Source organism: Pinus tabuliformis, chromosome 9, assembly GCF_031772625.1.
Source record: "Pinus tabuliformis cultivar Carrire ecotype Pingquan chromosome 9, CPIR1, whole genome shotgun sequence".
Taxonomy (NCBI): Eukaryota; Viridiplantae; Streptophyta; class Pinopsida; order Pinales; family Pinaceae; genus Pinus; species Pinus tabuliformis.
In genome coordinates, this window is record NC_142307.1 from 1,681,897,712 (window position 1) to 1,681,969,800 (window position 72,089).

Consider the following 72,089-nt stretch of genomic DNA (forward strand, 5'->3'; position numbering starts at 1 on the left):
AGGTCAACTGAGTAGTAGAACTGTTGTTACCTCAATGACCTCTCAGTTAACTAGTTAATCAACTAAATATAGCCTATACATGCATGGAATTCGATTTGCCTTCTGGAGTGGAGGTAAAGGAACACTGTAATTATCAATTGTATACTAGTTGAGTGTACATGCTAGGTAATTATGTTGATGATCAATTCCTTGGTAATTGCGCAAGGAAATAGGGAATTCCCCTATTATTTAGGAGCCTAATTTCTCCTGGATTGTGTAAGGATATAGGGTTGCAAGATGGGGCCTAGAATTGGCTAAGTGTTGGCTAGAACAAGACAATCAACATGAGAACATGTTTACAATGCAGGGTGTGCTTCAGAGTTGAAGCGAGACATTATAATAGTTTCTTAATCTCATCTAATTAATGAAAAGCAAGAAGGGGGTTTTTCCTAGTTGGGTTCCCCTGTAAATCATTGTGTTCTTATGGTTTTGATGGTTGCATGTCATTGCATGTGTTTCTAAATTATGATTTCCTTTCCACAAAATAGTAGAGGAAGTTTGCAATCTCTTGTTTTCAATTCGAATTCATTAGTAATAGCCAATTTCTATTATTTTCTACATGGTATGAGAGAGGAAATCACACTAGAAACTAGTCAATAGATCTTCTCCTTCAGAGATTTCAATTTGCAGATTTAGTGAAGCATGTGAGAAAATGTTTTCTATTTGATTGAGATTGGAATATCCCTCTAGAAAACCTCTAACTTTTGTTCTTCGAAAAATAAGATTAAAATACAAAATTAAAATTAAATAATAAAATAACAAATTACATCAATTTAAAATTAATTAACTAACCTATCCATCTTATCTCACCTCTTATTCACTCCACTGAATGATATGATTAATTTAAAAGGTCAATGGTATAAGTCCTTACCACTTGAAACATGTCATTAAAAACCCATTAACATGAATAAATATTCCTGGACTTTTTTTTAAAGCTCCCCTCATAACTTTAATGACTCCAAGTAACTAAATGCCTTGCACTCTGTTCGACGCGTGGATGACACTGATCCATAAGGCCTTTCAGAACGGTTAACCTCCACGCAGTTTTTCACCCGACAACCATTGGATCACAAACTTCAACGCTCAACATTTCATCTGGTTTTCATTGTGACCATGGTTCTCTCTCCTCCAAGCTTCTGATGATTAATAACACGAGTATTCAAGATTTCAAATGAAGTTTAATACATAAGTACATATTTTAACATTCTTATATATAATACATGCATTATATTAAAATTCACATATATATTATTTAAAATTAAAATATATCTGTATTTATTTATTTATTAACATTAAAATTAAAATTAAAATTAAAATTAAAATTAAAATTAAAATTAAAATTAAAATTATATATATATATATATATATATAATCCAATTTGAAATTCAAATTTATACATTATATATATTATTGAGATATTGAAATTTTATACAAAATTATATTTTATAAATTGTTTGTTAATTTATTTGAAATCTATGTCAAAGTAGAAATTTGAAATTTATAATTAAAATTTAAGATATATGTAAATTTCTGATTTCATTCATTTAAACTCAATTTTTTTATTTCTAATGGTTGGGTGACGAAATTGTGCAGACATCGATTTAGTATGGGAAGAGCATTGAGATTTCATGGCAGATTTTATAAAAATGCAAGCGTTCAACATTTAAAAGGGAAAATCATATTAAATTTAATATATATTTAGTATTTTGGATTTTATCTTGAGTTTCTAAAAATTGTGTTCATGTTAAATACACATTGTATAACCTGATGTTTTATATAGTGGGAAATTTTTACCAAGCATCACTTAAGGTAAAAAAATAAATTTCATTAATAATGTACGTGAAATAGTATTATGAGGAGAACATTATGAAAGGGTGAGTTATATTTTAATTTCATTTATTAAAATGTTTTATATTTGAGAATTAATTTATATCTTTTATTTTAATGCACGAGGATTTTTAGCGTGAAGGATTTGAGCGAGAATTTATTTAAAGGAAGAAATATGTATTACATTTAGTCAAAATAACTATCATTAATATAATTTTATTCGGTAAGTTACGAGAACTAAAAATTAAACGAACTTCCATAAATTTAAAAGATGTAAAAGATTGTTCAGAGAATGTTTTGGCAAGTTGGAGGACGGTAGCTCCGAGGAAGAACATTTTAACCATTACAACATCTTGTACATGCTGCAAATGGTCTCCTTCATTGTGACATTGAGGTTTTATTAATAATATTATAATTTATTTCTTTTATTTTCTTCCATTGTGTTCTATTTTAATTTCAATTTTATGCATTGGTTCATTGTTCTAGAATGGTGGCTTAACTTGATTATGCATTATTCTCGAATATATTAAATGATTTTAAATACTTTGGAATACTTGATATCTAGGGTTTTAAAATCATATTTTGAGTTTATTGGTTGTAGGTTTAATTCCATGAATACATGATATTTAGGGTTATGTGCACCATAAATTCAAATGTCATAAAAACTAGTTCTTTAAATTTTTATTTTATTCTCGTTTTCATTATTTTCCCTCACTGTAAAATGTGAAATTATTAACCATTATTTGACTTGTTCAGATTGTCTAATGTTTCACACATTACATTTAATTTAATAAGTCTTCAATATTTATTATTTGAAATTATTAAATTAAATTATTCTAATTGTTATGCAGGTTAAATAATAACAATACTTGATGTTATGTTATTTAAACCACATAGTTCAATTAGATGTATTTAACACCAGTGTGCTTTAATTTCTCTCTTTTCTTTAATTTTAATTTTTATTTCTCGCTAACCTTTGTGAATTATTATATATATTAATTTACCTCATTTGTCTTTAATGAAGTTTTAATTTAATAAGTTTTCATGAGTTATGTACCTACCATATTTTTTTCCCAAAAACATTATTTTATTTAAAATACTCTTTATTCAATAATCTGGCCTATTTATTTGTTTAATTAGAAAATCCATTTAATTCACACTATTTTACAACGACTATTCAATTTTGATTATCACTAGGGAATATCCCCTGTGGTGAAAGGGAAATCAACCCTTCTCACCTAGAGTGGAAGGATATGGGATCCTCAATGATGTGGTCTCAGGTTGTCCTTAATTACTAGGAAGATTTGAGCACTAATATATTTTTGCATCATTGTTGGGGAATGAAGATTAACTTTTGTTTTCCTTGGTAACTGATTGAATGGTTAGGTTTGTGACATGTTGGTGAACAAGGTCATAACATCAAGCGCCATAAAAGTGTTTCAAGTGTATATATTTCTTGTTTATTTGTTCACTTGACGACTTCCTGATTTATAATTACTAATGGTTGTTTCTTGGATTGCATCACGTTTTTCTCCTTTGGATTTTTCTCAGATTATAGGGTTTCCAAATGAGTTACCAAATATAGACATATGGGATACCTACCTACCCTATTTTTGTGAAGACGAAGATGACGATCTGATTGAACACCTGCTCCTATTCCATGATTCCCTTCCTAGGATGGGGGTCGAACATGAGGACGTATAGATGAAATTATTCATGATGTCGTTAGAAAGTAGAGCTCAATAGTGGTATATGAAGCTCCCTATTAGAATTATTTTATCTTTAAACGATTTTCATGCAATTGTTTACGAATATTATGTAATTATGTATCCCTCTAATTCACCATCTTGCCAACTCACTATTCCATCATTAATATAAGATTCATCTTCCTGAAATCCTGAATGAGAATCATCATAATGTTCATCTAGTAAACAATCTCTTGGTTTACCAAATGAAAGTTCAGATGGACTAGGTGTAACATCTAGTGTTGAATGTCAAGAAGACCTTGAAAAATATAATAGTTTAACCACCAATGATAAATATGATTTCTTTTCTTTTGATTATCCTAAGGATATTGTTTATAAAGTTTGTAAAGTAAATGATGTTAAAGAAGAAATTATACCTATAACCATATCACCATCACACATTTATGATTACGTAGATGAATCATCAGTAGTGGAAGATCTTGTTTTATCTAATGAAATGACATGTGGTGATATATTTAGTAATTTTGATTATGTCGTATGTGAGAGCTATGTTGATTTTTCAAAACAACTCATATATGACACATATGAAGATGACTTATCAATTTCCTCTCACAATCTTAAATTGAATAACAATAAAGTTACAAGGATAAATTTACAATCATGTTGTTATTTTAATTCCGTTGATGCAAATGAATATGTTGAACATAATGATTTAATCGATTTAACATCACTACATGATGACGAACCTGTTTATGATGACCGTATGGTACAACAAGTTACTAATATTTCAATATTTTCTTCATTAAATGTTCATACGGACCTGCAATACTTTGTTCAAATGTGGATGAGCACATAATTTGAAAAGTTTTCTTCTTGTTTTCAATCAAACGTGAATATATTTCTCAATGTCTTGGTAACACAATTTCTCCCCTGCTTCTTTCAACAGTTAAATATATTATTATTATTGATCAAAATGAAGCCCAAAATCAGGAGGTTTCCCATTGACAATATTTGTGTCTCGTTACATTGAATTTTTTACTTTTTTGATATAAATTGTTATTGAAAAACATTGTATATAAATCATGTACATAAATAAACATTTTATGCTTCTTAGGTTTAGAATGAATAAAGATGAAGTTTTCTGCATCTTAAAGAGTCTTTATGCGATCAAAGTAGAATGGAATACACATATATGAGTCCTTAGTATGAACCATATTAACGAGATTTTTAGATACATATTTAAAGACTTGGTTTGTAAATCATGTTTGAGGGGTAACAATATTTAAAGGGCTCAGATATTAGTTTCTTAGTAATGTCACCTTCATATTGGACATTCTTCACCACATCTATCTTTCATACTACTTACACATAAATACTAAGGGATCACGTTAAATCATAAGTGCTAGACCTATAATCATAAGATTTGGCCTCCATAAAATTCAATTGAAACTTTGGTAAGACTAGTTACATTATGACCATGCATGAGACCTTCCCTTATCACCATACTACCATAGGGATAGGAACCAATGTTTTCATGGGTGGGGCATGTTGGTATCTCCATCAGGGCTATAGACGCTCACTGGAAGCGGAGCAAGGAAAGTGGCATTAGATTAAAATCTAGTGTGTAATCCTCCCACTCCTTTTGTTGAGGTAACTTCTGATGGGGCATGCTAACATCTCCACCAGGGCTATGAATGCTTACTGAAAATGGAGCAAGGTCAATGGTATTGTTCTAAGTCCAGTGTGTAATCCCCACATCTTGTGAATGCTATGTTTGCTAAATAAATTGAAGGAAGGGCCTCTAACATGAAGAGAAAACAAGAATTCAAAAATCTCCTTATCTTAGGATAGTGGATGACTCCGTCAGAGCTATGGACGCTCGCTGGCAGTGGAGCGACATCCGATTCTGGAAACTCATGTCATGCAACAAAAAGGGAACCAAATCCCTGACAACTAATTATATAAATTCTCACTGTAGATTAAACTGATTATGCAATGTACTAAAGAAAAATACTTAATCTACCTCTACAATCAAACTTGCAGAAGCTTAATCGATTTTGAGCAAGATCAAACAGAACACATATAACAGAGAAGAAGATTCAATCACACATGAAACATAGAAGAATACTCTGGGGAAAGCCTCAGCTAAAAACCCCGCTATCTGTATTATCATACAAGTGGAAATATCTCAGGATTACACAAAGATTTAGCTCAAAAGCTATCCAACTCTCAGTAAAATCCCTCACTGCTGCTCATAGATAGAATAGACAACACATATGCCTTCTCCTCTGTCCTCCAAGCCTCCTATTTCCTTGCGAAGTTTCTCCTGGGTCCTCCAGCTGCCACCTGTATGATTCTCACCTCACACACTACTGTAACCTCTGTAGTAACTGTGAAATCCTCAAGGAATGAAATCCTTCTGCATGCAAGAGATATTCTCATAGGAATATTCTAGCAACTGATAGTACATTGTCCCTACCTTTAATCTCAACTGAGTCTGTGTCTGAACTGACATGCATGAGTTATTTATGAGAGAATATTTAGTTATTTAGAGAACACTAGTTGCATGCATGCATGCATTAACTGACTGAACTCACAATTAGTTCCTCAAACTGTTTGGAACTAATTTAACTGGACTTAACTCAGTTAACTGAGCTAACTAATTACAACTCAAATACAACTCATCCTTATCTCCTTAATTAAGGGATAACTTCCTCAATCAAAGGGATAATTGTTGCATGTCTTCACAAAGACTTCATGTTTGAATTTTACCAACTACTTAACTCAAGATGAATTAATTAATTATTTTCCAAACAGCGGGTGAGACTAAATTCGAATTTTAATTCAAGGACAAATTAAAATTGGAATATATCCTGAAATGCTCTCTATAACAATGCTATTTTTAGCATTTCTTATTGCTATTTTCAACACTCCCTCTCAATAAGAAAGGGATTATCTGCCACCCCGATCCTGTCTCTATGGAACTTGAATTTACATTTTGACAATGCCTTAGTCAAAATGTCAGCATCTTGCTCTTCGGTCAAAATATACTGCAACAACATGATCCTCCTCGCCACACAGTCTTTGAGATGATGATACCGAATGTCGATATGCTTGGAACTGTCATGAAATACTAGATTCTCAGAGAGTTTGATACAACTCTGATTATCACAATAGATCATAGTTGGATCCATCCCTTGATCAAACAAACCAACTAGAATTTTCTGCATCCAAATGGCCTCACATGCTGCCTGACTTGCAGCCATGTATTCAGCCTCTGCTGAGCTAAGTGCAACTGACCTCTGTTTCCTGTTGTACCAAGAAACAACACCTAAACCAAGGTTGAAAATTCCTCCTGATGTGCTCTTTCGAGCTGATGGACTCCCTGCCCAATCTGCATCTGTGAAGCCCTATAGCTTCACTCCCTCTGACCGTCTGTACCATAATCCAAACTGAGATGTGCCTCTGAGGTATCTCAAAACATGATTCATTGCCTTCCAAAACAGCTTGGTAGGCTGAACCATAGCTTGACTCAACTGGTTCACCACAAAGCACAAATCTGGTCATGTGTTCACTAAATACATCAATGAACCCACAAGCTGCAGATACACAGTAGCTTCTACTACCTCACCTGAAGTAGCATCCTCCTTCCTCTAGTTACCTGCTAGAGGAGTCTGCATGGGTTTGCACTTTTCCATGTGGAATCTCCTAAGTATCTCATTGGCATACTTGCCTTGAGACACAAACACTTCCCCATCCTTTTGCCACACTTCCATGCCTAGAAAGTAGTGCATGAGACCCATGTCTTTCATCTCGAACTCTCTTGCAGGGTTCTCCTTGCAAGACATTATCAACTGATCATCACCTATCAATATTAGATCATCAACATAAAGAAAAATGATCAATTTCTTACCTTCCACCATGATGTGGTACAAGTTCGCATCCGCTTCACTCTTTGTGAAGCCCAACCTGGTGAAGTAGTTGTCAATCCTAGTGTACCAAGCATGAGGTGCTTGCTTCAGCCTGTACAAATCTCTCTTGAGTCGGTACACATGTGACTCACGATCGAAGGTCTTAAAACCTTCTGGCTACTCTATGTACACCTCTTCCTCAATCTTGCCATTAAGGAATGCAATCTTCACATCCATCTGATGGATCTTCCAACCCATATGTGCTGATAGTGCCAACATCGATCTAATATATGAATACCTTGCTACATGAGCAAAAGTCTCATCATAGTCAATCCCCTCGACCTGTGAGAAACCACGGGCAACAAACCTTGCCTTATGTTTCTCCACACTACCATCAACGGCATGCTTTACCTTGTAAAGCCAACGGGAACTCACAACTGACTTGTTCTCCAGTCTTGGAACCACATCCCAAACACTGTTCTGAACTATGGAGTCATACTCCTCCACCATAGCATCAACCCAAACTGGCTGTTGCACTGCTTCCTCAAAGGAAGATGGTTCGGTCTCTACACATTCCCCAACAAGGGCCATGTAACTAGTGTACCGCTCAGGTGACCTCCTCTATCTGCGCTGAGAAGATGGTTCTCCCACATTCTCTCTCGCATTCGACAACAATCTGTCAGCTTCTCTTGTGCGCTTCTGCCCATCTCTGGAAGACTCTGCATGAGTGGATGTCTCCACTCCTGAAACCTCTACATGCAGCTGCTCCGCATTAGTCTGAGGCTCCTCCTCCTTAGGAACCAAAAGTTCCTCCTCTGCCTGCATCTTGAGTTCCCTCTCAAGCGAAACTCACATGGCTTACAACTCATCGAACTTAAGATCTTTGCAAACCACTGTCCCGTGACTGGTAGGCAAATACACCTGATAGTTGTGGGGAGTATCAATGTGCCCCACAAGTATCCCCAACTCTGATGTCAGCTCTAGCTTATTCTGGTCATCCTTGGTCAAATGGAAATAAATCGATGAGCTAAAGATCCTGAAGTGACCCACATCTGGTCTCTTTCCGGAGAAAGCTTCCTCTAGTGTCTTCATCCCAAGTATGCAATGCAGGCTTCTATTCTGCAAGTAAACCGTTGTGTTGCATGCCTCAACCCACAAATGAAGTGGTAGGCCTTGGTCATGCAGCATCGCCCGAGTTTCTCCCACAATCATTCTGTTCTTCCTTTTAGCCACCCCATTCTGCTGTGGGTTATGGGGTGCCGTCAAATCTCATTTAATTCCTTCTGTAGCATAGAAGTCCTTAAACTCTTGAGAGACATACTCTCCACCATTGTCGCTTCGCAAGGCCCTGATCTTCTTTCCTGATTCTTTCTCAACCAAGGCTTTGAACTCACAAAACCTTGAGAAGGTTTGATCCTTCTTCTGCATGAAATAGATCCAGCATCTACGAGAAAAATCATCAATGAAAATCACATAGTACCTTTGTTTAGCGGTGGAGGCTGTCGAGAATGGTCCACACACATATGTATGAACTCGCTCCAAGATTGCTTCAGCTCGACTATCTCGATCATGAAAGGAAGATTTTGCATACTTACCCAAGGTACAACCTTTTCATGTGTCCACTTGCTCAAGTTTACCTTTGGGAAGTCCGGTAGAAATCTGCTGCATTATCTTCAAGGCCCCATGATGCAAGTGGCCCAACCTTCTATGCTATAACTTGCCAATATCTTGGCTTTGCACCAATTCTGCTTTGGAACTCAATGCAGCACAATCATCTACCTCCAGCTTCTAGAGATTCTTCACTCGAATCCCAATCCTCTTGGTCTGACCTGTGGCTATGTGTCTCAGGAACATCTTTCCTTTACTGAAGACTACATCATAGCCTTTGTCTTCCAACATCACGATTGATACCAAGTTTTTCTTCAATCCAGGCACATATTTTACATCAGTCAGGGTGAGAGGAGCTCCATGCTCCCTATAAAACACAACCATACCTTCACCTGAAACATGGTACTTTCCATCATCGCCCATATCTATGTGCATCTAGAGGTATTTCTCCTCCAAGGTACTGAATAAACTCTTATCGTTGGGCATGTGGAATGAGGCTCCACTGTCCATGTACCAAACACAACCCACCATCGATGAAACCATGCATGCGATGAGGATAAAATCCAATTCGAACTGTGAGGCGAGTGCCTTACCATATAATCCTTTCGAGGATCCCTTCTTGGATTTCTTTAATGGATAATTAGTTGCATAATCGCCCACCTCATGACAATTAAAGCATCTCACTTTAGATTTGTCATTCTTCTTCCCTCCATGGAAGAGCTCGATTTGGAATGGGAAGCCTTCCCTTTCCCTTTCCTCGCCTTACTCGTTAAGGATAGATTTTCTTCATCATCATTCTTAGATGAAGAACCATCTCTAGTGCTTCCCCTCATCTCCTATTGCATCAGATCCGACCACAATCGTTCCCAATCTGGCAGTTTCTCTCTTCCATTCACTAAGTCTTGGTAGCTATGCGAGCTCTTAGGAAGACCGAGGAGAGCAAGACTCACCATATCATCATCAAATGTCGTGATTCCTACACTTCCAAGTTCATCTATGTTGGTGGTGAGCTTGTTCATATATGTAGAGATCATGTTGCCATTTTCATACTTGATTTTCCGAAGCTTGTCCTTGAGCGCCAGCTTCCTTTGGTCGCTGCTGTTCTGATATATATCCTTCAATGTCTTCCACATTGAAAATGTGTTGGAAATAATGAGAGGGGGGGTGAATCAGTATTTCTTATTTTTTGTTCTAGTGATTGTCAAAAGCATATATAGATATGTATATGTATACACAGAACACAAAAGTAGACAGCTGGAATAAATGCTTTTATTAAGACTCAATACAGTGCAATGAAATAAATACAATATAAGTATATCTGACTATGAATGGTTCCAAGCTCCAACTTGGACTTCAGTGAGGCTCCAACCTCCAGAGCACCAACTCTGTTTTGCCAAGACACCAATCCTGGATTTTAGGAGCACCAACTCCCAAGGACTTCAATCCTGTTCAGTTTTGAAGCTCCAACCTCTTGGGCTCCAACCCAACCTTGGTATAAACTGGTTCTGCTGCTTCTGCCTCTGCTGCTTCTGCTGCCTCTACAGTTTCTGCTGCTTCTGTTGCCTCTGCAGTCTCTGTTGCTTCTGTTGTCTCTATACCCTCTGCTGGTTCAGTTGCCTTTGCACCCTCCGCTGGTTCTGTTGCATCTTCTCTGGTTTTTTCACAACAACAACAACAACAACACAGTCCTCTGTGTTTTCTGTTTTTATACATTCCATGCCTTTGTCCATTCGTTTCCTCTTACATGCTGGCTCTTTGGCTTCCTCCTCAGTCGCTATCGTTTCCTCTGACTCGCTTGATCTTCTATGTTCGCTTGACACTTCGGCTTCCCATTCATTTGCTTCTTCTGTCTATACAAGTGTTCCAATATTCGCAGGATGCGTTGTATCAATGGCAAGCACCGAGTCAATGCAGAGGACCATATTCATAAGACTGTAACAGTGCTGCTTTGCCATTGATTGCAGGTATATACAAGTCAACATAGCTTAACAGACAACCACGTCCCAATCGCAATCGATTTCGCCATGAATCACCCCATTCAACTGTCGTTCAACCTTCTGAACCATTGAAACAACGATCGTAAGCCTTTCGGCTTAAAACACCCCGCGCAAGCCTTTCGGCTTAAAACACCCCACGCAAGCCATTTTTGAGTTACATAGGAAATATATGAAAAACAGGCGAAAAACACTTAAAGGCGGACTTCAAATTTAATTCACCTACAACTATAATGTATTGGGTCTGCCTTGTAATCGCAATCGGCAGTCGCCAATGGCCGATGGCCGATGGGCCGATCCTCCTATGGACGCGATATTACATTGAATCATGTTGTATATGCCTGTCGGGTCCGCTCCCTTATCGCTATCGGTGCATATATATCATAGCCTATTGCCGATGGCCGATCCGATGGATCGGATGCGATATGGCCATTAACCATGCTTTATATATATATGTCGGGTCCGCTCCTTTCATCGCTATCAGCGATTAGATATGGGAAGCCTTTATAGGATGGGCGATTACCGCGGATGCGATGTTAATATATATTCCCTTTAAAGCTTCCATCGGGTCCGCCACCACTTATCGCAATCGGAGGATTGGGGTGGACAGCCCTATATACATTGCGACATACAGCGGATGCGATATTATTATAAACTAGTTTTAATGCCACCATCGGGTCTGTTACACAAAAATATCATCACCATGATTATTTGCAGTCAGTATGGGTCTATCATCACTTGTACTATCCTCCTAAGCAAGTCTCAGACCTTAGCTCTTCAAATCAAGCTTTGAAAATGAGAGAAAGACATTGAAAATCAACAAAGCTCTGGTTCCGCACTTTCTCTCACTGTTGCATGCGGTCCTGCACCTCCTGTTTACAAAAATTGCGGACCTGCCCGCTCTGTCCCTGAAGGTGTGGGTGCGGACCCCTGTGAAAGTAAAAAAGGCACAAGTTTATTCTAAAAAACTCACTTTGGGTTAATTCTAGATGATTCTAGAAGGAATTTTGACGTGGATTGGTCGCTCTTAGGTGGTTCATGCATCCCAAAAGAGAAGGAGCTAATCCCTTGATGAGAGGAGCTATCCCTTTGAAGGAGGACCTAGTAACTTCCCTCCATTGCACTATAAATTAAGGCATTGGGCTAGTTGCTAGGGAGGTTAGAAGCTGAACATTTTTGAGGGTAAATGCTGGTGAAATCAAGACTTCCTAGTTGAGCTTAAGAGGAGAGATCACATACCTTTTTGGCTTCATTGGGGAGTGAGTGAAACTTGTCAAAGTAGAGGAGACTTCTTGTTGGACCCTGGGAGGAGCTTGTACAGTGTCAAGGCACAGGTTGTAAAGTTCTTCTTCTTTTGAATTAATACAATCAAACTCATTTTTCTCAACAAGTATCTCATGTTATTTGTTTCATGAATTCCTTGACTTTCATGTTAAATATGTTTTATGATATTGGCTTTTCAGGTGCTATTTAATTTGTTTGCTTGTTTATGTTTGCAGACTTGCGACAAGGGAGCTCATTTGGATCGAAAGAGCAAGGGCATCCACAAACTTGCATTGGACCTAAGGTAGGCCTAAAACACTTGTTTGCCTTTGTTTATAAAAGCATATTTAGAGAAAGATAATGTGTGATTGGTTTGCTTGTCATTAGGTCTTCTTTAGATTCTAGGAAGGTCTATCTTGTCCGCAAGATCGACTTATTCCGTGTGACTAAATGGCGACCATACTGGGGACTTGATTTTTTCCTTGTTTTTACTTTGACTTGAGAAACAGTGTTTTTGTTTCTGTTTTTGGCTTGTTGTGTGTGGAATTGGGTAGGTTTAGTAGTTTTTGAATTGTTTTTTGTTTTTTCAAGTTTTTGAGAGAGGACCGCACCTGCTGTGTGTAGCACAGTGCGAGCATACCCGCACTGTTTCTGTTCTGCACAGTGCGGTACTGCACCTGTTTCTACCAGGGGACTGCGGACCCTGTCAAATTTTTGGAAAACTTAAAATATTTTCATTCAGTCAATTTAGGATTTGTTTATGTGTTTTTAGCCTCTGCCCAGATCTACACATGACTTGTCAGGAAATTTTCTTAGGTCAATTCCATTGGCATTCCTGTTTTAAGCTTTTATCAATTGGGTGTTTTGAGTCTCTTTTTTGAGAAATTCTTAATTTGGTTTCCTTTGGTCATTACTTGGAGGTTTGTCTCAGTCTTTTCACAATTTTTCATCTTTTTGCTTTTGTTTTTGCAAAAAAATTTCCCCCTCATTCGCCCGGGGGGCTAAATTGTGTATGAGTGTTAATCGCCTTTGAGTGTTTTTATTTTTTTGATCTTTGGAACTCTCACCCAATTTTCACGACTTGCACTTGATTGGTTCTTAGATTACATTAGAATCATCTTGTGTTTGAGAATTCTCTTGCATAAATCACATTTGCATAATTAGAATTCTCATTTTCAGAATATGAATGAAAAATGTGCATAGATTACATTTGCATACTTTTCAAGTGAATTGTGCATAGATTACAGTTGCATAGTTTACATTATGAAAAATCAATCGTAGATTTAGATTAGTTTTCTTTGATTTGAATTTACATATTTTTATGCTTGTTTTTAACACACAAAAATGAAAATAAAAAATGTTTTGGAATTGATTTGCATTAGTTTTTCTTGATGAAATTAGTGCATTAGAGAATTTGTTATATTTTCTCTTAGTGATCAATTTTTTGCATTGTTGGAAGTGAATGGAAACTCTCTCCTTACTTTAGTTAGGATTCATCAAATTGAAATGATTACATTATCATATTCGATTGCATTCAGTTTTGAGTCGGGTCATAACACCATTGGTTTCGTATCCATTTACCTTTTTGAGTAATAATAGCCTAAATAACACAACGCTTAATTAAAATTCATCTAGTAATTTTTACATTTTTAGGGCTCTTTCCACCAATCTAGCTTAGGCTAGTGTCTTGGAATAGGTTTTAGTTAACTCTCCAAAACAGTAAAACAAGCAAGTAGCTGTATCTTGTGGTAGGGAAGAAATCCAATTGTTGCATTTATGCTCTAGGAAAGCTCCTCTTAAAGGAGAAGCACGAGATCGTGTTCGAACCAGTGTGGGAATCAATTCTTCCTCATTGGGAACGACGCCAGATATTCACGTATTAAAAACGGTAAACCTCGGATTGACCATTGTCGAGGAGCCTGGGGTCACTTGTTGGTAAACCTTGGATTATGTCAAGGAGCCTTCAAGGGGATTGAGCTTGTTACTCTGCCTTTGCGTGCGTATTGGATCGTAGACTGTTCCCCCAGGTATATTTGTTTCCGTTGGTAACCTTAGTGACCATATTCTATAGGATTCTTCCTAAGGTGACAGTGGTGGGAAGATCCCACTGTACCTGGAGCAGACTTCGGCTAGACTCACTTGGATTTTCTGGGGGGGTTCTCTTCACTCGAGACGGTTTAGTGGAGAAACTTGTGCCAGTCTATTCATTAAGCAGGTTGTCGGGGTAACTGTTCCAACTGCCATTTCTGTATTGAATTCTGCAACGTTTGATTTCATCACCAACTAGTGTTTTCAGTATGGAAAGCTACTATTTGTGTGTGGTTTGACTCCTAGATTTGATAGTGCATGTTAATTTGTTTGTTTTTACTTTTAGAGACCATAGGTATGAATCGCGAATTTTAATTGTTAGGTGTGAATTGTGAATTTTTAATTTTAGTTTTAAATTCACTGAAGTTGAATGTAATGGCAAGTGTTATGGAATTTACCGACCAAGGAACCCCTCTTAACAAGGATCCTAGTACTTTTCCTTTCTTTGGAAATGTTGGTCCTCCTTATATGGCTACTTTGTCATTACCTGGATTTACAATAGGATTACCGATATGGTTATTTCCAACTTCGTTGGTCCCAAATACTCCAATTGTTCCACCTCAACTGAATGCTTCACCTCAACAGAGTTCACCATCTCCACATCACCAACCTTCTGTTGACCCTTTACCTTCTTCACCTAATTTTCCTTCCTCCATTTCTTCCTCTTCGCTTGGTAAAAGCCTTGACACTAGTAACCAGGTGTCTAAGAAGAAGAAAAAGAAGAAGAAGAATAAGAAGAAGAAGCAAGATAAGAAAGAAGTCAACCAACCAACCACGACTGTAAGTGTTAGTTGTGTTGAGGAAAACTTCGACATGCATCGTAAACCCAAATACCCTTGCAGGCTTTGTAAGGGTGACCACTTCCTTATCAACTGTCCTGGTATTCCAAAGGTCTTGGAAGTATGGTCAGAAGAATATCATCAACTTTCCATTGATCCATCAACCAGTGATAGTCAGGTTCCTGGGAAAAAGGGTAAAGTTAGGTTTCCTTGTAAGTTATGCAAAGGGAGTCATCAAACTCACATTTTCCCTCACATGGATGAAGCCTCGAAATTGTTGGAAAACCTTACTGTTCCACAGCAAGAATTTCCAACTAGTTACCGTAAACTTTCTCCCGAACTACCTTCAACTGACAGAGTGATTAATCTAATTTCAAGTATAGACGATCACACTCTTCCATTGGAGAGTGAAACTCATGTCACTCAGGTTGATGATCCATTATTTGATCAAGTGGTCGATTCAATTTCACATTCAGTCGATCCCACTTTCCCTTTAGAGAGTGAACTTCATACCGCTCAGGTTCTTTTTGTTACATCAGATTCCTCTACGCCGGGGGGCATTTCACTTGTTTCTATGGAACCCCCTCCAAGTACTGAGGTCTTTTCCTTTGATTGGAATAGATTGACAGAACCTTGTCTTCCTTCCTCCATCCCTTTCCAAATCATTGTCAAGGTTGTTGGTAGGGACATGCATCGCACACAGGTAGATGAAGGTGCTTCTGTTAGTATATTATCCTCAATTGCTTGGAAAGCTTTGGGTTCCCCTCAACTTGCACCTATTACGCAGAATCTAAAAGCTTTTAACAGAACCATTAGTGAACCTTTAGGGATCCTTCCTAATTTTTCCATTACCTTGGAAGGTAAAAATGTCTGTATTGATCTTATGGTAGTTCGAGGTCCCTTGGATTTCAATTTACTCCTTGGGCGAGACTATGTTTATGCAATGAAAGTTGTTGTATCGACACTCTTTCGCGTGATGTCTTTCCATCACAATGGAAATATTGTGACTGTAGACCAGCTTTCATTCCCTAGTCTTGTTTCAACTACCAATAAAAGCATAGCCCTAAATGTTCCTGATTCTCAAGTGGTATCTACCCTGCCACGGGTTAATTATGTGGCAACTGGTCCCATGTTTTCAGTTACCGATGTAAGTGAGCCTCCCACTGTTTGCTCATCTTCCTTTGATTTAGATCCGGTAATTGACATGGAAAACTCTATGGGATTACTTGAACACGATGTTCTTATCCCTTTTGAGTCCCTTGACATGTGTTCCTTCCAGAGAACTATTCTTCCTTCTGATGAAGACCTATTGGAAGCCATGATCAAGGTATGTCCATTGACATGTCTTTCTTCCAGTTGGAAGCCATGATCAGTGAGCGCGAGGATAGTTTTTTCCTGTATCAACCTCGTTAAAAAATGAAACAGGCTGTCGTGAGGATAGTTTTGTTCCAGTATCAACCTCGTTAAAAAATGAAACAGGATGTTTCGAGGATAGTTCCTGTTACTGAATCAACCTCGTTAAAAAATGAATCAGGTCGAGGAAAGTTCCTTTTACTGTGTCGACCTCGTTAAAAAATGAATCGGTGAGTCTGAGGATGGTTCTTTTCCTGTGTCAACCTCGTTAAAAAATGAATCAGTTGGTTAGAGGAAAGTTCCTGTTACTGAGGCAACCTCGTTAAAAAAATGAATCAGGTATGAGGATAGTTCTTTTCTTGTGTCAACCTCCTTAAAAAATGAAACAACTCCCTTTTCAAGTTAAGTCTTGAAAGTAAACCTTCATTCCATCCACCTGGTTGAATGCAATGAAGCTTGGGGGGGTATGTACCTCGCTTTGCATCATTATGCTGGGGGCATGCGAACTTCTGGAGCATAGTTCCTTGTCTTGTGTCAAGCTCTTTAAAAAATGAAACAAGGGTAGGTTATATAAGTAGATTGTAGAGAGTAGAAGCAAGGATAGTTTTGTTCCTGTGTCAACCTCGTTAAAAAATGAGACAGGGTGTTAGAGGATAGTTCCTGTTACTGAGTCAACCTCAAAAAAAAATGAATCAGGTAGATTTTAGGATATATATGTAGATTGTAGAGAGTAGTCACGAGCGTAGTTCCTGATCTTGTGTCAAGCTCGTTTAAAAAATGAAACAAGGGTTTTGAGGATAGTTCTTTTCCTGTGTCAACCTCACTAAAAAATGAAACAACTCCCACGAGTCTTTCCAAGATTTCGAAAGTAAGCCTTCATTTCATCCACCTGGTTGAATGCAATGAAGCTTGGGGGGCATGTACCTTGATTTGCGTCATTATGCTGGGGGCATGTGAACTTATAACAAGCATAGTTTTTCATTTCAAGCTTGCGTAAACATGAAACCGAATCCGAGCATAGTTCTTTTCCTGTGTCAAGCTCGTTAAAAAATGAAACAAATCCTCCTCTAATTGAGTCGAGAGTTTGACTAGATCTCATAAATGTTAAGTTGTATATTTAGGTTAGTTATTTCAGTTTTTTGCGTAATTTTCTTATAGTTTTAGGTCGAGTCTTTCAAATGATCTCGTATCTGAACCTTCATTCCATCCAGCTATTAATTAATGTACTTAGTTGAATGAAATGAATCTGGGGGGGCATGCGCTCTAGTAGTTACGCTTAGGGGCCGTTAAGTACAATTTTCTCTCTATTTCAAGCTTGTGTAAAAAATGAAACTACTTTGAAGCATAGTTTTTCTCTGTTTCAAGATTTTGTAAAAATGAAACCTATCTCGAGTCAATTTTCAGTTATTTTCAAGACTCGTTAAACTCATGAAAATCCCGAGATTATTTTGCTATCTTTCATTCTCGTAAAACAAATGAAAATGCCGAGTTCTTTCCGTCTTTTCCTGCTCGTAAATTAAATTGAAAGTCAGCCATATGAGTACATTTTTATCATTTTTTCGAACTCATTAAAACTTACGTAAAAATGAAAACCATGAGTACATTTTTATCATTTTTTCGAACTCGTTAAAACATACGAAAAAGTGAAACCTTGGAGTTCTCTTTTAAACCCTTTTCAGACTCTCAAAATATGAAAAGATTGCCGAGTTTTTCTTTTAAACTCGTTAAAACGGAACTAAAATATGGTCCACTTACAACTCTTTTCTGACCGTAAAAACATGAAAAGATTGTCGGATTTTTGTCGTTTCAAATTCGATATTGGTTATAAAACGACGTGTCATTGATCGCTTTTTTACTTTTTCGGATCAGGGGCACTAATTACGAAAAGTACTCCTTGGTTGTAAAGATCAAGCGGTTCTCTCAAGTATTATTTCATACTTTTTCGGGCTTGGGAGACACAAATTTAAGAAAAAGGTCAACCCTGGAGTCTTCTTAAGTTTTTTCAGACTCTCTAAAATTGAAAAACGCCGAGTTTTTCCTATACTGGACTCGTTAAAATTTCACAGTAAAGGACCTGTTCAATTACAAACAGGAATGGACCACTCCTTCTTAGGGTTCGAATTTAAACTAAGTTGGACTCATCCGAAGGATGAGCTTATAATCAAGCAAATGTTATCCTCCTCAAGCTTGTCAAAAATAAAGAGGTACTTGCCAGAAATGGTGGGGGAAAAGAGAGAAAAATGAGCCTGTTTGTCATACTTTGTAACCACTCTTGAACACGACACTTTTATTCACCTGGGTTGGGAAATCCTTTGCCTAACAGTTGATCAAACCACATTGAAAGTCTTCAGCCGGTTTCTGGGTATTAACTTTGGGTCATTTGTCACCAAACCATCTGTTGTGTCGTTATGTGTTCAAGAGGTCACTGCCAATAAGCCATTCATCTGCAAAATATCTGTCATCCATCTTGACCATCCCTAAGTCAGTCCTTGCAGCTAAATTTCTTCAACTTGATCTATGATTTCGTGTTGTGGGCTTGCCTGCGACGGATCGCTTTCTATCGACTTCAGCTCATTATCTAGAAAGATGATCTAGAAATCGTCAGTACCTTGGGATCTGCATGCCTCAATGGTAGGTTTCTCGCCTTTGACGACAGGTTGCATCATTGACCTTCGATCAAAGGATTCCATGACATGTTCGACACCAACACATTTATTCACATCTCATGGATTGTACTGGGTACTTTGAGAGCCATTGACATCATTGGTGGTTTCTCTCACACGTGTTAACAGTTTACATCATTGACTGGTAATCAAGTGGTTTCTACCATGTTCGACTTCAACACATTCATTCGCATGGATAGAATCGTACTATTTCAGGAAATAGAAATGAAGACCCTGGATCTAGTTTCCACAATCCAGGCTGCGAGGAATTTTGTATTCATTATATAATGGACTATTCATAAACAGATGGTTGCGCCCATACTGTGTCCACATGAGTCTATACTTGTGATGTCTTACAAGATCATTCCTGTATCAGAGCAGTAGTTAGTTTTCTAAGTCAGTTTTGATCTGAGTATGGGAATGCCTACCTCAGCGATGATATGATCTCATATATATATCTTGCATTGAATATTTTTACAGGTTCCGACCGGGCTCTCCACAAGATGATCCTCGAAATGATAAAGTACTTCACTCTTCCTAAATGATAAATGAAATCCTCATCTACTACAGACTTCGCACTTTAGGGGGCAATCTGTTACACAAAAATATCGTCACCATGATTATTTGCAGTCAGTATGGGTCTATCATCACTTGTACTGTCCTCCTAAGCAAGTCTCAGACCTCATCTCTTCAAATCAAGCTTTGAAAATGAGAGAAAGACATTGAAAATCAACAAAGCTCTGGTTTTGCACTTTCTCTCACTGTTGCATGCGGTCCCGCACCTCCTGTTTACAAAAACTGTGGACCTGCCCGCTCTGTCCCTAAAGGTGTGGGTGCAGACCCCTGTGAAAGTCAAAAAGGCACAAGTTTATTCTAAAAAACTCACTTTGGGTTAATTCTAGATGATTCTAGAAGGAATTTTGACGTGGATTGGTCGCTCTTAGGTGGTTCATGCATCCCAAAAGAGAAGGAGCTAATCCCTTGATGAGAGGAGCTATCCCTTTGAAGGAGGGCTTTATCCCTTTGAAGGAGGACCTAGTAACTTCCCTCCATTGCACTATAAATTAAGGCATTGGGCTGGTTTCTAGGGAGGTTAGAAGCTGAACATTTTTTAGGGTAAATGCTGGTGAAATCAAGACTTCCTAGTTGAGCTTAAGAGGAGAGATCACATACCTTTTTGGCTTCATTGGGGAGTGAGTGAAACTTGTCAAAGTAGAGGAGACTTCTTGTTGGACCCTGGGAGGAGCTTGTACAACGTCAAGGCACAGGTTGTAAAGTTCTTCTTGATTTGAATTAATACAATCAAACTCATTTTTCTCAACAAGTGTCTCATGTCATTTGTTTCATGAATTCCTTGACTTTCATGTTAAATATGTTTTATGATATTGGCTTTTCAGGTGCTATTTAATTTGTTTGCTTGTTTATGTTTGTAGACTCGAGACAAGGGAGCTCATTTGGATCGAAAGAGTGAGGGCATCCACAAACTTGCATTGGACCTAAGGTAGGCCTAAAACACTTGTTTGCCTTTGTTTATAAAAGCATATTTAGAGAAAGATAGTGTGTGATTGGTTTGCTTGTCATTAGGTCTTCTTTAGATTCTAGGAAGGTCTATCTTGTCTGCAAGATCGACTTATTCCGTGTGACAAGGTCTGTGGAGTTATCACAATCAGAGGATTTGGGGTGGGCGACCCTTTATGCTGCGGATGCAATATATTATAAACCAAATATGAAATGCCATCGGGTCCATTGTAATCAGGTCCATCGCGAAACCCCAATGCGCCGATATGGCGAAATATATATATATATATATATATATATATATATATATATATATATATATATATATATATATATATATATGCCATTGGGTCCATATGTGCTGAAACACATTTAACTTGTGTTGTTTCCGCCAAAAAGGAAAAAAGGCCTTTGATTATTGTAAATGCATATATGTAAATTTTGGGCGCTCAAACACTTCCGATAACGTTAATACATGCATATGTGGGTTTTCATTGCCCGAACAACTCCTGATAGTATTAATGAAGGCATATATGGGTTTTGATCGCCTGAACAGCTCCCGATAATGTTGATTCATGCATATATTATTGTATAACGCATATATATGGGTTTTAACCGCCGATAATGTTAAAGCATGCATACACGGGTTTTACAAGCCCGATAACATATCTATATGAGTTCTGCTCCCGATGGCTCCCGATAGCTGTGTATGCTCCCGATATCTGTTATCTGAGGCATATATGGCTCTGTTTGCTTCATTTGCTCCTCCGATGGCTCCTCTTGCTCCGATAGCTCCTCTTCTTTGGCATATATATGGCATATATATATGTGGCTCCTCCTATAGCTCCTCTTTGCTCCAATGTGGCTCCTCTGGCTTGGTCTGCTCCTCTTGGCTCCATTTGCTCCTCTTGGCTCCGTCTGCTCCTCTGATGGCTCTGTCTCCTCCTCTTGAATATTTCCATATTGACATCAATAACAATTTGTGTCCAACAATCTCCCCCTTTGTTATTGATGGCAATATTCTTCTGCTCTCTCCCCCTTTGACATCAATGGCAAAGGAATGCATACGAACTCCCCCTGTCAAACTGCTCTCCCTGTCCTGCTGCATCTTTATGAATGAACTTGAGTGATGATAAAGAAATAACCCCCATCTTTTGACGCAGATGTTTGAATGCTTCTCGAGGAAGAGGTTTTGTGAAAATATCAGCTATCTGCTCCATAGTACTGATATATTCCAGGACGATGTTTTGTTCAGCTACTTGCTCACGGAGGAAATGATACTTGATTGGTATGTGTTTGGTTCTTGAGTGCATCAATGGATTTTTGCTGAGACTGATAGCGCTTGTGTTGTCACAATAGATGGTAATCAGTTGATATGTACATATGTTGAGATCTTTTAGAGCTTCCTTCATCCATAGTATTTGAGAACAACAGTTTGCTGCAACAATATACTCGGCTTCGGCTGTGGATAATGATATGGATGACTGTTTTTTGCTGAGCCAGGATACTAAACAGTCTCCTAGGAAGAATGCATTTCCACTAGTACTTTTCCGATCATCTATACTTCCAGCCCAATCAACATCGGTGTATGTAGTTACCATCAATGTTGAGTCCTTTGGGTACCAAAGACCAAAATTAGAAGTTCCCTTCAAATATCTGAGAATTCTTTTGCAGCTAATAAATGAGATTGTTTGGGAGCAGATTGAAATCTTCCCACCATTCCTACTGCTTGCATTATGTCTGGTCATGTAGCTGTTAAGTATAGAAGGGATCCAATTATTGACCTGTAATGAGTTGCATCTACTAGAGGGGAGTCATCATCTTTGGTCAATTTGCAGTTTGTGGTCATAGGTGTACTCACGGGTGCACAGTCCTCCATTCCATATTTTTTGAGCATGTCTTTTAGATATTTGGATTGAGATATACACAATCTTGCTCTGGTTTGAGATACTTGAAGTCCAGGGAAGTGGGATAGCTCTCCTATCATTGACATCTCAAACTCTTTTGCCATGCTTTGAGAAAATTCATGGCTCATTTCATCATTATTACTAGCAAAAATCAGATCATCGACATAAACAAGAGCAACTAGTAACTTACCTTGATCTGTCTTTATGTATAGATTGCTTCCAGCCACTCCCTTTTTGAAGCCTTGTTGTTGGAGATAGTTATCCAGTCTTGCATACCAAGCTCTAGGAGCTTGTTTCAATCCATACAAAGCCTTTTTCAACTTACAATCTAGGTCCTTTCCTGCTGTCAGATCAAAACCTTCTGGCTGCTCCATGTAGACTTCCTCCTTGAGTTCCCCATTTAGAAATGCTGATTTCACGTCCATTTGATAGATTTTGAATCCTTTTGAGAAAGGAAATGCCAAGAACATCCTGATAGCTTCCATACGGGCCATGGGTGCAAATGTCTCTTCAAAGTCAACTCCTTTAATTTGTGAATAGCCTTTGCAGACAAGTCTTGCCTTGTTTCTGATAACTTGTCCTTCCTCATTCATTTTATTTTTGAACACCCATTTGGTTCCTATTATGTTTTTGTCCTTTGGATGAGGTACTAGCTCCCATGTCTTGTTCTTCTCAATTTGGGACATTTCTTCTTCCATTGCTTTTATCCAGTGAGGATCCTTACTTGCTTCTGCAAATGTTTCTGGTTCTATCATAGATAGGAGGGCAATGACTTTTCTCTTGGGTGTAATTGATATCCTTCTTCGGGTCTGACACCTTCATCTTTATTGCCAATGATCTGCTCTTCTGGATGATATCTTTCAATATACTTCATCTTTGAAGGGGTATGAGGTGGTTCTCTTTTCTCTTCTTCTTCTTCATCATCTATCTTTTCTTCTTTAGGTTATTCTCCTTCAAGGAGAAAGTCATCTTCATGTTCTTCAATTTCCTTTTCTGGAAGATCTTCATCAACCTTTACATCAATGCTTCCCACTATTTTCTTCAGTCGATTATTGTAGCACTTGTAAGCCTTGCTCCGTGGAGAGTATCCAAGAAATATCCCTTCATCAACCCGAGAATCAAACTTTCCAGGTGAGCCATCATTTATTTTTATGAAGCACTTGCTTCCAAATATCTTGAAGTACTTCACCGAAGCAGGTCTTCCTTTCCATAGCTCATAAGGAGTTTTGTCACAATTTGGTCTTAATTGAGTCTGATTCAGTGTATAGACAGCTGTCCCTACTGCTTCTCTCCAGAATTTAGGCTGTAGGTCTACTGCTAATAGCATGGTTCTTGCCATCTCTTGAACTGTTCGGTTTCATCTTTCAACTACCCCATTTTGCTGAGGTGTTCTAGCAGTCGAGAATTCCATTTTAATTCCATGAAAATTACAGAACTCACTAAACTCGTTTGATGTGAATTCTCCTCCTCTGTCTATTCTAAGGCACTTAATTTTTGAATCTTTTTCATTTTCTACAAGGGCTTTTAGATTCTTAAAGCACTCAAAAGTTTCAGATTTATACTTTATGAAATATATCCACATCATTCTAGTATAATCATCAACAAATAACACAAAGTACCTTTCTCCTTGGAGTGCTTGATTTCTAGTTGGCCCACACACATCAGCATGGATGATCTCCAATGGCTTCGATGTACAGTGTTCTTTTATCTTGTGGCTGGTTCTGGTTTGCTTTCCATGTTGACATGGACCACACACTGCTTGATTTGGTTTGAACAGCCTTGGGATATCTTGTACAGCTTTGATCTTGTTGATATTGATCAGATTTTCGAAGCTTGTATGTCCAAGTCGCTTGTGCCACAGCCAATTCTCATCTGTCTGACTCAAGTAGCATTTATTTTCCTGAATCTTGTTCAGAATGTAAATGTTGTCTGGTGTTCTCACCCCTTTTGCCACAAGTTTCCCTGAGGCAGAGTTCCTTATCTCACAGTCTTTGGTGCTGAAAACAACCTTATGTCCTTGATCACAGATTTGGCTGACACTCAGAACGTTGTGTTTGAGTCCGTCAACTAGCAGAGCATCTTGAGCTTTTCCTTTTCCATTTATCAGAGTAACTATTCCTTTTCCTGCAATTCTTCCAGATCCGCTTCCAAAAGACACATTCCCTTCCTTTTTTCTCAGTGAGACAAACTTCCCTCTGTCCCCTGTCATGTGTCTGGAGCATCCACTGTCTACAAACCACTGGTTTCCATTACTTTGAGCACATAGAGCCAGGCCGCATTTTTCCATACCGGAGTTCTTGCTACTCGTCTTTCTTCCTTTGAGTGGGCATTCTTGTTCATAGTTTCCATTATTGTAGCAAAAAGAGCAAATCAGATCAAATTTGGTCAAGGGATCAAATGAATTGAAGGTTTTGATTTGTCCCTGCCTTTTGGGGCATATGAGTTGATTACTGATGAGCCCCAATTTTTGGTAACAATTTGGGCTCATTTGGCCTACTTACCTTGCTCAGCCCTTCATCTTTTATCACTTATGCATTCATTTCTTAGTATATTCGTGTTATTTGTAGGAAGAAGGGCAGGCATTATATCTATGTGGCTAATACATGATGATTTCAGGTTTTTTGGCATTAAAGGGAGCAAAGAACATGCAAATGGAGACAAGGAGACAGCCAAGGTGGCATTGCGGGTTTATAGGGAGGTTGTCCACAGTCTTGATGACCTTCCTCGTGATTTCCACCTTAACTCCGAGCTCCAACAGCTCTCCCCACCGAGCTAAAAGGCAGCCAACGGATTCTACAGGAACAACAGTTTACAGCAGTTTACTTTTAGTTGGACAGCCAAGCTCCACTAATTGAGGAAGCCAGCTTGGCCCTCATCATGTATAAATATGGAGGCCGTAGCCTTTGATAGGAGCTTTTTGAACTTTTGAACTACTGTTGCAATTTCTAAGCACGAGCTACAGCTCGGTTTTTGCTTTTTGTAAGCCAGTTTTGGCATGATGTTAGACTCATGATTATTCAATAAAGGCAGGCAGCTTTGGATTCAATTCTGAGTTTTTAAGGGAGCTATAGCTCTCAGGTTAGGGCCCAACCTGAGAGAAATAGACCTCCTTTTCCTTGTATTGTTACGTGTCTTTCCTTTCAGCACTTCATTTCTTTGTTTTGACATGCATTTGGAAAACACAGTCTGCTGATTTAATTTCTTTAATGTGATTGAGTAGGATTAGTTTATGGTTAAAGTGCTTTCAGCAGCTTAGATTAGAGTAGGAGGATTGTAATTCATCAGAGCTCCAAAAAAGGTTGATAGTGCACTCGCTGCCATCTCTGTTTAGAGATTGGGGGTGTGGGCTGTACCAACCACAAAAAAACGCAGTCTTATACGTTCATGCAAGCTGCAACACAATCATTTTAGTCATAAAACCTTCCATGCATTCTGATCTTGAGAAATACTTCTTCGTTCCAACACCATGCACGATTTCTCTCCATAATTTACATTGCTGTTCATTGATTTAATAACACAGTTAGAATAGGTTGATGTAATTCTTGGTTTTGTGCAAGATATAGAGGATTTGTTTCTTTTACACTGCAAAGAATCACTTGATTGTGTTCTTCTTCTTCTCAACCGCGCCTAAAGCCACCTACTCATCCTCTGTCCAGCTCGTTAGCCTTCCAACCCTTCTACTTCTCACATAGCTCCACCTTTTCAACTTTCCATTGCTTCCACCCTTCTATCCACCAACCAACTGTACCCACTCTTTCCCCATCTTATCTCTCTGTCCCTAAGCCATCTCAAACTCCTCCTTCACCTTACCCATCCATCCATACAGTTCCTTCACTCCTCCATTACCTAAAACTCCGACTGTAGGACATCCTGTAGAAGTTAGCAGACTTCTTGTAGAAATCCCGAGTTTCCTGTAGGATCCCCTGCAGACATCCTGTAGAAGCCTGCAAGCTCGGTTGCCAAGCACCTGAACGTTGTGGACTTCTGTGGAATGATGTTAGGGATCCCCTGGGACCTCTCTCAGCCCTCCTGACCTTTTCCAAGCCTTCCTCCCTTTGAACTACCCCTGCACAGTCAAGACCTAGTAAGAAGCACAATCACAATAACTCCACCCACTTGAGCAAAAATGCAAAAGTGAGTTCTTTTCAATGAAAGTAGTTTAAATTCATGCATCTCATCTCACTAGAAGTAATGGCATCATTTTTAGACATTTGCACTCCCACCATTGCATCATAGAGATTAAGCTAGTCAGATTAGGGTTTACTAGGGTTTCCATGTTTTGGTTGGCTTTCAGTTCATTCTCGCAAAGTAGATTAATTTCCTTTGAGATAGCCTTCGTCCATCATTTAGAAAGCTTCTTCTGAGAATATATAGAAGTTGGCTTGAGCCCTAGCAGACTTGTGCCAGCTGACCAAGTGACAGCTGCGATAAGAGCTAGTACTTGTGCATACAACACCGTCGCTTCTAAGTTTGTTACGAACTACCGGGTTGATAAAATTAGAGATAGGAAGCTCCAGGAGTTGTAGCATTATTGCTACAATACTGGAGCCCACCATCTTTTTGGCGCCGTTGCTGGGGAAGCGTCAGAGTATTAGTAATTGTTGCTTTTCTTCTATTTTCTTACTCTTGCCTTCTGCCAAGTAGTTTATTTCATTTCCATTCTGCAAAAGTAGCATAGACATTTCCTGCTTTCATAGATTAGCATTTCAATTCCGCAATTTCAATTTTCCAAGCATAGATTAGCCTTTCAATTCTGCAAGCGTAGATTAGCATTTCCATTCCTCCAATTTCATTTGAGCAAAATAGATTAGTCCTTTCCTGCTTTCATTTCAATTCTGCATTTTTATTTCAGCAAGGTAGTTAGTTGTAGATCAATCTGTTTCAGTTTTGCAGGTACCAGAGAAAAAAAACAACAAAAGCAATCAAAAAGTCTTTCCATTTCATGCCTCGTAGGAACTGAGATAAAATAGGCAAATTCCTACCCAACACCCCCACCACATCACTGAGTCACCCTTCTCTCTTCTTCGGTGACAGTGATCCAGAAGAACCTATAGGTGAATCTCCTGAGATATACGAAGATCCTATAGCAGAAGAAGAATTAGAGACCATCCCATCTGAAGCTATGGCTGACAATAGAAGAGAAGATGAGAGAATAGAAGGTGCCTTCCCCATCCAAGAGACCAATGGAGAGATGAAAATGAAGAACATTAGCCCCTCCGCTTTACCTCACTTCCATGGATTGACTACTGAAGATCGTGAAACCTTCCTGTTTCAGTTTGCTGTCGTTTGTAGAACCTATGACTATACTGAAGATGAGCAGAAGCTGAAACTCTTCCCTTCCACTCTTAAGGATGCAGCATTACGCTGGTTCATGGGCTTACCTGGGAATAGTATCACCACTTGGGCTCAGATGCAGCAAGCTTTCAATACCAAGTACCGGGATTACTGTAGGTCCAAGGAAACCAAGGGAGAAATCTTTCGGATGACTATGGGAAATGATGAGTCCTTAGAGGATTATGAGGAGAGGTTCCAACTTAGCTATAAGCGAGCCAGGTGCACACTTGACCCTGAATCCCTCAAGTTGGTTCTGCTCCGAGGAGTCCCTGAAGACCTCTTAGATACCCTTCACATGTTAGCTGGGGGGGACATTTACCAACTGCCTTATGAGGACATCAAAACTGTGTTTAGAAACCACTCTAGGGCAGCTCGGAAACGAGGTAGAGGAAATATCCTCTCAGCTGGTGTTCCTTTCTCCAAGCATGAGTTTGCAAATCAATTAGAAGATCTTAAGAGTGAGGTGAGACAGACCATTGCCATGCAACTGGACACATTCAGGATCCAGCAGAAGAAGGAAGAAGCTGAGAGAGCCTTGGCTATCTTCTGCCCTAGATGTACAAGGAGACACCCTAAGAACGAATTTCCATTGCATTCGGTTGAAGTGTGTTTCGTTTGTGAGGAGGACCATCCCACAAACCAATGTCCAACCTTACCTGGATTTAAAGCTATGTACCAAGGGACAGAAGCTCCCACTGAACCTCTCTATTACCTCAACCAAAGGAGGCCACAAGGACCTAGACCTTACCAGCAGGGGATGCAAGGGGCACCTCAAGCTTATTACAGCCCCAACCAATCGACTCCTATGCCTTCCTGGGGTCCCCCTGCTCATCCTTCCTGGTCTATGCCTCCTCCATGGTCTTATCCACCTCAGTACCCTACTCAACCTACTTCTCATTCATATCATTCACATGCCCATCCATAGCCTCAGTGGAATGCACCTCAGTCTGGGTGGAGGCGCCAGTACAACACTCCTCCCGCCATTTTGCCTCTACCACCAGTTCAACCTTAGCCATTACCTCCTGCTCCTCCAAGGCAACCTCAAATACCTGCTCAACCGAACCCGAACCCCAACAATAGACAGGCCCAGCAGGTATACACTGGGGAAACCTCATGCCCTACCTATGCTGTGGAGATCCAGGAGATCAATCTTCGATCTGGAAAGACTCTTCCAGATCGCCAACCTCCTCCCCCAGAGGATGAGGAAGATAAACAGGAAAGTGAACCAAAGGCTATTCCACCCTTTCCTGAGAGACTAACAGCCACCACACAACCCAACCCAGAGGAGGATGAGCTTCTGGGTGAGCTCAAGCAGTTGTGTGTGAAAATACCACTTCTCCAAGCCATCAAGGATGTGCCAATATACAACAAACTGGTTAAGGAAAAGTGTTTCAAACACCTAGGCAGGCGAAAGAGAGATGCTTCAACCATCAATGTCTTAGGACAACTGTCTGACCTTATGTTAGGACAAGTCATCTGCCCAAAGTATCTAGATCCTGGGAGTCCTGTGGTAGATGTCCACATCGATGGCACCATCATACCACACACCTTGATTGATCTGGGGGCTGCCATTAATGTGATGACCAGGGATACCATGCTCAAACTCAATCTTCAGGGTTCCTTGAGAAAGACCTCGACAGTACTGCAACTAGCAGATCGCTCCACTGTGACTCCCGAAGGGATTGTGGAGGATGTCTTGGTCTCTATCGACTCTTGGGAATACCCTGCAGATTTCTTGGTTCTGCAACCCAAGGCAAAGCTTACTGGATATCCTCTCATTTTGGGAAGGCCTTGGTTAGCCACTGCAGATGCTTACATAAGTTGTCGTGCAGGAAACATGACCATCAAAAATGGTCCTATGTCCAAGCAGCTAGTCCTATACCCTCCTGCCCAACCCTCCTTAGAGCATGACTTACCATTGTGGTTGGAGGAAGGGGAAGAGGTGAGGTGTACTCAACACCTTTGTGCACCCTAGATACCACTAGAAGAGACCCCCCAACCGAGGATGACTTGATTGAGACCTTGATCCAGAATCCACCTTCCAGTGCACTATCCTTAGAGAAATTGGTGGAGGATGCCCAAGCCAACACCTTAGTGGATCTTTGTACAACCAACCCTGTCACTCCCAGAGTCAAGAATGTGGAGTTCGGCCCTGAGAGAACGTTAAAGATCAGCTCCTCCCTATCTCCTTCGCAGGAAAAGGAGCTGTGTAGCCTGTTGGCCAGTCACCTAGATGCTTTTGCTTGGAGCTATAAGGAGATGAAAGGAGTCCATCCTTCGGTCTGTACCCATCACATATACATCAAAGAGGATTGTAAGCCGGTTAGGCAACCTCAGAGGAGAATGAATCCAGCCCTTAAGGACATTGTCAAGGAAGAATTGCAAAAACTGTTGGATGCCAGATTCATTTACCCCATCTCAGATAGTGAATGGGTGTCCCCTCTGGTGTTGGTTCCCAAGAAAAATGGGAAGTGGAGAATCTGTGTGGACTACCGAGAACTGAACAAAGCTACCAAGAAAGACCATTTCCCTCTACCTTTCATAGATCAAGTGTTGGATGGACTGGCAGGAAAGAAGTTCTTCTCTTTCCTGGATGGGTTTAGCGGGTACAACCAGATCCAAATCAGCCCGGAAGACCAAGATAAGACCACCTTCACTTGTCCTTGGGGTACCTTTGCCTACCGTGTTCTTCCCTTTGGGCTATGCAATGCTCCTGCTACCTTCCAGAGAGCTGTCTTGAGCATCTTCTCGGAGCTGGTCCATGATGCAGTGGAAATCTATATGGATGACTTCACTCCTTATGGGGCCAACTTCCAGGAAGCATTGTCCAATCTGGGAAAGGTCCTAACCAAATGCATTGAGATGAACCTGTCCCTTAGTCCTGAAAAATGTGAATTCCTAATGACTGAAGGGACCGTGCTAGGCCATACCATTTCTTGCCAAGGGTTACAGGTGGATCCTAACAAAATTGCTCTCATCAAGAAGGTTCCACCTCCTCAAAAGGTAAGGGATGTTCGGAGTTTCTTAGGATTAGCAGGGTATTACCGGAGATTCATTAAAGACTTCAGCAAGCTAGCCTCGCCATTGTTTGGCCTGTTGGCAAAAGATGTGGAGTTTAAATGGACTGACGATTGTCAGAGGGCTTTGAATGAATTGAAGGACAAGTTGGTGTCAGCCCCAATCCTGAGAGGTCCAAACTGGGCCCTACCTTTCCACATCCACACTGATGCCTCGAACAAAGCCATAGGTGCAGCTTTAGGACAAGTTGAGCAGAAACTTCCATATGCCATTTACTTTGTTAGCAAAAACTTGTCCAAAGCCAAGCTGAATTACACTGTAATCGAGAAAGAATTCTTGGCTGTGGTCCATGCACTGAACAAGTTCCGACATTATATCACTGGCTATCAAACATTTGTACATACAGACCATGCTGCAATTAGATATTTAATGAATAAACCAGATGTGAATGCTCGTATTATTAGATGGTTACTTTTATTGCAGCAGTTTGATTTGACCATTGTTGACAAACCAGGTAAAGAAAATGTTGTTGCTGACTTTTTATCTAGATTGGATTTGTCTGCAGATGAGGATGGAACAGTGGATGACCAGATGCCCGATGAACATCTGTTTGCTATTTCAGTACTCTCTCCATGGTTTGCTGATATAGCAAACTACCTTGTTTCAGCACAGTTCCCTCCGCACCTATCTTCAAGAGAGAAGAGAAGAATCATCAGAAAAAGTGCCTCATTTACTTGGATCGGGGGCAACCTGTTCAAGCTTGGCCCTGATCAGATCTTAAGGCGTTGTGTAAGGGAGGAGGAAGTCTTTGATATCCTCCTCACCTGTCATGATGGGCCTTGTGGAGGACATTTTGCAGCAAAGAGGACTGCCTTCAAAATCCTGCAGGCAGGCTACTATTGGCCCACACTTCATCAAGATGTCAGAAGATATATCAGCCAATGTGACCAATGCCAAAGAATGGGGAAACCGACTCAAAGGGATGAGATGCCTCTCCAACCTCAAGTGACTCTTGAGCCATTTGAGAAGTGGGGTATGGACTTTGTGGGTCCAATCAACCCTCCTTCGAGGCAAAGGTCTTACATCATTGTGTGTACTGACTACCTGACAAAGTGGGCAGAGACCAAAGCAATCAAAGCAACAACAGAAGAAAAGGTGGCCGAGTTCTTAAGAGAAAACATCTTCTACAAGTTTGGCTACCCAAGAGAGCTGGTCACCGATCAAGGGAGCCAGTTCACATCCAACCTGGTTGAAGACTTACTAGCTCATCACAAGATCAAGCATAGGACTTCCACCCCCTATCACCCTCAAGAAAATGGGCAGGTGGAAGTCACCAATAGAGCATTGGAAGGGATCTTGACTAAGGTGGTGAGCAGCAGCAGAAAGGACTGGGCAGATCGCCTGGTTGAGGCCACATGGGCTTACAACACCACCTGGAAGACCACCACCGGCTTCACACCTTATGAGCTGGTCTATGGGAAGAAAGCTTTGCTGTCCATTGAATTTGAATACAACACTTTGAGGATGGCAGCTCAGCTGGACCTAGATCTCAGCCATGCACAACAAGAAAGGTTATTGCAGCTGAATGGACTGGATGAGCACCGAATGCAGGCCCTCCTTCACTCGGAAGTGGTTCAACTTCAGAGAAAGGTGTGGCATGACCAACACCTCAATGACAAGCAATTCCAGCCAGGAGATTGGGCACTGTTGTATGACTCCAGATACAAAGATTTCAAGGGGAAGCTGAGAACCAGATGGCTGGGGCCATATGCAGTGGAAAAATGTCATGACAATGGATCTGTTCTTATTCGGACCATTGATGAGGAAGCCATCCCCATGCTTGTCAATGGTCACCGATTGAAGATCTACAGGAAGCCTCTCTCAAGACAAGAGTTCATCAAAACTATGGAGAAGTCAGTGTTGGTCATAGAGAAGGGTTCTGCCTCTGCTTTGGGCATACCCTAAAAAATCTAAAAAAAAAAAAAAAAAAAAATAATAAATAATAAAGATCCTTGGGTGAAAACCTTTCTGAGGCGCCCAAGGCAGGTGGTAGGGGTGAAAACCTCATTGAGGCGCCCCTATTGTCTTTCAAAAAAAAAAAGAAAAAAAGAAAAAAAGATTTGAAAAAGATCCTTGAGTGAAAACCTCTCTGAGGCGCTCAGGGCAGATGGCAAGGGTGAAAACCTCATTGAGGCACCCCTGTTATCTTTAAAAAAAAAAAAAAAAAAAAAAAGAAAAAAAGAAGAGAAAGAACAATAAGCAAAAAAGACAAAGACAGCAAGTTTATAATGTGAAATTGCATGCAGATTGCAGGTGTTCTATGGAGGAGAGGAAGCCTCTCAACTCAGAGCCAAGGATCCTTATCATACTGCCAGGAGACCTCACCAGCACCTCCTCCAAGAATATTCAGTTCCTCCAAGGTATGTGCACAATTTCATCATGGCTTGAGTCTTCTACAGGAAGATGCAGACCTTCTACAGGAAGATGCAGACTTTCTACAGGAAGGTGCAGACTTTCTACAGGAAACGCAAACTTTCTACAGGAAGCTCTGTATTTCTACAGGAAACTTCCTGTAGAAGTTCGGGACGACCCAAAATTCATTTTATGAGGAGATCTAACGGCTAAGGATCAGTTTGGACGCATGCAAGCTATTGTTGTCATCCTTGCACACTGTTGTCACCTTGTTCCACCATCCTTGTCGACATGCAACGAAGTTACCTGCACCAGCAAAGCAGATCGATGAGTTATCAAGGAGAAAGAAATTTTTAAGATAAACAAATGCTGAGATCTCATACCATATCCATCCCAGTCATCAAGAAGCTCCGGGAGCGTGATCGTGAGGCCAGATCCTTCGTCGTGCAGCATGCACCCATGGAGGAAGAACTGTTACAAGACATCCCGCGGGAGTCCTGTAACAGTTAAGCCCGCTAGAGTGGATACCATTCACAGCGCTGGCCATATGCAATGAAACGCGGGCGCATGCAGCCAAAGCATCCAATCCATCGTCGGCAGCCTGTAAACATGAACCTCCGGGCTTGTGCAAATTCATCAGCAGCAGATAGATCCACTCATCATCGTCCAAAAGCCGAAAAATCGTGTTGCAGCCGCGCAGGTAAGTGTCTCGACCCTTCCTTCCATCAGATTGCATGAATTTTACTTTGAATTGTTTGCAAAGTGTGAGGTGAATGGGTTGAGCGGTGGTATGGTCATTTGAATGGCCACGTCGACCAGTTAATGGTCTAGTCAGATGTTTGGGTGGCAGCCATGACAAAAGGAATGGGCAGCACACACGTGAGAGAAATCCCGTGGGGAAAAATGAGTCTAACGAGAATGTCGACGGCGGATCTGCGGGAGATGATGCGCAGTAAGGGAACTCGCAGGCAAATGATGGGATGACGTCGTCCAACGGTCCGGCGGGGACAGCTCACCCCCGCGCCACGGATTCCGCCGATTCAAATCTAATCGGCTAGATTGCCCGCATGCATTTATCCTTCACCGTTTGAAACTCGAGTGAACATTCGGATCCCTCTGCAGTTCGAAACTCCGAGCCTTTGGCTATCAGAACGCCTGTGAAGCAACACCGAGAGCGCAGACCAACTACAGTCTTTCCCAGAAATCACGCGTTGCTCCTACAGGAAAGCTGTTTCTACAGGAAGGCGGGTTCCTCACGTAAAAAGGTGGCAGATTAAAAAGGTAACCCTGAACTCTCCATGCAATTGGTTTTTAAAGGTGGCAGAATCGTCGTCTACAGTCTGGTCGTAGAAAGTTGTTGCAAGTGTTGTCTGCTGTGCATAGACTGTCGTTCTACAGGATGTCAGTGTAATTAAACTGTGTTAAGGTCCTCAGGGATAAGTTTCGTGGATTATGTGCATGACAGAAGCGTAATTCTGCGCTCTGTCTCAGTAAGCTAAATTTCTTCCGCATTTGCCACCTCTAGTTAAAGCAACCGTTTTTATCATGCCGGGTGGGTTTATTCGACGGGATCCCACTGATTCATCAAAGTTAAGGGAAAACCAGGAGGTGGTGGAGCTCTTCACATGGGTGCAATGGATATCCTTCTGTGACAAATTGCAGGGTTATGACGACGAAGTGGCAGAAGAGTTTTTGCAGGCTCTGAGGCCGAAATCCAAAACAGTGGCCACTGTGAACTTCAGGGGCCTAAGCCTCAAGCTCACCCCGCAATATATCAGTCGAATTACTGAACTTCCAATGGGTTTGCCATGGGATAAGGAAGAAAGGAAGTTAAGCCAACAGGCCAAGAAAGAATTCTTTCCCCCTGAGGAGGAATTCTCGGAGGACAAAAATGGTGTGCGTAGAACCAGTTTGCTGCCACCATGGAATGAAGTTAGCCTGCAGATCATGAAGTATATAACCTGTGAAGGCCGTTTTAGCATTGTGTACGGGTATCACTTTAGGTTGCTCACTGAATTGAGGCACCAGATTGATCTCCCTGTAGAAAACAAACTGAGCATCCCTTATTTCCTGCTACAGTCTCTAATTGAGTGTGCCACAAAGTTAAAAGAAGGCATACCAGATCAGGTAGCCCACCATGGATTGATCAAACTTCTCGTGGAGGATGCGCTTCATTCATACAAGGTTCCTCTCTCATGGGAAGCATTCAGAAATCTGACAAGAGATGGAGACATAAGGATGTTGACTGAAGAAAGTGGTTCCTCCAGCAGTGAGGAAAAAGAATCAGCGGCCGCGGGAAAGAAAGAAACAGGCCAGAAGACCCCGACCACAGTGCAGAAGAAAGAACAAAGGAGGAAGCACGAGAAAAAGGATGACAAAGAAAAAGGTGACACACCCATCTTGACAGCAAGAGAGAAAAGGTTGCAAGGCAGAACGGACAAAGCTGAGAGGTCCACATCAGCAAAAGTACCTCATCAGCACCCGCAACCAAACCAAAAAGCAAAACTCATGCAGCAAAGCAAACCAAGGCGGCAACACCTGTTTCTACAGGAAAGCCGAAACCGGCTTCTACAGGAAGCCCGAAAATTACTAAAGCAGGGTCTTCTACAGGAAGCCCGAAAATTGCTAAAACAGGGTCTTCTACAGGAAGCCCTGAAAAAGTGAAACCCAAGGAGAAGAAGGCGGACATTCTAGCAAGGGAGGCAGCAGCTGTGCTGGCCGCCCTCAGCACGCCACCTAAGCCAAAAGAGAAGAGAAAGAGGGAGACCCCTCTATACTTTAAAGCTCGAAGAAGTGTCCGAATAAAGACGGGCAAACCACAGCCTCAGTCCAGCAGCCCGATTGTTATTGAAGATACCTCTACTTCCCCAAGGAAAAGTCCCCCTCAAGGATAACAGTCACCTATGAGAAGGGGAGCCCAAAGAAAACCAAGTGGCAAGAAAGGTTAGACCTGTTGACTGAAAAAGTTCGGCTACAGGAGGCTGAAAATGTTCTACAGGAAACTCTGACCCGGCTACAGGAAACAGAAAGGAAGGAAGGAGAAGGACCCTCATCACCATCGAGGGAGGGTGAGGTAGAGCCACCTACAGAGGTAGAAAAAGAACATATACCAGAGCCCAGCCCTCAGCCTAGTCTGAGTTCATACTACACCTTTTTAGAGGCGGGCAAAATCATACTGCAGAAATTTACTGTACCCCTGTTTTTTGCATTAGAGGAAGAAAGAGTCCGTACACACACGTGGATGAAGATCGCCAAGTCAAAGGGTGTGGCGGACATAGGTCCTTTACAAGAGCAACTCAAGGAGGCCAGGAGTGAATTAGCCATGGCTAAACATGTGGCTAATTTCCAAAGAATGTACCTACAGGAAGAAAACCAGAAGCTAAGATTGCAACTACAGGAGCTGAGGGCAGGGGCAGGTACATCCTCCAAGGACACCACAGAAGAACAACAAGGCAAAAAAGAGCTGACCACCGGTCTTGAGGAGCCAATGACACTTCTACAGGAAGCAGAACAGCAAGCACAAATTGAAGTGCAAGCTCTAAAAGAACAGCTGCAGCAAAAAGAGGCACAATTGGCCTGCATGGCCAGTTGGGCCATGGAGGCAATACAGTGCAGACAACCTGCAAAATCCTATGGTTTGTACTTGAAAGACCAATGGCTGCAGTTCCAAATAAATACCTTGGCACAAAGAGGTATTTCTCAGATCCAAGACCCACAGCAATTTTCTGAATTGTGCAGTACTAGTTCGTCCGAGGATAAGGCTAAATTAGCGGAGTTCTACCTCCACAATTTGGCCTTGCCTAATGTAGTTTCCTGGGATCCCAATACTGCCTTGGGTGATATGCAATTGATGGCGTTCGCTTCATGGTTGAACCATGAGGATCAAAGAGCAGCAGAAGCAAAATCGGTCATGAACCGAGAATTGAACGAGCCATTGTTCATTCGAGCAGAACCAGAGGATCCAGTTGCACTCATCTCAGCACACCAACACTTGTCTACTGATCCTACAGCTTCATTAAGATATATGGATCAACAGGCCCAAGCCATAGCTCATTTTGAAGACATGGAAAGACTGTTAGGAGAAAATGCTGCCCAAGCATGCACACGCAGGTGGAATACATTGGCACACAGTTTGAAAATCCGAGAGTACCATACCCCAACTCGGATGAGGGAAGCTTTGGTAAGGGTAGACCTTTACAAGAAATCCATGCAAAACCTCCAGGCCAGCTGGATTGGCCTTAAACTCAGCCCACCACTGCTGCTAGGATTGATTGAAGGCAGCACAGAGAAGGATGACAGTGAACAATGGGAAGAAGTGAACAGGAAAGTTGGGTTTCATATCAGCAAGGAGGACACCACTACAGAGGCTTGGGATGTAAGGGTAGCAATAAAAGCAATGAAGGATGAAGAGTTGGACTAAGTTGCTCAATGATGAGCAAATATTTTAGCTGGGGGGTGATGATGAGCCCCAATTTTTGGTAACAATTTGGGCTCATTTGGCCTACTTACCTTGCTCAACCTTTCATCTTTTATCACTTATGCATTCATTTCTTAGTATATTCGTGTTATTTGTAGGAAGAAGGGCAGGCATTATATCTATGTGGCTAATACATGATGATTTCAGGTTTTTTGGCATTAAAGGGAGCAAAGAACACGCAAATGGAGACAAGGAGACAGCCAAGGTGGCATTGCGGGTTTATAGGGAGGTTGTCCACAGTCCTGATGACCTTCCTCGTGATTTCCACCTTAACTCCGAGCTCCAATAGCTCTCCCCACCGAGCTAAAAGGCAGCCAACGGATTCTACAGGAACAACAATTTACAGCAGTTTAGTTTTAGTTGGACAGCCAAGCTCCACTAATTGAGGAAGCCAGCTTGGCCCTCATCATGTATAGATATGGAGGCCGTAGCCTTTGATAGGAGCTTTTTTGAACTTTTGAACTACTGTTGCAATTTCTAAGCACGAGCTACAGCTCGGTTTTTGCTTTTTGTAAGCCAGTTTTGGCATGATGTTAGACTCATGATTATTCAATAAAGGCAGGCAGCTTTGGATTCAATTCTGAGTTATTAAGGGAGCTATAGCTCTCAGGTTAGGGCCCAACCTGAGAGCAATAGACCTTTTTTCCTTGTATTGTTACGTGTCTTTCCTTTCAGCACTTCATTTCTTTGTTTTGACATGCATTTGGAAAACACAGTCTGCTGATTTAATTTCTTTAATGTGATTGAGTAGGATTAGTTTATGGTTAAAGTGATTTTAGCAGCTTAGATTAGAGTAGGAGGATTGTAATTCATCAGAGCTCCAAAAAAGGTTGATAGTGCACTCGCTGCCATCTCTGTTTAGAGATTGGGGTGTGGGCTGTACCAACCACCAAAAAACACAGTCTTATACGTTCATGCAAGCTGCAACACAATCATTTCAGTCATAAAACCTTCCATGCATTCTGATCTTGAGCAATACTTCTTCGTTCCAACACCATGCACGATCTCTCTCCACAATTTACATTGCTGTTCATTGATTTAATAACACAGTTAGAATAGGTTGATGGAATTCTTGGTTTTGTGCAAGATATAGAGGATTTGTTTCTTTTACACTGCAAAGCATCACTTGATTGTGTTCTTCTTCTTCTCAACCGCGCCTAAAGCCACCTACTCATCCTCTGTCCAGCTCGTTAGCCTTCCAACCCTTCTACTTCTCACGCAGCTCCACGTTTTCAACTTTCCATTGCTTCCACCCTTCTATCCACCAACCAACTGTACCCACTCTTTCCCCATCTTATCTCTCTGTCCCTGAGCCATCTCAAACTCCTCCTTCACCTTACCCATCCATCCATACAGTTCCTTCACTCCTCCATTACCTAAAACTCCGACTGTAGGACATCCTGTAGAAGCTAGCAGACTTCCTATAGAAATCCCAAGTTTCCTGTAGGATCCCCTGCAAACATCCTGTAGAAGCCTGCAAGCTCGGTTTCCAAGCACCTGAACATTGTGGAATTCTATGGAATGATGTTAGGGATCCCCTGGGACCTCTCTCAGCCCTCCTGACCTTTTCCAAGCCTTCCTCCCTTTGAACTACCCCTGCACAGTCAAGACCTAGTAAGAAGCACAATCACAATAACTCCACCCACTTGAGCAAAAATACAAAAAGTGAGTTCTTTTCAATGAAAGTAGTTTAAATTCATGCATCTCATCTCACTAGAAGTAATGGCATCATTTTTAGACATTTGCACTCCCACCATTGCATCATAGAGATTAAGCTAGTCAGATTAGGGTTTACTAGGGTTTCCATGTTTTGGTTGGCTTTCAGTTCATTCTTGCAAAGTAGATTAATTTCCTTTGAGATAGCCTTCGTCCATCATTTAGAAAGCTTCTTCTGAGAATATATAGAAGTTGGCTTGAGCCCTAGCGGACTTGTGCCAGCTGACCAAGTGACAGCTGCGACAAGAGCTAGTACTTGTGCATACAGCACCGTCGCTTCCAAGTTTGTTACGAACTACCAGGTTGATAAAATTAGAGATAGGAAGCTCCAGGAGTTGTAGCATTATTGCTACAATACTGGAGCCCACCATCTTTTTGGCGCCGTTGCCAGGGAAGCGTCAGAGTATTAGTAATTGTTGCTTTTCTTCTATTTTCTTACTCTTGCCTTCTGCCAAGTAGTTTATTTCATTTCCATTCTGCAAAAGTAGCATAGACATTTCCTGCTTTCATAGATTAGCATTTCAATTCCGCAATTTCAATTTTGCAAGCATAGATTAGCCTTTCAATTCTGCAAGCGTAGATTAGCATTTCCATTCCTGCAATTTCATTTGAGCAAAATAGATTAGTCCTTTCCTGCTTTCATTTCAATTCTGCATTTTTATTTCAGCAAGGTAGTTAGTTGTAGATCAATCTGTTTCAGTTTTGCAGGTACCAGAGAAAAAAAACAACAAAAGCAATCAAAAAGTCTTTCCATTTCATGCCTCGTAGGAACCGAGATAAAACAGGCAAATTCCTACCCAACACCCCCACCACATCACTGAGTCACCCTTCTCTCTTCTTCGGTGACAGTGATCCAGAAGAACCTATAGGTGAACCTCCTGAGATATACGAAGATCCTATAGCAGAAGAAGAATTAGAGACCATCCCATCTGAAGCTATGGCTGACAATAGAAGAGAAGATGAGAGAATAGAAGGTGCCTTCCCCATCCGAGAGACCAATGGAGAGATGAAAATGAAGAACATTAGCCCCTCTGCTTTACCTCACTTCCATGGACTGACTACTGAAGATCCTGATACCTTCCTGTTTGAGTTTGCTGTCCTTTGTAGAACCTATGACTATACTGAAGATGAGCAGAAGCTGAAACTCTTCCCTTCCACTCTTAAGGATGCAGCATTACGCTGGTTCATGGGCTTACTTGGGAATAGTATCACCACTTGGGCTCAGATGCAGCAAGCTTTCAATACCAAGTACCGGGATTACTGTAGGTCCAAGGAAACCAAGGGAGAAATCTTTCGGATGACTATGGGAAATGATGAGTCCTTAGAGGATTATGAGGAGAGGTTCCAACTTAGCTATAGGCGGGCCAGGTGCACACTTGACCCTGAATCCCTCAAGTTGGTTCTGCTCCGAGGAGTCCCTGAAGACCTCTTAGATACCTTTCACATGTTAGCTGGGGGGGAAATTTACCAACTGCCTTATGAGGACATCAAGACTGTGTTTAGAAACCACTCCAGGGCAGCTCGGAAACGAGGTAGAGGAAATCTCCTCTCAGCTGGTGTTCCTTTCTCCAAGCATGAGTTTGCAAATCAATTAGAAGATCTTAAGAGTGAGGTGAGACAGACCATTGCCATGCAACTGGACACATTCAGGATCCAGCAGAAGAAGGAAGAAGCTGAGAGAGCCTTGGCTATCTTCTGCCCTAGATGTACAAGGAGACACCCTAAGAACGAATGTCCATTGCATTCAGTTGAAGTGTGTTTCGTTTGTGAGGAGGACCATCCCACAAACCAATGTCCAACCTTACCTGGATTTAAAGCTATGTACCAAGGGACAGAAGCTCCCACTGAACCTCTCTATTACCTCAACCAAAGGAGGCCACAAGGACCTAGACCTTACCAGCAGGGGATGCAAGGGGCACCTCAAGCTTATTACAGCCCCAACCAATCGACTCCTATGCCTTCCTGGGGTCCCCCTGCTCATCCTTCCTGGTCTATGCCTCCTCCATGGTCTTATCCACCTCAGTACCCTACTCAACCTACTTCTCATTCATATCATTCACATGCCCAGCCACAGCCTCAGTGGAATGCACCTCAGTCGGGGTGGAGGCCCCAGTACAACACTCCTCCCACCATTTTGCCTCCACCACCAGTTCAACCTCAACCATTACCTCCTGCTCCTCCAAGGCAACCTCAAATACCTGCTCAACCGAACCCGAACCCCAACAATAGACAGGCCCAGCAGGTATACACTGGGGAAACCTCATGCCCTACCTATGCTGTGGAGATCCAGGAGATCAATCTTCGATCTGGAAAGACTCTTCCAGATCGCCAACCTCCTCCCCCAGAGGATGAGGAAGATAAACAGGAAAGTGAACCAAAGGCTATTCCACCCTTTCCTGAGAGACTAACAGCCACCACACAACCCAACCCAGAGGAGGATGAGCTTCTGGGTGAGCTCAAGCAGTTGTGTGTGAAAATACCACTTCTCCAAGCCATCAAGGATGTGCCAATATACAACAAACTGGTTAAGGAAAAGTGTTTCAAACACCCAGGCAGGCGAAAGAGAGATGCTTCAACCATCAATGTCTTGGACAACTGTCTGACCTTATGTTAGGACAAGTCATCTGCCCAAAGTATCTAGATCCTGGGAGTCCTGTAGTAGATGTCCACATCAATGGCACCATCATACCACACACCTTAATTGATCTGGGGGTTGCCATTAATGTGATGACCAGGGATACCATGCTCAAACTCAATCTTCAGGGTTCCTTGAGAAAGACCTCGACAGTACTGCAACTAGCAAATCGCTCCACTGTGACTCCCGAAGGGATTGTGGAGGATGTCTTGGTCTCTATCGACTCTTGGGAATACCCTGCAGATTTCTTGGTTCTGCAACCCAAGGCAAAGCTTACTGGATATCCTCTCATTTTGGGAAGGCCTTGGTTAGCCACTGCAGATGCTTACATAAGTTGTCGTGCAGGAAACATGACCATCAAAAATGGTCCTATGTCCAAGCAGCTAGTCCTATACCCTCCTGCCCAACCCTCCTTAGAGCATGACTTACCATTGTGGTTGGAGGAAGGAGAAGAGGATGAGGTGTACTCAGCACCTTTTTGCACCCTAGATACCACTAGAAGAGACCCCCCAACCGAGGATGACTTGATTGAGACCTTGATCCAGAATCCACCTTCCAGTGCACTATCCTTAGAGAAATTGGTGGAGGATGCCCAAGCCAGCACCTTAGTGGATCTTTGTACAACCAACCCTGTCACTCCCAGAGTCAAGAATGTGGAGTTCGGCCCTGAGAGAATGTTAAAGATCAGCTCCTCCCTATCTCCTTCGCAGGAAAAGGAGCTGTGTAGCCTGTTGGCCAGTCACCTAGATGCTTTTGCTTGGAGCTATAAGGAGATGAAAGGAGTCCATCCTTCGGTCTGTACCCATCACATATACATCAAAGAGGATTGTAAGCCGGTTAGGCAACCTCAGAGGAGAATGAATCCAGCCCTTAAGGACATTGTCAAGGAAGAATTGCAAAAACTGTTGGATGCCGGATTCATTTACCCCATCTCAGATAGTGAATGGGTGTCCCCTCTGGTGTTGGTTCCCAAGAAAAATGGGAAGTGGAGAATCTGTGTGGACTACCGAGAACTGAACAAAGCTACCAAGAAAGACCATTTCCCTCTACCTTTCATAGATCAAGTGTTGGATGGACTGACAGGAAAGAAGTTCTTCTCTTTCCTGGATGGGTTTAGCGGGTACAACCAGATCCAAATCAGCCCGGAAGACCAAGATAAGACCACCTTCACTTGTCCTTGGGGTACCTTTGCCTACCGTGTTCTTCCCTTTGGGCTATGCAATGCTCCTGCTACCTTCCAGAGAGCTGTCTTGAGCATCTTCTCGGAGCTGGTCCATGATGCAGTGGAAATCTATATGGATGACTTCACTCCTTATGGGGCCAACTTCCAGGAAGCATTGTCCAATCTGGGAAAGGTCCTAACCAAATGCATTGAGATGAACCTGTCCCTTAGTCCTGAAAAATGTGAATTTCTAATGACTGAAGGGACCGTGCTAGGCCATACCATTTCTTGTCAAGGGTTACAAGTGGATCCTAAAAAAATTGCTCTCATCAAGAAGGTTCCACCTCCTCAAAAGGTAAGGGATGTTCGGAGTTTCTTAGGATTAGCAGGGTATTACCGGAGATTCATTAAAGACTTCAGCAAGCTAGCCTCGCCATTGTTTGGCCTGTTGGCAAAAGATGTGGAGTTTAAATGGACTGACGATTGTCAGAGGGCTTTGAATGAATTAAAGGACAAGTTGGTGTCAGCCCCAATCCTGAGAGGTCCAAACTGGGCCCTACCTTTCCACATCCACACTGATGCCTCGAACAAAGCCATAGGTGCAGCTTTAGGACAAGTTGAGCAGAAACTTCCATATGCCATTTACTTTGTTAGCAAAAACTTGTCCAAAGCCGAGCTGAATTACACTGTAACCGAGAAAGAATTCTTGGCTGTGGTCCATGCACTGAACAAGTTCCGACATTATATCACTGGCTATCAAACATTTGTACATACAGACCATGCTGCAATTAGATATTTAATGAATAAACCAGATGTGAATGCTCGTATTATTAGATGGTTACTTTTATTGCAGCAGTTTGATTTGACCATTGTTGACAAACCAGGTAAAGAAAATGTTGTTGCTGACTTTTTATCTAGATTGGATTTGTCTGCAGATGAGGATGGAACAGTGGATGACCAGATGCCCGATGAACATCTGTTTGCTATTTCAGTACTCTCTCCATGGTTTGCTGATATAGCAAACTACCTTGTTTCAGCACAGTTCCCTCCGCACCTATCTTCAAGAGAGAAGAGCAGAATCATCAGAAAAAGTGCCTCATTTACTTGGATCGGGGGCAATCTATTCAAGCTTGGCCCTGATCAGATATTAAGGCGTTGTGTAAGGGAGGAGGAAGTCTTTGATATCCTCCTCCCCTGTCATGATGGGCCTTGTGGAGGACATTTTGCAGCGAAGAGGACTACCTTCAAAATCCTGCAGGCAGGCTACTATTGGCCCACACTTCATCAAGATGTCAGAAGATATATCAGCCAATGTGACCAATGCCAAAGAATGGGGAAACCGACTCAAAGGGATGAGATGCCTCTCCAACCTCAAGTGACTCTTGAGCCATTTGAGAAGTGGGGTATGGACTTTGTGGGTCCAATCAACCCTCCTTCGAGGCAAAGGTCTTACATCATTGTGTGTACTGACTACCTGACAAAGTGGGCAGAGACCAAAGCAATCAAAGCAGCAACAGAAGAAAAGGTGGCCGAGTTCTTAAGAGAAAACATCTTCTACAAGTTTGGCTACCCAAGAGAGCTGGTCACCGATCAAGGGAGCCAGTTCACATCCAACCTGGTTGAAGACTTACTAGCTCATCACAAGATCAAGCATAGGACTTCCACCCCCTATCACCCTCAAGCAAATGGGCGGGTGGAAGTCACCAATAGAGCATAGGAAGGGATCTTGACTAAGGTGGTGAGCAGCAGCAGAAAGGACTGGGCAGATCGCCTGGTTGAGGCCACATGGGCTTACAACACCACCTGGAAGACCACCACCGGCTTCACACCTTATGAGCTGGTCTATGGGAAGAAAGCTTTGCTGTCCATTGAATTTGAATACAACACTTTGAGGATGGCAGCTCAGCTGGACCTAGATCTCAGCCATGCACAACAAGAAAGGTTATTGCAGCTGAATGGACTGGATGAGCACCGAATGCAGGCCCTCCTTCACTCGGAAGTGGTTCAACTTCAGAGAAAGGTGTGGCATGACCAACACCCTAATGACAAGCAATTCGAGCTAGGAGATTGGGCACTGTTGTATGACTCCAGATACAAAGATTTCAAGGGGAAGCTGAGAACCAGATGGCTGGGGCCATATGCAGTGGAAAAATGTCATGACAATGGATCTGTTCTTATTCGGACCATTGATGAGGAAGCCATCCCCATGCTTGTCAATGGTCACCGATTGAAGATCTACAGGAAGCCTCTCTCAAGACAAGAGTTCATCAAAACTATGGAGAAGTCAGTGTTGGTCATAGAGAAGGGTTCTGCCTCTGCTTTGGGCATACCCTGAAAAATCTAAAAAAAATAAAACTAATAATAATAATAAATAATAAAGATCCTTGGATGAAAACCTTTCTGAGGTGCCCAAGGCAGGTGGTAGGGGTGAAAACCTCACTGAGGCGCCCCTATTGTCTTTCAAAAAAAAAAAGAAAAAAAAGAAAAGAAAAAGATTTGAAAAAGATCCTTGAGTGAAAACCTCTCTGAGGCGCTCAGGGCAGATAGCAAGGGTGAAAACCTCATTGAGGCGCCCCTGTTATCTTTCAAAAAAAAGAAAAAAGAAAAAAAGAAGAAAAAAAGAGAAAGAACAATAAGCAAAAAGGACAAAGACAGCAAGTTTATAATGTGAAATTGCATGCAGATTGCAGGTGTTCTATGGAGGAGAGGAAGCCTCTTAACTCAGAGCCAAGGATCCTTATCATACTGCCAGGAGACCTCACCAGCACCTCCTCCAAGAATATTCATTTCCTCCAAGGTATGTGCACAATTTCATCATGGCTTGAGTCTTCTACAGGAAGATGCAGACCTTCTACAGGAAGATGCATACTTTCTACAGGAAGGTGCAGACTTTCTACAAGAAACGCAAACTTTCTACAGGAAGCTCTGTATTTCTACAGGAAACTTCCTGTAGAAGTTCGGGACGGCCTAGAATTCATTTTATGAGGAGATCTAACGGCTAAGGATCAGTTTGGACGCATGCAAGCTATTGTTGTCACCCTTGCACACTGTTGTCACCTTGTTCCACCATCCTTGTCGACATGCAACGAAGTTACCTGCACCAGCAAAGCAGATCGATGAGTTATCAAGGAGAAAGAAATTTTTAAGATAAACAAATGCTGAGATCTCATACCATATCCATCCCAGTCATCCAGAAGCTCCGAGAGCGTGATCGTGAGGCCAGATCCTTCGTCGTGCAGCATGCACCCAAGGAGGAAGAACTGTTACAAGACATCCCGCGGGAGTCCTGTAACAGTTAGGCCCGCTAGAGTGGATACCATTCACAGCGCTGGCCATATGCAATGAAACGCAGGCGCATGCAGCCAAAGCATCCAATCCATCGTCGGCAGCCTGTAAACATGAACCTCCGAGCCTGTGCAAATTCATCAGCGGCAGATAGATCCACTCATCATCGTCCAAAAGCCGAAAAATCGTGTTGCAGCCGCGCAGGTAAGTGTCTCGACCCTTCCTTCCATCAGATTGCATGAATTTTACTTTGAATTGTTTGCAAAGTGTGAGGTGAATGGGTTGAGCGGTGGTATGGTCATTTGAATGGCCACGTCGACCAGTTAATGGTCTAGTCGGATGTTTGGGTGGCAGCCATGACAAAAGGAATGGGCAGCACACACGTGAGAGAAATCCCATGGGGAAAAACGAGTCTAACGAGAATGGCGACGGCGGATCTGCGGGAGATGATGCGCAGTAAGGGAACTCACAGGCAAATGATGGGATGACGTCGTCCAACGGTCCGGTGGGGACAGCTCACCCCCGCGCCACGGATTCCGCCGATTCAAATCTAATCGGCTAGATTGCCCGCATGCATTTATCCTTCACCGTTTGAAACTCGAGTGAACATTCAGATCCCTCTGCAGTTCGAAACTCCGAGCCTTTGGCTATCAGAACGCCTATGAAGCAACACCGAGAGCGCAGACCAACTGCAGTCTTTCCCAGAAATCATGCGCTGCTCCTACAGGAAAGCTGTTTCTACAGGAAGGCGGGTTCCTCACGTAAAAAGGTGGCAGATTAAAAAGGTAACCCTGAACTCTCCATGCAATTGGTTTTTAAAGGTGGCAGAATCTTCGTCTACAGTCTGGTCATAGAAACTTGTTGCAAGTGTTGTCTGCTGTGCATAGACTGTCGTTCTACAGGATGTTAGTGTAATTAAACTGTGTTAAGGTCCTCAGGGATAAGTTTCGTGGATTATGTGCATGACAGAAGCGTAATTCTACGCTCTGTCTCAGTAAGCTAAATTTCTTCCGCATTTGCCACCTCTAGTTAAAGCAACAGTTTTTATCATGTCGGGTGGGTTTATTCGACGGGAACCCACTGATTCATCAAAGTTAAGGGAAAATCAGGAGGTGGTGGAGCTCTTCACACAGGTGCAATGGATATCCTTCTGTGACAAATTGCAGGGTTATGACGACGAAGTGGCAGAAGAGTTTTTGCAGGCTCTGAGGCCGAAATCCAAAACAGTGGCCACTGTGAACTTCAGGGGCCTAAGCCTCAAGCTCACCCCGCAATATATCAGTCGAATTACTGAACTTCCAATGGGTTTGCCATGGGATAAGGAAGAAAGGAAGTTAAGCCAACAGGCCAAGAAAGAATTCTTTCCCCCAGAGGAGGAATTCTCGGAGGACAAAAATGGTGTGCGTAGAACCAGTTTGCTGCCACCATGGAATGAAGTTAGCCTGCAGATCATGAAGTATATAACCTGTGAAGGCCGTTTTAGCATTGTGTACGGGTATCACTTTAGGTTGCTCACTGAATTGAGGCACCAGATTGATCTCCCTGTAGAAAACAAACTGAGCATCCCTTATTTCCTGCTACAGTCTCTAATTGAGTGTGCCACAAAGTTAAAAGAAGGCATACCAGATCAGGTAGCCCACCATGGATTGATCAAACTTCTCGTGGAGGATGCGCTTCATTCATACAAGGTTCCTCTCTCATGGGAAGCATTCAGAAATCTGACAAGAGATGGAGACATAAGGATGTTGACTGAAGAAAGTGGTTCCTCCAGCAGTGAGGAAAAAGAATCAGCGGCCGTGGGAAAGAAAGAAACAGGCCAGAAGACCCCGACCACAGTGCAGAAGAAAGAACAAAGGAGGAAGCACGAGAAAAAGGATGACAAAGAAAAAGGTGACACACCCATCTTGACAGCAAGAGAGAAAAGGTTGCAAGGCAGAACGGACAAAGCTGAGGAGGTCCACATCAGCAAAAGTACCTCATCAGCACCCGCAACCAAACCAAAAAGAAAAACTCATGCAGCAAAGCAAACCAAGGCGGCAACACCTGTTTCTACAGGAAAGCCGAAACCGGCTTCTACAGGAAGCCCGAAAATTTCTAAAGTATGGTCTTCTACAGGAAGCCCGAAAATTGCTAAAACAGGGTCTTCTACAGGAAGCCCTGAAAAAGTGAAACCCAAGGAGAAGAAGGCAGACATTCTAGCAAGGGAGGCAGCAGCTGTGCTGGCTGCCCTCAGCACGCCACCTAAGCCAAAAGAGAAGAGAAAGAGGGAGACCCCTCTATACTTTAAAGCTCGAAGAAGTGTCCAAATAAAGACGGGCAAACCACAGCCTCAGTCCAGCAGCCCGATTGTTATTGAAGATACCTCTACTTCGCCCAAGGAAAAGTCCCCCTCAAGGATAACAGTCACCTATGAGAAGGGGAGCCCAAAGAAAACTAAGTGGCAAGAAAGGTTAGACCTGTTGACTGAAAAAGCTCGGCTACAGGAGGCTGAAAATGTTCTACAAGAAACTCTGACCCGGCTACAGGAAACAGAAAGGAGGGAAGGAGAAGGACCCTCATCACCACCGAGGGAGGGTGAGGTAGAGCCACCTACAGAGGTAGAAAAAGAACATATACCAGAGCCCAACCCTCAGCCTAGTCTGAGTTCATACTACACCTTTTTAGAGGCGGGCAAAATCATACCGCAGAAATTTACTGTACCCCTGTTTTTTTCATTAGAGGAAGAAAGAGTCCGTACACACACGTGGATGAAGATCGCCAAGTCAAAGGGTGTGGCGGACATAGGTCCTTTACAAGAGCAACTCAAGGAGGCCAGGAGTGAATTATCCATGGCTAAACATGTGGCTAATTGCCAAAGAATGTACCTACAAGAAGAAAACCAGAAGCTAAGATTGCAGCTACAGGAGCTGAGGGCAGGGGCAGGTACATCCTCCAAGGACACCACAGAAGAACAACAAGGCAAAAAGGAGCTGACCACTGGTCTTGAGGAGCCAATGACACTTCTACAGGAAGCAAAACAGCAAGCACAAATTGAAGTGAAAGCTCTAAAAGAACAGCTGCAACAAAAAGAGGCACAATTGGCCTGCATGGCCAGTTGGGCCATGGAGGCAATACAATGCAGACAACCTGCAAAATCCTATGGTTTGTACTTGAAACACCAATGGCTGCAGTTCCAAATAAATACCTTGGCACAAAGAGGTATTTCTCAGATCCAAGACCCACAGCAATTTTCTGAATTGTGCAGTACTAGTTCGTCCGAGGATAAGGCTAAATTAACGGAGTTCTATCTCCACAATTTGGCCTTGCCTAATGTAGTTTCCTGGGATCCCAATACTGCCTTGGGTGATATGCAATTGATGGCGTTCGCTTCATGGTTGAACCATGAGGATCAAAGAGCAGCAGAAGCAAAATCGGTCATGAACCGAGAATTGAACGAGCCATTGTTCATTCGAGCAGAACTAGAGGATCCAGTTGCACTCATCTCAGCACACCAACACTTGTCTACTGATCCTACAGCTTCATTAAGATATATGGATCAACAGGCCCAAGCCATAGCTCATTTTGAAGACATGGAAAGACTGTTAGGAGAAAATGTTGCCCAAGCATGCACACGCAGGTGGAATACATTAGCACACAGTTTGAAAATCCGAGAGTACCATACCCCAACTCGGATGAGGGAAGATTTGGTAAGGGTAGACCTTTACAAGAAATCCATGCAAAACCTCCAGGCCAGCTGGATTGGCCTTAAACTCACCCCACCACTGCTGCTAGGATTGATTGAAGGCAGCACAGAGAAGGATGACAGTGAACAATGGGAAGAAGTGAACAGGAAAGCTGGGTTTCATATCAGCAAGGAGGACACCACTACAGAGGCTTGGGATGTAAGGGTAGCAGTAAAAGCAATGAAGGATGAAGAGTTGGACTAAGTTGCTCAAGGATGAGCAAATATTTTAGCTGGGGGGTGATGATGAGCCCCAATTTTTGGTAACAATTTGGGCTCATTTGGCCTACTTACCTTGCTCAACCCTTCATCTTTTATCACTTATGCATTCATTTCTTAGTATATTCGTGTTATTTGTAGGAAGAAGGGCAGGCATTATATCTATGTGGCTAATACATGATGATTTCAGGTTTTTTGGCATTAAAGGGAGCAAAGAACACGCAAATGGAGACAAGGAGACAGCCAAGGTGGCATTGCGGGTTTATAGGGAGGTTGTCCACAGTCTTGATGACCTTCCTCGTGATTTCCACCTTAACTCCGAGCTCCAACAGCTCTCCCCACCGAGCTAAAAGGCAGCCAACGGATTCTACAGGAACAACAGTTTACTTTTAGTTGGACAGCCAAGCTCCACTAATTGAGGAAGCCAGCTTGGCCCTCATCATGTATAAATATGGAGGCCGTAGCCTTTGATAGGAGCTTTTTGAACTTTTGAACTACTGTTGCAATTTCTAAGCACGAGCTACAGCTCGGTTTTTGCTTTTTGTAAGCCAGTTTTGGCATGATGTTAGACTCATGATTATTCAATAAAGGCAGGCAACTTTGGATTCAATTCTGAGTTTTTAAGGGAGCTATAGCTCTCAGGTTAGGGCCCAACCTGAGAGCAATAGACCTCCTTTTCCTTGTATTGTTACGTGTCTTTCCTTTCAGCACTTCATTTCTTTGTTTTGACATGCATTTGGAAAACACAGTCTGCTGATTTAATTTCTTTAATGTGATTGAGTAGGATTAGTTTATGGTTAAAGTGATTTTAGCAGCTTAGATTAGAGTAGGAGGATTGTAATTCATCAGAGCTCCAAAAAAGGTTGATAGTGCACTCGCTGCCATCTCTGTTTAGAGATTGGGGGTGTGGGCTGTACCAACCACCAAAAAACACAGTCTTATACGTTCATGCAAGCTGCAACACAATCATTTCAGTCATAAAACCTTCCATGCATTCTGATCTTGAGCAATACTTCTTCGTTCCAACACCATGCACGATTTCTCTCCACAATTTACATTGTTGTTCATTGATTTAATAACACAGTTAGAATAGGTTGATGGAATTCTTGGTTTTGTGCAAGACATAGAGGATTTGTTTCTTTTACACTGCAAAGCATCACTTGATTGTGTTCTTCTTCTTCTCAACCACGCCTAAAGCCACCTACTCATCCTCTGTCCAGCTCGTTAGCCTTCCAACCCTTCTACTTCTCACGTAGCTCCACCTTTTCAACTTTCCATTGCTTCCACCCTTCTATCCACCAACCAACTGTACCCACTCTTTCCCCATCTTATCTCTCTGTCCCTGAGCCATCTCAAACTCCTCCTTCACCTTACCCATCCATCCATACAGTTCCTTCACTCCTCCATTACCTAAAACTCCGACTGTAGGACATCCTGTAGAAGTTAGCAGACTTCCTGTAGAAATCCCGAGTTTCCTGTAGGATCCCCTGCAGACATCCTGTAGAAGCCTGCAAGCTCGGTTGCCAAGCACCTGAACGTTGTGGACTTCTGTGGAATGATGTTAGGGATCCCCTAGGACCTCTCTCAGCCCTCCTGACCTTTTCCAAGCCTTCCTCCCTTTGAACTACCCCTGCACAGTCAAGACCTAGTAAGAAGCACAATCACAATAACTCCACCCACTTGAGCAAAAATACAAAAGTGAGTTCTTTTCAATGAAAGTAGTTTAAATTCATGCATCTCATCTCACTAGAAGTAATGGCATAATTTTTAGACATTTGCACTCCCACCATTGCATCATAGAGATTAAGCTAGTCAGATTAGGGTTTACTAGGGTTTCCATGTTTTGGTTGGCTTTCAGTTCATTCTCCCAAAGTAGATTAATTTCCTTTGAGATAGCCTTCGTCCATCATTTAGAAAGCTTCTTCTGAGAATATATAGAAGTTGGCTTGAGCCCTAGCAGACTTGTGCCAGCTGACCAAGTGACAGCTGCGACAAGAGCTAGTACTTGTGCATACAACACCGTCGCTTCCAAGTTTGTTACGAACTACCGGGTTGATAAAATTAGAGATAGGAAGCTCCAGGAGTTGTAGCATTATTGCTACAATACTGGAGCCCACCAATTACTCCGTCCTTTTGCGTTGTCTTTTCACTTCTGCGAGCCATACAGTGTCTAGCTTGGTGACCAAAGTTTTTACAGTGAAATCAGTGTCCAAGAAATATGGTTTTGAAGCAACCACGGTTTGAGTCGATTTCCTTCCTGGGAATTACTCCTCCCTCATTCTTTGGATTTTTGATGGGCCCTTGGTGGAGTACAGGTTTGTATTTGTTGTAGTGTCCATGATTCGACTCCACATTCTTCTTTGGAGTAATTCTTTCTTCATTCTTGAAATCTGGGATGCACTTTTGATAACATACTTTTTCATCTTTTGGATTGCAGGGAAGTGCATCGGCATAACTTTTCACACTATTTTTAGTGCTTGAGGATTCTCATTTGAAACCTATTCCAGACTTATCATGTTGAGGTTTTTGATTTTTCAGAATAGTCTCAAGTATTTGAGAGCTTTTACAACCCTTTTTAATTTGCTCCAACTTCTTTCTCAGAGACACTACTTCGACCTCGCGTTCTTCACAAGTCTCTTCTTTTTCTTTAAGCTTTGCTTCCAAGAGATCTTCTCTCCTTCTTATTTCCTCGTTTTCCACTTTGAGAGAAATGATTTTGTTCCGTATTTTCTCGTTTTCTTCAATGGCACTTATTAACAGTTCATCCACATTTCCTTCTAGCCCCGAGTCATCATCATCTGTGAGTGCCATGAATAATGCTTCTTGGCTTTCATCATGATCACTTTCCTCATCTGATTTCTTTTTGATGACCATAAACTCATCCTCATCAGACTCATCTTGCTTGGAGAAGAAGTTTTTCTTATTGAACCCTTTCTTTTTGTGTGCCATTCTTTTAGAATTTCCTTCATCATCACTGTCATGTTTATGTGGACATTTTGCTGCATAATGACCTATTTTACCACATTTAAAATAGATAAGAGGATACTTGCCTTTAAGCTTAGATCCTTTCTTCACCTTTCGTACATATTGGGCCAATTCGGATTCCACATCTGACTCATCACTACAGTCATTCCTTTATTTCCCTTCCTTTGACTTTCAGGCCTTGAATGCTGCATCTTAGGAGCTAGGGCCACCTTTCCTCATTTCATAGGCAGCGAGAATTCCATGGAGTTCATCCATTCTGAGGGTATTTATATCATTTGCTTCTTCTATAGCACTTATTTTGGAGTCAAATCTGTCTGGAAGAGACCTTAATACCTTTTGAACAATGGTACTTTCTTCAACTTTTTCGTCCAATCCTTTCAGGGAATTTACCACTTCAGCTACTTGGAGGAGGTATGCTGCAATGTCTTCTTCATCTTCCATCTTCAAACTTTCAAACTGTCTTCTGTGAGTTTGAAGCTTTTCCTTTTTGACTTTTGAGTCTCCATCATACAAGCCAACTAGCTTCTCCCACATTTCTTTGGCAGAGTTACAGTGCATGATTTTTGTAAATTCAGAATACGTGATTCGACTAGTGATAGAGTTCATGGCCTTTGCATTTGCAATGTAGGCTTTCCTCTCGTCTTGGTCTTTTGGAAGAGTGGAAGTCGCTTGGTATTCAGTTTGACAAAAATGCTAGACTTCAGGTCCAAGGGACATTAAGTAGTAAGTCATTCTTTTCTTCTAGAACCCAAAGTTAGTGCCATCGAACAAAGGAGGTTTTCCTGATGCTTCATGATTTCTCATCATGGCTGCTGATCCTTCTTCAAGCTGTTAGGCTAGTATGAAGAAGCCTGCTCTGATACCAATTGTTGGAAATACTGAGGGGGCGGTGAATCAATATTTCTTATTTTTTGTTCTAGTGATTGTCAAAAGCATATATAGATATGTATATGTATACACAGAACACAAAAATAGACAGCTGGAATAAATGCTTTTATTAAGACTCAATACAGTGCAATGAAATAAATAAAATATAAGTATATCTGACTATGAATGGTTGCCAAGCTCCAACTTGGACTTCAGTGAGGCTCCAACCTCCAGAGCACCAACTCTGTTTTGCCAAGACACCAATCTTGGATTTTAGGAGCACCAACTCCCAAGGACTTCAATCCTGTTTAGTTCTGAGGCTCCAACCTCTTGGGCTCCAACCCAACCTTGGTATAAACTGGTTCTACTGCTTCTGCCTCTGCTGCTTCTGATGCCTCTACAGTCTCTGCTGCTTCTGTTGCCTCTGTAGTCTCTGCTGCTTCTGTTGTCTTTGTACCCTCCGCTGGTTCAGTTGCCTCTGCACCCTCCGCTGGTTCTGTTGCCTCTTCTCTGGTTTTTTCACCACAACAACAACAACAACACAGTCCTCTATGTTTTCTGTTTTTATACATTCCATGCCTCTGTCCATTCGTTTCCTCTTACATGCTGGCTCTTTGGCTTCCTCCTCAGTCGCTATCGTTTCCTCTGACTCGCTTGATCTTCTATGTTCGCTTGACACTTCGGCTTCCCATTCCTTTGCTTCTTCTGTCTATACAAGTGTTCCAATATTCGCAGGATGCGTTGTATCAATGGCAAGCACTGAGTCAACGCAGAGGACCATATTCATAAGACTGTAACAGCGCTGCTTTGCCATTGATTGCAGGTATATACAAGTCAACATAGCTTAACAGACAGCCACGTCCCAATCGCAATCGATTTCGCCATGAATACCTCCATTCAAATGTCGTTCAACCTTTTGAACCATCGAAACAACGATCGTAAGCCTTTCGGCTTAAAACACCCCGTGCAAGCCATTTTTGAGTTACATAGGAAATACATGAAAAATAGGCGAAAAACACTTAAAGGCAGACTTCAAATTTAATTCACTCGCAACTATAATGTATCGGGTCCGCCTTGTAATCGCAATCGGCAGTCGCCAATGGCCGATGGCCGATGGGCCGATCCTCCTATGGACGCGATATTACATTGAATCATGTTGTATATGCCTGTCGGGTCCGCTCCCTTATCGCTATCAGCGCATATATATCATCGCCTATTGCCGATGGCTGATCCGATGGATCGGATGTGATATGGCCATTAACCATGCTTTATATATATATGTCAGGTCCGCTCCTTTCATTGTTATCGGCGATTAGATATGGGAAGCCTTTATAGGATGGGCGATTACCGCGGATGCGATGTTAATATATATTCCCTTTAAAGTGATCCAGGTGGATATTGGTGGCCACCCGCTAATTCCACTTGGATCCCCTCTAATGCTTCTTACAGTTTTTTTCAGTTTCCTTAATTATAGCACAGTTTACTATTTTTAGCAGTTTTTCGGGTCCTAAACTTCCGGAGCCGTTTTGAGGCCCTAAACGACGTTTTTTGGGAAATCCACTGCCAGCGATTTTTCTGATAAAAATCGCCTTTTTCGTCGTAGTCCTCAGAGAGATCTTTCCAATGGGCTATCATGCGCGTCAAACGGAGACAATACGACCAATTCGCGACCCCGGGAAGTTGGCTGTCCAACTCACCCCAAAACGGGGCCCACAATTTGGCGTTTCATCTTCTAGGGTTAGGTTTTGGAATGTGAAGGGTTTTCCATTGTTTCTCAATAATAAATAGGCCTTCGAGCCTCATTGTAAACACAGTTCGAAACAGTTCAGAGGCATGTAGCCGACACATATCTTCTCAGAGATAAGCTACCATCGCCCTAGTTGGGTTATTTCTATTTGTAAGCATATTTCAGTATTTTATAGTAATGAAATGAAGTATTATTTCCACTGCATCTCTGTTTTTATGGTTATCGCATCTCTGTATTTATGGTTATCTCTGTAATCTATTGCGTTCCTGTCTAAATCCGGATCAGTGGTATCAGAGCGGTCTGCTTTTTCTCTGCTTTTCTTTGCATGTCCCCAACGAGGTCGGGATATAAGGAGTTAGGGCTTGAATTGGTCGAACCTTTGCAAGACCAGCCTCGCAAATCTTGACGACCTCCCATGGCGGATGAGAAGAAAGACGAGGGGGTAGGAGATCCTATCAGAATCTTGCTCGAAGAAGCCCTCGAGCGGCAAAGGAACGCGATGATGGATAGCTTTGCGCAGATCCTTCAGCGGCTACCTAGAGGCGACGCATCGGCTTCCAACAGCTACTCTGGAAATGCCACATCGTTTAAGGTACAAGTTAATTTTGAAATCCCCATCTTCGAGGGTCAAATAGACGCAGATGCCATAGATAAGTGGTTAAATCTGCTCGATGGGTACTTTTCTGTTCATGAATTTTCAAGTCGGGAAAAGATTGTTTTCGCTCTTCTCAAAGCAGCCCCCCACGTCAATGACTGGTGGGAAACCTACTGCGAACAGAAGGATGAAAGTACAGGCTCACTGTTTTCAGCCGCACCCAGTTGGAATGACTTCCGGGATGCCATCAAGGAGCAGTACTACCCTATCAAAAGCTATGAGGACAAATACATCAAATGGACCACACTGCGGCAGGGACGAGACCAAGATGTGCCAGAGTTCACAAACATTTTTCATACCCTTCGCACACAATTGGTATCAAAGATTCTGAGCTGCATCTGGTACTCAAATACTGCGGCTGCCTACACAGATACATCCAGGAAGAGATGGAGTTCTTGAACATCTCCTCACTCGGCACAGCATACCGATACGCTGTCAAAATCGAGCAAAAGTTCAAACAGAAGAAGCGAGACTTTGGATCTGCAAATCCAAAGCCCAAAGGACAAAGCCAAGGCGGGGTGACCCAAGACAACCCGTCGAAGCCGCAAGAAAAGAACAACACCACGAAGCCGAAGAAGGACACAGGAAAGTGGTGTGAGTTCCACAAGAGTCCCACTCATAACACAAGTGAGTGTCGGACCAAGCAGTCGCTGGTGGCTGAGTTGAAGGCTTCCGAATCAGATGCAGGTTCCGACTCTGAGTCAGAACCCGACAAGGGGAATGACAAAGGGAAGAAGATCATTGATGCGGATCCCAGCGCCACTATTGCTACTGCCAAGATCCAGAAAAATGAGCCAGAAGATCCAGAGGAGGGGGAACGTCTTTTCCACTCACAGATGTGGGTGAAGGGTTCGCCGCTGCAATTCATTGTCGACACTGGCAGCCAAAAGAACCTCATTTCAACAGAGGTCGTGAAGCGGTTGGGCCTACCAACTACTCCACAACCTCAGCCGTACAACATCGGTTGGCTTCACGAAGGACGAGATCTCAAAGTTCACCAGCAGTGCCGCCTTCCCTACAGCATCAAGCCCTTCACAGATGAGGTATTGTGTGATGTTACACCTCTAGATGTTTGTGATGTACTATTAGGCCAGCCATACTTGTGGAGGCGACATGCTGTGTATGTTGGAAATAATACTGATAGGGGGGGGTGAATCAGTATTATCTAACAATTTTAATAAATCTTCCTTATTTGTTCCTTGAATTATTTTTGCATGTCAGTACCATAAAATAATGAACATGAACAAAGAAAACAGATAGTCACACCAAAGAACACAAGATGTAAGGTGGAAACCCAATGTGGGTGAAAACCACCTACTGCAATATGTCTCTATCTCCTTTCAAATTAGAAACTCCTTTTACAATGGTTATGTACTGGTGCAGTCATTTACCAGTACGCAGGCTGCAACCTGCAGAGAGCTACAACTCTCTCTCTCATTTTCCAGTCTCTCCTGGAAGGGAGCTACAACCCCCTACTTTTTTCTTACAAGGACCACTTTTCATAAATTTTCAAACTGGATCCATAAGCATCAAATGATCATCACGTATAAGAGAATCACCCAGTCAATGATAGGACCAAACCCAGAACACAGCAATGATAAACAAAGATTTTAAGAGAAGTAAGCACCCTGCTCAACTGCTCGCTTGCTTACGTAAGCACCCTGCTCAACTGCTCGCCTGCTTACAGTACGCACCCTGCTCAACTGCTTGCCTGCTTACAGTACGCACCCTGCTCAACTGCTCGCCTGCTTACGTACGCACTCTGCCCAACTGCTCGCCTGCGTACCTCGCTCTGAGTCCATTGAACTGCCTGCGGACCTCCGCACCTGAAACCCTTCTGTGCCTGCGTATGTACGCACCTGAAACCCTTCTGTGCCTGCGTATGTACGCACCTGAAACCCTTCTGTGCCTGCGTATGTACGCACCTGAAACCCTTCTGTGCCTGCGTATGTACGCACCTGAAACGCTTCGTTCCTGCGTATGTACGCACTTTTCTTTCACTGTACCTGCGTACCTTCGGGCATAGATGATTTCAAGACTTCAAGAATAACCCAGATAGACAGATCTACAGATCTGATCATGCGCCGAAGAGATCTCGATCCATCAATAGATTCGCCTTATTTAGATCTAGACATTACTTCCAAGAGATCATAATATTTCAGATCTAGCCCTCATAAGATATTCAACACAAAACATACTCAAGCCAAATGATCTCCTTTGCTTTATATAGGAAAGCTCTTCCTTAAATCATGGATTAATACCACGGGCCGACACCATAATAACACAAAACCGTCGGCTAAATACCAAAGGTTAAACATAAGAAACCCCACGTGTGAATTTCTTTGCCTTGAAATGTGTGCACTGGGGGTACGCACCTCCTGAACGGGATAACTGCGGGTATGTACGCACTTTATGTAACACCGACCTGCGTGTACGCACCTTATGTAAGGTGTACCTGCGTACCCCTTATTTTCTTCAATATTTGATAGCTGATCATCAATCTCTGCTGCTGACTTGAAGTACTGTGATCTATCACCTGAATGGGTTGCCATCAAGGACAACACTTTAGCCATAATGCCAACAGTGTATGAGTCAAGGCCTCGCGCTGTCATCATTTCTTTCGATAATTCATTATACAGGATACCGGAGGTAGCCCCACCTACCGCCACCTCTTTCATCACTTCTAAGAAAGGCAGCAAGCTCATCTCACAGAGTAGGAAATTTATTTTCTGTCTGGTTCGCTCCCAAAGTAAGGGGAAGATCGTTGCTACATCCATGACCCTCGTGAAGGGTTCCTCCACACAGCAGCAGCAATAGAGGGATACAGTCGTGACAGAACACAGGAACAACTTCTCCTTACCCGGAGGGGTACCACACAAGTTTCAGGTGGGCAAAAAAGTTTGGTTACATCTGCAGAGAGAACGCCTTACCAAAACCCATCAGAAACTCAGACCGCTTCGACATGGTCCTTACACCAGTAACAAGGCTATGGGCAACAATGCTTTGAAGCACACCATTCCTCCATTCCTTCGCTTGCACCGATTGTTCAATGTCGACCGCCTTCGGCCATACTTTCCACCATTACTAGACACGTCCGACATTGCAGAACAACTCACACCCACAAAGTTAAATCCAGCTTGCATGGAACAAGCTGCAACTGATCGGATCATGGACACACAGATCAAGCACACTCGCCAGCAGAATATCCAACTGTATCGAGTTGTCAAAGCAGGACAACTCCTTCACCAGGGCAAGTGGCTCACCAAGGACCAAGTGCAGCAGAGGTTCCCTCATCTCATGGAGGAACTCAACGCAATGGGGACCATTGCTTCCTAAGGGGGGAGGAATGATCCAGGTGGATATTGGTGGCCACCCGCTAATTCCACTTGGATCCCCTCTAATGCTTCTTACAGTTTTTTTTCAGTTTCCTTAATTATAGCACAATTTACTATTTTTAGCAGTTTTTCGGGTCCTAAACTTCTAGAGCCGTTTTGAGGCCCTAAACGACGTTTTTTGGGAAATCCACCGCCAGTGATTTTTCTGATAAAAATCGCCTTTTCCGTCGTAGTCCTCGGAGAGATCTTTCCAACGGGCTATCATGCGCGTCAAACGGAGACAATACGACCAATTCGCGACCCCGGGAAGTTGGCTGTCCAACTCACCCCAAAACGGGGCCCACAATTTGGCGTTTCATCTTCTAGGGTTAGGTTTTGGAATGTGAAGGGTTTTCCATTGTTTCTCAATAATAAATAGGCCTTCGATCCTCATTGCAAACACAGTTCGAAACAGTTCAGAGGCATGTAGCCGACACATCTCTTCTCAGAGATAAGCTACCATCGCCCTAGCTGGGTTTTTTCTATTTGTAAGCATATTTCAGTATTTTACAGTAATGAAATGAAGTATTATTTCCACTGCATCTCTGTTTTTATGGTTATCGCATCTCTGTATTTATGGTTATCTCTGTAATCTATTGCATTCCTATCTAAATCCAGATCATAAAGCTTCCATCAGGTCCACCACCACTTATCGCAATCGGAGGATTGGGGTGGACGGCCCTATATACATTGCGACATACAACGGATGCGATATTATTATAAACCAGTTTTAATGCCACCATCGGGTCCACGAAGTTATTGCAATCGGAGGATTTGGGGTGGGCGACCCTTTATGCTGCGGATGCGATATATTATAAACCAAATATGAAATGCCATCGGGTCCATTGTAATCGGGTCCATTGCGATATGCCATCGGGTCACTTAGCCGAAACCCCGATGCGCCGATATGGTGAAATATATATATATATATATATATATATATATATATGGCATCGGGTCCATATGTGCCAAAACACATTTAACTTGTGTTGTTTCCGCCAGAATGGAAAAAAGGCCTTTGATTATTGTAAATGCATATATGTAGATTTTGGGCGCTCAAACACTCCCAATAACGTTAATACATGCATATGTGGGTTTTCATTGCCCGAACAACTCCCGATAGTATTAATGAAGGCATATATGGGTTTTGAACGCCCGAACAGCTCCCGATAATGTTGATGCATGCATATATTATTGTATAACACATATATATGGGTTTTAACCGTCGATAATGTTAAAGCATGCATACACGGGTTTTACAAGCCCGATAACATATCTATATGAGTTCTGCTCCTAATGGCTCCCGATAGGTTCCCGATAGCTGTGTATGCTCCCGATATCTGTTATCTGAGGCATATATGGCTCTGTTTGCTTCATTTGCTCATCCGATGGCTCCTCTTGCTCTGATATGCTCCGATAGCTCCTCTTCTTTGGCAAATATATGGCATATATATATGTGGCTCCTCCTATAACTCCTCTTTGCTCCAATGTGGCTCCTCTGGCTTGGTCTGCTCCTCTTGGATCCATTTGCTCCTCTTGGCTCAGACTGCTCCTCTAATGGCTTTGTCTCCTCCTCTTGAATATCGCCATATTGACATCAATGACAATCTGTGTCCAACAAAATGGAGTCTCCTTCCCATGGATACTCGAGACAATGTAGTTTTGAACTCCCTCCAGAAGAATCCTCCTCGCTCTTGCCACACATTTCTTCCATTCCACCAATTCTTGGGCATTCGTTGTTGTTGGCTTGGGGACTTCTTGATCAATGAAGTCCTTCAAACCATTGTCCTCTAATACTGCTTCCATGTGATCCTTCCATGCTATGTAATTCAAGCTGCCATCCAAGGCATACTCGGGCATACTCGAGTCTCAAGCCATTGAACGCCATTGGTGAACTTTGAGATGTGATAAGAAATCGATTTGGCACCTACAATCAAGAACTTCAACCTTCGAACTTCTCCCTTCTTTGTATAGTATTCTCCACTTTGATCACCTTTGCTCTGATACCATGTAGAAATTCTCACTATAGATTAAACTGATGATGCAATGTACTAAAGAAAAATACTTAATGTACTTCTACAATCAAACTTGCGGAAGCTTAATTGATTTTGAGCAAGATCAAACAGAACACATATAACAGAGAAGAAGATTCAATCACACATGAAACACAAAAGAATACTCTAGGGAACACCTCAGCTAAAAACCCCGTTATCTGTATTATCATACAAGTGGAAATATCTCAAGATTACACAAAGCTTTAGCTCACAAGCTATCCAGCTCTTAGTAAAATACCTCACTGCTGCTCATTGATAGAATAGACAACACATATGCCTTCTCCTCTATCCTCCAAGCCTCCTACTTCCTTGCGCAGTTTCCCCTGGGTCCTCCAGCTACCACCTGTATGATTCTCACCTCATACACTACTCTAACCTCTGTAGTAACTGTGCAATCCTCAAGGAATGAATTCCTTCTACATGCAAGAGATATTCTCATAGGAATATTCTAGCAACTGATAGTACACTGTCCCTGCCTTTAATCTCAACTAGGTCTTTGTCTGAACTGACATGCATGAGTTATTTACGAGAGAATATTCAGTTATCCGGAGAACACTAGTTGCATGCATGCATGCATTAACTGACTGAACTAACAATTAGTTCCTCAAACTGTTTGGAACTAATTTAATTGGACTTAACTCAGTTAACTGAGCTAACTAATTACAACTCAAATACAACTCATCCTTATCTCCTTAATTAAGGGATAACTTCCTCAATCAAAGGGATAACTGTTGCATGTCTTCACAAAGTTTTCATATTTGAATTTTACCAACTAATTAACTCAAGATGAATTAATTAATTATTTTTCAAACAACTGGTAAAACTAAATTCGAATTTTAATTCAAGGACAAATTAAAATTGGAATATATTCCGAAATGCTATCTATAGCAATGCTATTTTTAGCATTTCTTGTTGCTACTTTCAACACTAATCTCCATATTTTGGACCTTATTCCAAAATGAAAGTCATTCTTATGAATCTTTATTAGTACTATGATTTGTGTCATTTCCTGATTATTAACTATAAGCATGTATCACTTGTATATGGTGTTGAATTCTCTTATGAAGTGAGACATTTATCATTTATGATCATCTGCCCAAAATCATTATCATAACTACCCTGATACACTTAGTATATAAACAAACATCTTATGTATGTAAATAATCATTGAACTTGTTAATCTATACGTACTGGGGCCTCACATTTATTCTTGTTTCATTCTTGGTACTGATCGACTGAAACTTTAAGATGCAAAATATTTCCTTCTATTGCTTTAATTTTTTTTTAGTCCCCTTTTTCCTCATAAGTCGACTCCATGCCAATATGAAGGCTTTTGGTCTATGTTCTTGATGCTCCACAGAGGAGCATCATCTCCAGTTGGAGCTAAATTTTGTCGCCAATCTGATCCCAATTAGATCTTGGCTCCTTCTGTCACTTTTGCCTTGTGCCTCCCTCGCTATATGACTTCCTTTCATATTCTCGTAATAACAAATCGCTCCCTTGAATTTTTATGTTTTCCTTCCATCAAGTATATCTTTATAATAATTATTGTAACTTGTAAAAAAATCACTATTATATTAAATAAAAGATTAAAATCTTAATTTTAAATTAATAATTACAATTGTAATCTACAATTATTATTATAATAAATTAAAATTTAAAATAACAAAAATAAATTAAATTAAAAAATTAGTTAACTAACCTACCCATAATATCCCACCTCTCATTCACTCCACTCAACAATTAATTAAAAAGGTCAAAGGCATAAGTCCTTACCACTTGAAACGTATCATTGAAAACCCAACAACATGAATAAATATTTGTGGCAATAAATTTTAAAGATCCCCTCATAACTTCAATGACTCCAACGAAATGAATGTCGCGTACTTTGCCCGACGTGTTGAGGATACTGATCCATACAACGGTTGACCTCCATGTAACTTTTCACCCGACAACCATTTGATCACAAACTTCAATGCTCAACATTTCATCTAGTTTTCATTGTGACCAGGGTTCTCTCTCCTCCAAGCTTATTCGGGATTTCAAATGAAGTTTAATAATACATAAGCACATATTTTAACATTCTTATTTATAACACATGTATTATATTAAAATTCACATATATTATATATGTATTATTTAAAATTAAAATATATATATATGTATTTATTTGTTAAAAATTATAATTATATAGATAATTTTTTTTGAAACTCAAATTTATACATTATATACATTATTGAGATTTTATATAAGATTATAATTTCCATCTTGTTTAGAAATTTATTTGAAATCTATTTCTGGTAGAAATTTAGAATTTAGAATTAAAATTTAAGATATATTTATATAAATTTAAGATTTTTTTCATTTAAATTCAATTTTGTTTTGTTTTGTTTTGTTTTGTTTTGTTTTTATTTCTAATGGGTGGGTAAAGAAATAGTGCAGGTATTAATTTAACATGAGACACTAGTACAAAATGGCTAATTAGTTACTAAAAAAATGACTAAAATAAAATGAAATGAAGTAAAAATGATACAGTAATAGGATAGCCTTGTATACATGTATATAACTGAATAATATAGAGGGCTAAGTGAATAAGTCCAAGGTTGGAGGTCAATGATGTCAAGAATGCCCGAGTCTGATGAGCATTTCTTTAGATAAGAACTACTATTTGGGTCCATTATCACATGAATAAGCCAACTAGTCTATATCAAATTATTAATGTTTTATTTATATTTATGGATCACTACAATATAAGTGGATAAATTGCAAAGACAATTCCCTTCCCATTTTCTTGACATTCGGTATAATATATTAGCTGTGATTTGGAGTAAATTTCCAACATCGAAAATATGTAGCAATCACCACTAGTAATCCCCTAAATAGGATTATTTTGGAATGTAACTTTCAGATTCCAGTTTTTATATGATTCCTGAATGGAAAATCCACACTGAATTCCAACACCAAACTTCCAATTTGAGGGAACACCTGTGGGCATCCTCAATCACTCAAAACTCAAAACATCAGTGATCATTATATTTAAAAGATAAAATAAGAGTTGTTTTGATCTATTTTGCATATTTACATGCAAAACACCAATAGTTTTCCCATATTTAACATACTTGTAATTTCCAAGATACAACACATTGATTGATCTTTTACAACAAATACTTGATTCAATACAAACAATAATTTAACATATTACAACAATACCACCAATGTTTTATCCTCAATTAGTTCAAACTAATTAGCACTAAAACTTCAAGAAAGAGCAACAAGTAGAAATAACAAATCAATCAAAAAAGGATAAGCTTTTTGCTGAATCTTGATAAACAACTATATATAAATTATATTGACAATCCACTGCAATTAGTGGTCTTATTGAAAGAGAAATACTACCTAGAGAACTCATCTTCCAAATTATTTTCTCTATTCATGAAGCTCTCCGTTATCCTCAAAACAGAATTCACATTCAATATTTTAAGTTTTTGAAGCTTCCCAAAGACCTTGCCAAATGGAGTTGTGAATTTCATTGATTTTCATAAAATGCTTTTTGTACTGAAAAATATAGTTTGACCATGTGATAGATAAGTCAAGCAAGTAAAAAATTGTTTAAATATTTCTTAGAAGACTTCATGTTAAAAGGAAAACTTGCATATTTCAGATAGAAACAGAATCTTAATAGAGATGGTCAATATTACAAAATAATAGAGTGGATATAAAATTGCAGTTAGAACTAAAAAAATCCTAATTGTAATGCAATTGATTAATTATTCCAAGTGAAGCCAACTAGATGCATACAAGTTTTCATTTTCAACTTTCTTTCCCATATCTTTATTGGATGTGGAAGCTAACTTTCATGCATCTTGCAAGTTTGTTTTAGCAAGATTATATGTTGCATTCTCATATTCCACACTTTCTTTTCCATGAAGAATCACAATAGGTATTGGAGGAATTAGTTGTTACATCATCTGAGTTGTCAACTTTCATTTTATCGATTTATATTTTCGTGCATGTGCATTATTTGAGTTTTCCTTAGTGGAGTTTTTTATAAGAAAACAATAGGCCTGAAAAGAAAACATTCAACATGCAATAAAAATGACTAATTATATGATGTCAACCCATATTTATTTATTTTTGGAAGAAAACCAGTCAACTACGCTCAACTGACATCATTAAAGTTATCCAAAACCAACCTGGTGGACATTTGAAGTTCTGCTACATGAACTTGTTCCTTTATGTGGATAAATTTCTCTTTGTGTGTGGAAAGGGCTATTAACTTTTCTGAGAGTGATGACTTATACTTACCATCAGATTTTACCGTTTCCAACTAATTTTTTAGCATCTTGACAGATAATCTTTTTTGTTGCATCTCAATTGTGTATGATCTCATTGCCCCTAACATATATGACCTACACATGAGGCTACTGGTACAAAGAATATAACACATACCCAACAATCTGAAGGGAATTAATGATTATAGATGTCTATGGATCAATGTTATAGCTTGTAGGAGCAGTTGGTTGTTGCCTAGAGATCTTTGGGAAGTCCCTAAGAGAATGAAGCTAGGACTGGTCAATGGTCCAAAATTGGACCCACTAATTTAATTTTTTTTCTTTACAAGTAGCCATGATGAATGTTCTTAACCCTTTTTTAATTATGTAACAAGGTGTGAATTTGGATTAATAATGATCCTTAGTGGAGATACTTACTTGTGATATTTTCCAACATTCAAGACATTCCCTATATTCATTATATTTCCATTTTTCTTATTTTATTCCATTGTGTATGCTCCTATCCGCAACTATAATACATAACTAAAAGATTTCCATGAATTCATTCTCCTTTAAATTCATATGCTCTAGGCCCAAGATGATTAATATAATATTGTCTGTAAGAAATATGAACAATATATTACAATAAACAAGCACAAATGTGGTCATAATCTAGCAAGCCAACCAAAACAGGAAATAAGAAAAATGTCAAACATGGTTGAGAGAGATGGAGATGAATATATCGTAAAGTGACATTTATTTGTATCATAATTCAAATCACCTTGCATAGATCTATCTTAACCCTAGATCTGTCAAGCACCAAGACAGAAAAATCCTTTGAAGTGCGAACCTTTCCTTATGTTTTTTCACTCTAAAAAATGTTTGCACCTTGAATCTCAACACATGATAGATACACGGTTAATACAAATCTACACTGCTTTATTTATTATTGGTAATACATCAACTTAATATATTTATGGTTTTTGGCATACTAGAGATGTAAATTATAGAATGAACCTCTCGATGCAATGCCAAATGTCAATATATTTAGCTGAAAAACTACAAAGAGAGGATATTCTCTAATGGTTTCATTACAAGGCTAATATCATAGAAACTGGAGAAATAAAGAGCAGAAAAGAAACTAAAGACAAACAAATCAATTAAGAATTTTTTTAGTAGGAGAAGTTGTTGATATCTTAAGCCATGTTCGCTCTATCCCAACCATAAGACAAACAAGTGACTTAAAGGGATTTTAGAGACATTAGTCCTAAAATAGTTTAGGAAAGATTCAAGAAAATTAAAGGTGAGCAAGCAAAAGAGTTAAATTTATGTAGAAACACAACATAAAGAATATAAAGTGGCCTTAATCAACCAATCACATGTGCATCCCCTATTCTTCATAGACTATAACCAATGTAATATCCCATCCATGAATTAACATTACCAAAAACACGTCATGCATTTGAATAGGCACCTTCACACCTTTGGTCTACAATTTCTTTCCTACCACTACATGCACCAAATTTCTCTAATAGGGTCATTCATAAACCCTCTTTTCTTGGAAATGAAGTATTAGTTCTTTTTTTTTTGGTAGTTAAGACCCACGGGGGATTTGAACCAGTGACCTATCACACGGAGTGCCTTAAAAATGCACCCAATCACCGTCAATCCAAAGCCCCATGGGCTGGCAATGAAGTATTAGTTCAATGTTAAGGTCAATAGGCAATTAATTTGTCCACCGGGATTCCATTTTCAATGTGCTTTGCCCCACCCAAATGGCACAAATTTGAAAGGGATGACACTGGGTAAAAGTCCTAGGTGCAAGCTCTTGGTGGAATCATCGGAAATAACTTGTCATGGTTCCCCGATTGATCTAGTAAAATTCAGTCAATTTTTGTAAAAATAGTATCTCACTGGCAGTAAAATTCAATCTTAGGGGGTATTTTTCCATGTTTATTAGTGGTAGACAATATTGTTTTGTCTCCAAGTAAAAAATGCAATAAATAGTTACAACACATAAACATCATAATTCAAATGTGACATATCTCCTACCATATAGAAATTTTTACATGAAATAGGGCACTCACCTGTTTGATTGTAGACAACGAATATGCAGCTAGCACTGCAACATTTGATGTGCGTACATGTAGGGATATACACCTTTAGATGTTCAAAACCACCACATCCAATTGTGTTATCCAAGTTTCTACCCTCCTAAATGATGCAATGTTGTGTATATTAATTTTATCAACATATCCGTCATGAATGTCCAATGTTAATCACTATTATGTTAAGCTAAATATCAAAATGCAACCTTCACTAATATGCACTTCAATAGAGAAGTTTACAATGTATCATCCAATATACATTACTGATCTGATAATGATATCTAAGACAATTAATAAGGTATTACAAACTCATGTGCATGAATTTGCCTATGTTATTTTATGCAATGGATCGATAAGATTGCGAAATACACAGGTAGTGAAGCAGTAAACAAAACATAACAGACAACACATAACACAACAAATTTAATAAGGAGTTCACCCAATCCCCCTGGGCTACATCTCCTGGTCCAGCCTTTAATGGTGACCTCTCTATTATGTCTTTAGAACAGAGTTTTACAACAGTGTGAGCTCAACTTGAGTCGCAACACACAACATATACAACAACAAGAGTTTGCTTGAACCTCTCAAGCTTCTCTGAGTACACAGACTCTCTTAATCACTCTCTGTCTCTGCCTTTTCTTTCTGTCTTGGCACTACCTTCAATACTGCTTGCTTCTGTTTGCTCTCTGTCTGTGGCTTTAAAGCCAATCTACTCTACTTTTTAGTTTTGCTTCTCGGCTTTCTGTCTCCCCAGCCTTTGTCCATTCGAATCCCTCTTCTAACGTTAAACAATCATTGCGTAACGCATTAAGGGGAGGTGGCCACCTATCCTGCAACGGATGAGTGCATCGGGCTTTTGAAATCCCTGAAACGACCACTTTCTGTTAACAGAGAAACACAGTCAAACACAGGAAAAGTCTGCCAAACATTGCTTATCGGACTTCAAATGTCCATCAATCTGCCTTATACTCCCATCAAATCCGCCTTTGTAGCGATATCACATCTCTACCGTTGATCTGGGAGATCTAGATCCAACGGTTGAGATCCATTTTGGGTAGCTCTTTCATTCGGGAGTTAACTGCCTGATGAGAGTGATTTTCTCTCTCCTCAGTCTGGACACGTGGCAGCCGTTGTACGGGATTGGGCGGAGCTCGGCCCAAACCACTTACCGCCCTTGGCCCACCCGAAATCTTGCTCATATCGTGATTTCTCTTCGTATTGAAAATACATTAAAAAAAATTGAAATTCCCGCTTATTGGACTTGAAATCATATGTAACAGTGTTAATAAACCCTTTTGGGTCCGTAATATCGCATCAACGCATTTTCTTTGGTTTTTCATTTATTCAACGAAAGTGCGATCTACAAAGGAAAACTCTGTTTCCCGGATCTCAAATCATATCAAACATCATTTATAATTGTTATCGGGTCTGGAAATCGCATCACATACATGTGTATGCATATAGCCCCGCTCCATTGTATTTGCCAATAGCGATATTGCGATGCAACATGGGCCGTCGATCTGCGCGCTTGATCGATGGTCCTCGTTGACCCCGCTCATCGCAGTCGCATATATCATGGGGTCTCTGCCGATAGCCTCCCTTTGCCACCGCCGATTGAAATTTTCCAATTGGATATGGACGGATCTGGCCGCTGTGAATTCACTGTTGCCACCGCCAATAGCTCTGTTTTTTATGTTTTCTATGTATTTTTCCCACCCGATAGTGTTTTTTCGCCATTCTAAGGGTTCTTCCCATGCGTTTGTTTTGATCTTTTAAGCAATTTGAAGACTTAGAGAGTATTCTAGGATCCATTTGGATCACGCCTTCCCACTAAAAAGGCTTTTGGACCACCAAAAGTTGGTTTTCAAGCATCAATCAAGTGAGGATATAGCTTCCTCACTTGCCCAATCTCTATCCATTTTGCACTGCTGGGTTTTGAACCTTTGAGTCCAATTCTAAGGTACTCAACATCCCCTCTGCGCATGGTTCTCACCTTCCTATCTAGAACTGTATCTTCTTGCAACTCATTAAGATATTCAGGCAATAAATCATCAATGGAAGGAAATTGACTTTGCTCTTCGGGATCTTCAATTAATGAAGGTTCAAACAGTCTTGAGTTTTCTGCATTTACCACTGAATAGATGTGCATGTATGTTGGCAGATCAAGGCGGAAAGCGTTCTCACCAATTTTCTCAAGTACCTTACCATACCTTATTGGCTTCAACTTCTTTCCTTCACCTTGCATTCTGTCCTTGTTGATATACAACCAGATTTGATTGCCAACTTGGAAGCTATGCTCCATCCGATGCTTATCATGCCTTGCCTTATACTTGGCTTGGCTATTTTCCAGCTGTTCCTGTACTGCTTGGTGAATTTCTTGGATTTTTTCAATTAACCTGGTTGCTTTGTCCACATCACTGTGTCCATCAACTGCTATGTCTTTTTCAAAGACAAAATCCAAGGGAGACCTTGGTATAAAACCAAAACAAGTCTCAAAAGGAGATATTTGTGTAGAAAAATGTTTAGCATGGTTGTAAGCATGTTGCACATAACATAAATGCTCATCCCAAAGCTTGGGATGCTTGCTGCAATAACCCCTGAGCAACTAGATCATTGTCCTGTTGAACACCTCTGTTTGGCCATCTGTTTGTGGATGAAAGGCTATGCTCTTCTTCAGTCTGGTGTTCATCAATTCCCACAGACTTGACCAAAAATTCCCAACAAATTGGGAATCTCGATCAGATACTATGGAAGTGGGTAACCCAAAATGCACCCAGACATGCTGAAAGAACAACTTTGTTGTTTGTTCAGCTGTAATCTACTTGTTGCAAGGTATTAAAATACACATTTTGCTGAACCTGTCCACAATAACATATAAATAGTCATGACCTTTTCTAGATTTTGGCAGTCCCCCAACAAAGTCCATGGAAACACTTTCTGAAGGATGAGAAGGAACTGGAAGTGGAGTGTACAAGCCTAGTTTTCTATTGCTGGGCTTGCTTTTAGCACACATGGTACACCCTTTAATATATCTAGAAACTATTTCATGCATTCTTGGCCAATAGCAGAATATTTGCAGCTGTGCAACTGTTTAACTTACACCAAAATGACATGATATTAGAGAAGTATGTGCTTCCCGAATTATGTTAACTCTTTTAGTTTTTGGAATGCATAGCTTTCCCAAATGATACAAGAGTTGGTCCTTAACATAATAGTCCAATTCTTCTACTTTTTTGCCATGACATAAAGTTGCATATACATCTTTAAAATCTACATCTTGAGCATATTGTTCAATGTAGCTTTCATGTATTATCGAGTTATGCTTAAGTATAGTATATGCATTTATAATTGGTCCGGATAACATATTTGCAACTTTATTGTGTATGCCCTTTT